The 71,743-nt window shown below is 44.4% G+C and overlaps 3 protein-coding genes across 9 annotated transcripts; 1 reads left to right on the forward strand and 2 right to left on the reverse strand.

Moving 5' to 3' along the window:
- The first annotated feature begins 39,455 nt into the window (after nt 1-39,455).
- LOC123100383 (NADH-quinone oxidoreductase subunit I 2-like) lies at nt 39,456-40,665 on the forward strand. 2 transcript variants are annotated; one of them, XM_044522320.1, is made up of 3 exons: nt 39,456-39,648; nt 39,927-40,043; nt 40,157-40,665. In XM_044522320.1, the coding sequence occupies exons 1-3, from the start codon at nt 39,583-39,585 to the stop codon at nt 40,289-40,291; spliced, it is 318 nt and encodes a 105-aa protein (XP_044378255.1). In that variant the 5' UTR covers nt 39,456-39,582; the 3' UTR covers nt 40,292-40,665. The 2 variants fall into 2 exon arrangements, with proteins under 2 accessions (XP_044378255.1, XP_044378254.1); XM_044522319.1 differs by having other exon boundaries at nt 39,472-39,648; nt 39,924-40,043.
- A 2,247-nt stretch (nt 40,666-42,912) lies between these two features.
- LOC123098739 (uncharacterized) lies at nt 42,913-48,091 on the reverse strand. 3 transcript variants are annotated; one of them, XM_044520802.1, is made up of 9 exons: nt 47,705-48,090; nt 47,461-47,601; nt 47,201-47,323; nt 45,806-46,033; nt 44,676-44,883; nt 44,303-44,439; nt 43,852-43,932; nt 43,677-43,743; nt 42,913-43,589 (listed from the first exon to the last, which is right to left on the reverse strand). In XM_044520802.1, the coding sequence occupies exons 1-9, from the start codon at nt 47,953-47,955 to the stop codon at nt 43,248-43,250; spliced, it is 1,578 nt and encodes a 525-aa protein (XP_044376737.1). In that variant the 5' UTR covers nt 47,956-48,090; the 3' UTR covers nt 42,913-43,247. The 3 variants fall into 3 exon arrangements, with proteins under 3 accessions (XP_044376737.1, XP_044376738.1, XP_044376739.1); XM_044520803.1 differs by lacking the exon at nt 47,201-47,323 and having other exon boundaries at nt 47,705-48,091; XM_044520804.1 differs by lacking the exons at nt 47,201-47,323; nt 47,705-48,090 and having other exon boundaries at nt 45,806-46,028; nt 47,461-47,599.
- Nucleotides 48,092-49,369: 1,278 nt separating this feature from the next.
- LOC123098740 (calmodulin-binding transcription activator 3) lies at nt 49,370-58,086 on the reverse strand. 4 transcript variants are annotated; one of them, XM_044520807.1, is made up of 13 exons: nt 57,792-58,086; nt 56,864-56,983; nt 56,045-56,160; nt 55,828-55,916; nt 55,609-55,651; nt 54,542-54,689; nt 54,311-54,430; nt 53,895-54,226; nt 52,296-52,751; nt 51,460-52,160; nt 50,787-51,363; nt 50,099-50,443; nt 49,370-49,731 (listed from the first exon to the last, which is right to left on the reverse strand). In XM_044520807.1, exons 1-13 carry the CDS (start codon nt 57,829-57,831, stop codon nt 49,621-49,623), a joined length of 3,198 nt encoding a protein of 1,065 aa, XP_044376742.1. In that variant the 5' UTR covers nt 57,832-58,086; the 3' UTR covers nt 49,370-49,620. The 4 variants fall into 4 exon arrangements, with proteins under 4 accessions (XP_044376742.1, XP_044376740.1, XP_044376744.1 ...); XM_044520805.1 differs by having other exon boundaries at nt 54,311-54,433; XM_044520808.1 differs by having other exon boundaries at nt 49,726-50,014; nt 54,311-54,433.
- Between the last annotated feature and the right edge of the window lie 13,657 nt (nt 58,087-71,743).

Raw genomic sequence — 71,743 nt, forward strand, 5'->3', positions numbered from 1 at the left:
TTACTCGTTCCGTAATGCATGATCACGTGGCTAACTCATTAGTCACATTGAGCTCATTATGATGATGCATTACCGAGTGGGCCCAGAGATACCTCTCCGTCATACGGAGTGACAAATCCCAGTCTCGATTCGTGCCAACCCAACAGACACTTTCGGAGATACCTGTAGTGCACCTTTATAGCCACCCAGTTACGTTGTGACGTTTGGTACACCCAAAGCATTCCTACGGTATCCGGGAGTTGCACAATCTCATGGTCTAAGGAAATGATACTTGACATTAGAAAAGCTTTAGCAAACGAACTACACGATCTTGTGCTATGCTTAGGATTGGGTCTTGTCCATCACATCATTCTCCCAATGATGTGATCCTGTTATCAATGACATCCAATGTCCATGGTCAGGAAACCATAACCATCTATTGATCCACGAGCTAGTCAACTAGAGGCTTACTAGGAACATGTTGTGGTCTATGTATTCACACATGTATTACGGTTTCTAGTTAATACAATTATAGCATGAACAATAGACAATTATCATGAACAAGGAAATACAATAATAACCATTTTATTATTGCCTCTAGGGCATATTTCCAACACGTAGATGAACCGGCAATGCATGTACGGTGACCAACGCACCTCCGACTACATTGAGGGCCTGCATAATTTTCTCGAAGTGGCTGAGGCAAACAAGCAGAATGGTTTTATGTATTGTCCATGTACTGTCTATGGGAATATGAAGTTTTACTCTTCCTTGAAAACCCTTCACTTGCACCTGCTTGAGAAGGGTTTCATGTCAGACTATAATGTTTGGACCAAGCACGAAGAAAGAGGGGTTATGATGGAAGACAATGAAGAAGAAGAGGATGATGACAACTATCCTATGTTCCGTGAATATGGTGATATTCCAACGGGGGACGCTGAAGATCAGGAGGCACCAGATGTGCCCGATGATGATCTTTGTCGGGTCATTGTTGATGCACAGAGAGGATGCGAAAGTGAAAGGGAGAAGTTGAAGTTCGATCGCATGTTAGAGGATCACAAAAAGGTTGTACCCAAATTGCGAAGATGACAACACAAAGCTCGGTACCACACTGGAATTGCAGCAATGGAAGGCAAGCAATGGTGTATCTGACAAGGGATTTGGTTCGCTACTGAAAATAATGAAGAAGAAGCTTCCAAAGGATAACTAATTGCCTGGCAGTACGTACGAAACAAAGAAGGTTCTATGCCCTCTAGGATTGGAGGTGTAGAAGATACATGCATGCCCTAATGACTGCATCCTCTACCGCGGTGAGTACGAGAATTTAAACGCATGCCCGGTATGTGGTGCATTGCAGTATAAGATCGGACAAGATGACCCTAGTGATGGTGAGGGCGAGCGCCCCAGGAAGAGGGTTCCTGCCAAGGTGATGTGGTATGCTCCTATAATACCATGGTTGAAACGTCTATTCAGAAACAAAGAGCATGCCAAGTTGATGCGATGGCACAAGGAAGACCGTAAGAAAGATGGGAAGGTTAGAGTACCCACTGACGGGTCGTAGTGGAGAAAAATCGAGAGAAAGTGGCGGGACTTTGCAGATGACGCAAGGAACGTATGGTTTGGTTTAAGTGTAAATGGCATTAATCCTTTTCGGGAGCAAAGCAGCAATCATAGCACCTGGCCCGTGACTCTATGTATCTATAACCTTCCTCCTTGGGTGTGCATTAAGCGGAAGTTCATTAGGATGCTATTGCTCGTCCAAGGCCCTAAGCACCCCGGCAACGACATTGATGTGTACCTAAGGCCATTAGTTGAAGAACTTTTTACAGCTGTGGGATATCAAAGGTGGTCGTGTGTGGGATGAGCACAAACAGCAGGAAATTGACCTACGAGTGTTGCTGTTTGTAACCATCAATGATTGGCCTGCTCTTAGTAACCTTTCAGGACAGACAAACAAAGGATACCACGCATGCACGCACTGTTTAGATGATACCGAAAGTATATATTTGGACAAATGCAAGAAGAATGTGTACTTGGGACATCGTCGATTTCTTCCGACCAAGCATCTCTTAAGAAAGAAGGGAAGAATTTCAAAGGTGAGGCGGATCACCGGAAGAAGCCCGCCCTCCCTATTGGTGATGATATACTTGATATGGTCAAGTATTTACAAGTAATCTTTAGAAAGGGTCCTGGCATACAATCTGTTCTGAATGACGCTGAGGGACACGCACCCATGTGGAAGAATAAATCTATATTTTGGGACCTACCCTATTGGAAAGACCTAGAGGTCCGCTCTGCAATCGACGTGATGCACGTGACAAATAATCTTTGCGTGAACCTTCTAGGCTTCTTGGGCACGTATGGGAAGACAAAAGATACACCGGAGGCACGGGAGGGCCAGTGACGTGTGCACGAAAAAGATGGCATGCATCCAAAGCAGTATCAAGGTCCTGCCAGCTACGCTCTTACCAAAGAAGAGAAGGAAATCTTCTTTGAATGCCTGCTCAGTATGAAGGTCCTGTCTAGCTTCTCGTCGAATATAAAGGGAATAATAAATATGGCAGAGAAAAAGTTCCAGAACCTAAAGTCTCATGACTGACACGTGATTATGATGCAATTGCTTCCGGTTGCATTGATGGGGCTTCTACCGAAAAACATTTGATTAGCCATTGTGAAGCTATGTGCATTCCTCAATACAATCTCTCATAAGGTAATCGATCCAGAAATCCTACCAAGTTTACAGAATGATTTGGTGCAATGTCTTGTCAGTTTCGAGTTGGTGTTCCCACCATCCTTCTTCAATATCATGATGCACGTCCTAGTTCATCTAGTCGACGAGATTGCCATTCTGGGTCCTGTATTTCTACACAATATGTTCCCCTTTGAGAGGTTCATGGGAGTCTTGAAGAAATATGTTCGTAACTGTGCTAGGCCAGAAGGAAGCATCTCCACGGGCCATCAAACAGAGGAGGTCACTGCGTTTTATGTTGACTTTATTCCTGACCTTAAGCCGATTCATGTCCCTAAATTACGGTATGAGGGGAGACTGGGTGGAAAAGGTACGCTGGAGCGGATTCAATAATATGTAGCGACGGACATTCTTGGGCGTAAGCACACTACACAGTTCTTTAGAATTCTACCTTAGTGGCCCCGTATATCAATGAACAGAAGAATATTCTACGCTCCAAACACCCGGAGCAGTTTGACGACTGGATTACACATGAACACATCGGGACTTTCGACGGTTGGTTGCAAACACATCTCATGCGTAACAAGACTATTGAAATGAGCTGTACTTATTGGCCAGGACACCATCTTAGACTGTATTGACTTACCAAGGGTACGAGATAAATGTGAATACAGTTTACACGATCTCCCAAGATAAAAAGAGCACTAACCAAAACACTGGTGTCTGCTTTGATGCAGCAAACATCAATAGGGCAAAGGACACATATTATGGTTACATAGAGGAGATATGGGAACTTGACTATGGACATGAATTTAAGGTCCCTTTGTTTTGGTGCAAATCGGTCAATCTATCAGGAGGCGGGGTACAGGTAGACCCGTAGTACGGAATGACAACAGTGGATCTCAACAATCTTGGGTACACAGACGAACCATTCGTCCTAGCCAATGATGTGGCGCAGGTTTTCTATGTGAAGGACATGTCTACCAAACCGAGAAAAAGATAAGATAAGGAAGTGAATACATCATACCATAAGCCAAAACGCCACATAGTTCTTTCAGGGAAAAGAAACATCATGGGAGTGGAGGACAAGACAGACATGTCTGAAGATTATGAAAAGTTTCATGAAATTCCTCCCTTCAAAGTGAAGGTTGACCCAAGCATCCTGTTAAACGATGAAGATTATCCATGGTTACGGCGCAATAAGCAAGGGATACACTCGAAGAAAAAGTGAAGACTTTATCTCTAGTGAAGACAACATATCAGATGGTACGATTGTTCAAGTAACTGTTCGACATATACAAGATAACCGAATATTTTGCACCTTTGATTCTAGGTTGAAAGCCATAGTTATGCTCCCCAACTATTCTGATGATGGCTTTGATCTAGAATATCACTGCAGTTACATGTCAAAAAAATGAAATCCCTTTGTAATAGATGAGTTTTCGTCCGAAACCCTCATACTTCGAAAGAGATTGTCCAATTTGTACACGAAGTGCATCCAGTTTGTGCAGTAACCCTCTCAACTTTTTAGCACATGCTATGTGGGTGAAATTATGATACCATGCCAAGTTTCAACCTTTTCAGAGTTCATTTGTAGTGTTTTTCAATTCAAGGGTCATTTAGGTCAAAATAAATCATTAAATGCATGAAAAATAGCAAATGAAGTCAAAAAGGGTTGAAAATTGATGATTTGGCTTTGAATCATGCATATTGAACACACACAAAAGTCTGGAGTTAAAATAAGTTTAAAAATGAAATCCCTTTTGTAATAGATGAGTTTCCATCACAATATAGTTCGAAAGAGATTGTCCAGTTTGTACACGAAGTGCATCCAGTTTTTCCGTAACCCTCTCAACTTTTTAGCACATGCTATGTGGGTGAAATTATGATACTATGCCAAGTTTCAACCTTTTCAGAGTTCATTTGTAGTGCTTTTCAATTTCAGGGTCATTTAGCTCAAAATAAATCATTAAATGCATGAAAAATAGCAAATGAAGTCAGAAAGGGTTGAAAATTGATGATGTGGCTTGGAATGGTGCATATTGAACGCACAAAAAGTCTGGAGTTAAAATAAGTTAAAAATAAAATCTCTTTTGTAATAGATGACTTTTCGCCCGAAACCCTCATATTCGAAAGAGATTGTCCAGTTTGTGCACTAAGTGCATCCAGTTTTTGTCGTAACCCTCTCAACTTTTTAGCACATGCTATGTGGGTGAAATTATGATACCATGCCAAGTTCCAACCTTTTCAGAGTTCATTTGTAGTGCTTTTCAATTTCAGGGTCATTTAGCTCAAAATAAATCATTAAATGCATGAAAATAGCAAATGCAGTTAGAAAGGGTTGAAAATTGATGATGTGGCTTTGAATGGTGCATATTGAACGCACAAAAAGTCTGGAGTTAAAATAACTTAAAAAATGAAATCCCTTTTGTAATAGATGAGTTTTCATCCGAAACCCTCATACTTCGAAAGAGATTGTCAAGTTTGTACATGAAGTGCATCCAGTTTTTGCCGTAACCCTCTCAACTTTTTAGCACATGCTATGTGGGTGAAATTATGATACCATGCCAAGTTCCAACCTTTTCAGAGTTCATTTGTAGTGCTTTTCAATTTCAGAGTCATTTAGCTCAAAATAAATCATTAAATGCATGAAAAAAGCAAATGCAATCAGAAAGGGTTGAAAGTTGATGATGTGGCTTTGAATGATGCATATTGAACGCACAAAAAGCCTCGAGTTAAAATAACTTAAAAAATAAAACCCCTTTTGTAATAGATGAGTTTTCATGCGAAACCCTGATACTTCGAAAGAGATTGTCCAGTTTGTACATGAAGTGCATCCAGTTTTTGCCGTAACCCTCTCGACTTTTTAGAACATGCTATGTGGGTGAAATTATGATACCATGCCAAGTTTCAACCTTTTCAGAGTTCATTTGTAGTGCTTTTCAGTTTCAGGGTCATTTAGCTCAAAATAAATCATTAAATGCATGAAAATAGCAAATGCAATCAGAAAGGGTTGAAAATTGATGATGTGGCTTTGAATGATGCATATTGAACGCACAAAAAGTCTGGAGGTAAAATAACTTAAAAAATAAAATCCCTTTTGTAATAGAGGAGTTTTCATCTGAAACCCTAATACTTGGAAAGAGATTGTCCAGTTTGTACACGAAGTGCATCCAGTTTTTGCCCTAACCCTCTCAAATTTTTAGAACATGCTATGTGAGTGAACTTATGATACCATGCCAAGTTTCAACCTTTTCAGAGTTCATTTGTAGTGCTTTTCAATTTTAGGGTCATTTAGCTCAAAACAAATCATTAAATGCATGAAAAATAGCAAATGAAGTCAGAAAAATAGCAAAAAATAATCAAGTAAAAAGCTTTTATAAAACTCTAATAGCAAAAAGAATCAATTAAAATATATTTTTATCAACAACTTAAACAAAACTATAATATTCTTCAATAGCAAAAAGAATCAACTAAAAAGCTTTTATAAACCTCTAGTTATGATCAAAATAATAGTAACTTAAAATTATATAAAATTTATGCAACTAAAATTATCAAACTATTTTTTGTTAAAAACTTTAATAGCAAAAGGAATTTTCATAAAGTATTTTTTGTTAAAAACTTTAATAGCAAAAGGAATTTTCATAAACTATTTTTTGTTAAAAACTTTAATAGAAAAAGGAATTTTCATAGTATTTTTGTTAAAAACTTTAATAGCAAAAAAATTCATAAAGTATTTATTTAGAATTTCATATATTTTAATGATTTTCTTTGATAATCATGTGCATTACACATAAGTGAGTATGTATAAAAATTGTGATTTGAAGAAGGTATAAAAATTGACATAACATATGCAAAAAATAACGTAAAAAATGCTCGCCTACTAGGCCACCGTGGCCTGCATACAACTAGAAACCCAATTGTACATGGGCCAGGATGCACGCCAGCGGGGCAGGTAGGCCCCACAGGGCAGAGAGGTTAGGCATGTATTGCCTGCTTTAGAGAGGAGCTCAGGAGGGATGCCGCGGCGGGGCTTATAAACAGGTGTGAGCGCCCTTCGCTTGGCGAGGTGGGACTAAACTTCCACCGCCCCGACGCCGTGCCAGGAACAGGCCTTAGTCCCGGTTGGTGGCTCCAACCGGGACTAAAGGCCTAGGCTTCCCGCCCTTTGGGCTGCTGAAATTCACCTTTAGTCCCAGTTGGTGTCTCCAACCGGGACGAAAGGACCCCCTTTCATCCCGGTTCGAGCCACCAACCGGGACTAAAGGGTGGGTATATAATGGGGACTTAGCAAAATTTCCAAAGTTATCTACAGTTTCCCCCGGCGACGCTGAAGACCACCTCAACGCCGCCAGGCTGCCAGACCTAGTCGTTGACACCCTCGTCGACACCCTCGCCGCGCCTAGCCCCTTACCGATGCCCTCGACGCCCTCGCGGTGCCCTGCCCCTCTGCCCCGATGCGTGCCCTGCCCCAACGCCGCCGCTCCCCGCGCCCCTGCCCTGCCCCAATGCCACCGCGCCCCTGCCCCGACGCCGCCGCTTCACAGTCGGCCAGGTACTCCCTCCTCCCTCCACCCCTCTCCTCCCTCCTTCCTCCCTCTTCCATCCCCCTTCTTCCCTGTTCCAGTCGCGGCCATGGACCAGCCGGCCCTCCTTCCTCCACCCTACCCCATCCTCCCCTCCCCTATCATGTTAACTTTTTTGTCCTAATTTTGTGTAAGCATTGTTGTTTCATCTATTGCTATGTAAATGCTTGTATGAAGTGCATTACAGTTCATTCTGTCAAGTTCCTCAATGCAAAATATTTCGATGAGATTTGGTTATATGAACATGAATTGAAATTGAGCATATGTAAAATTACATAGGTAAGTGCAAGATATTGCATTTTGATGATCGAGAATTAAGAAGTACTATATATGTATGCTCAAATTGAATTGGTCATAGCATCATAAAGTTTCCCAACTTGTTTTTCATGCTGATAAAGTTTAGTTTGCGATTCTTATGCTCTGCAATGTTCGACGATAGCAGTTCTAAGAAAAACATGTTGGTAAGCATAACATCTATGCTAAGCAACTGCAATAATAAAACATGAATGGTGGGTGTACCTAACTAAGCAACTGACAAAAATTTAGTGGGGGGCTCACATGTAGCTACAAAGTTGGAGAAGTGTGAGCATTTGGCACAGGCATGGTGCAAATATTACAAACGAGAAATGACAAAGAGAGTTAACATAGAAGTGGCATTTACTTTAGTTTAACATAGAAAGTCTATTGTAGAAAGTGATTATTTTGTGCGGCATACAAGTATTATTAGGAGATATGTTCAATAGTTTGTTTGATGGTGCTTCAAAACTTCTTTAGTGATGCCACAAACATATATTAAGAATGCTGAATTTTTGCTTAGTTATACTCTATTCTGCTCAAGATCGATGAGGTCATGGACAAGTTCCAATGCAATTTTTGTCAAGTTTCTGTCAATTTTTTGGCTTAGGGAGAACACTTCTTGCCATGGTAGAAGTAATATGGCAAATTTCTGTCAAGTTCATTTGAAATAGTTTTAGTTCAACAGGAGCATTTCAAAGTCTGAAAAATGCTCAAGTTCAACAGGATCTATTTTCTCCTTCATAAAAATTTGTTTTTTTGCCATGTCAAGTGTTATATTTTGGTAACAAATATACTTCTTTTTACTAGGTTTTACTAGGTTTTTTGCCATGCGCTACTATACTTGGGTTTTGCCTACTTTTTCAATCGGTGGAATTACAGGTTGTGGTTTTGCATCTCCGTGGAGTTGGTCCTTGATTGTCCCTCCGTTGTTCGACAAAAGGTGTCCATTTGTTTTATGTTGAGTTTTGTTCATCGGATGATGGTTGGTTCATTTGTTGAGTTGTGTATTCATCCATGTGTATAAATCTTGTATTCATCTTGTGTATAAATCTTGTATGCATCTTGTCGTTAAAACATAACCCCGATAACTTTGATTATGAGGCATATGAAAACATGAGAGAGGGGGTCGTTAAAACATAACCCCGATAACTTTGATTTTGAGGCATATGAAAACATGATTTGCATGTCGGACTGGCATGAGAGAGGCGGTCCGCAAAGTATCCTCTCCTGAAAGATAGGATGACTCACCAGATGTGAGGGGGGGTCCTCGACGATCGTCTAAAACTGACTATTATAAAACTTGTCAATTTTGCATGATGTTTGCCACTAATCCATTGCTCATATGCATATGATTCCTTGTTGTGAATAGCTCTATGTTTGCCACTAATTCATCTCTCAGGGTGTATATTGCCATGTTGTAATATTTGCAGAAACTATGGACAGAGACTTAGAAAAAGAAGAGTTGTTGGGGGATATAATCCGCGACGGAGGTGATGATATCACCTTGTCATTTCTCAATGACACCGATGGTGAGGGAAGAGAGGATGACGGCTTCGTAGATTGAATGGAGGACGGAGGAGACGATGGCTCCGGTGATCGAATGGAGGAGGGAGGAGATGACGGCACTGCCGGTGTTGGAGCCATAACTGTTGCAAAGTCCGGCGAGGTATATATATTAATTAAGCCTCTGCCGACTAGATGCATTAATTGTTTTGTATGTACATGTATTAACGCTTCATTCTTCTTTTTGCCCTCCGGATCGAGCCAAACTTCTATAAGGAGACGAGGCCTGAAGAAAAGGTTGGGCCAGGAAGAAAGGTTCATGATCGAAGAAGTCGCTCCAGATAGCCAACCGATTGCTCCCAAGTGAACCAAACACAAATTTACACATCAGGAGAGTTATTGTTAGGGACAGCGTCCCGATCATCATCCAAGAATGGAATAAGAAGAAGGACGGTGAAGTTTCTTATGTCGACGATAGACAGAAAGATGAGCTTTGGAACTCGCTTATGACAAATTTAAGCCTACCGCCAGAGGAGGATACAAATAACCCAGTTATACAACGACAAGTCAAGGCGTGGGCTCTTAAGAAGATGGCAGAACTATTCAAGAACTAGAAGAAAAGATTGAACAAGTTTGGCTAGAAAGACGAGACTCCAGAATTCACTGGTCAATATGCGAAGATAAAAGATCACTAGTGATGTCTACTACGCAACTTTATTCTTTTAGACTCGTGTTGGGCCTCCAAGCGCAGAGTTTTGTAGGACAATAGCAATTTTCCCTCAAGTGGATGACCTAAGGTTTATCAATCCATGGGAGGTGTAGGATGAAGATGGTCTCTCTCAAACAACCTTGCAACCGAATACAAGAAATCTCTTGTGTCCCCAACACACCCAATACAATGGCAAATTGTATAGGTGCACTAGTTCGGCGAAGAGATGGTGATAAAAGTGTAATATGATGGTAGAAATATATTTTTATAATCTGAATAAATAAAAACAGCAAGGTAGCAATTGGTAAACATGCACAAAAACGGTATTGCAATGCTTGAAAACAAGGCCTAGGGTCCGTACTTTCACTAGTGCAATCTCTCAACAGTGCTAACATAGTTGGATCATATGATTATCCCTCAAAGTGTAATAAATAATCACTCCCGAGTTCCTATTAGAGGAGAACAAAAGATAGATATTGCTTGTAGGTTATGAGACCACCTCAAAGCTATTCTTTCCGTTCGATCTATTCAAGAGTTCGTACTAGAATAACACCAAAGCAAATTCATATTCATAATACTTGATCCACACAAAGAACTACAAAGAGGCCCCGAAGTTTCTACCGGAGAAAAACATGCATCAACCCCTATGCATAGATTACCCCAATATCACCGCGGGAATCCGCGAGTTGAATGCCATAACATATGTCAAGTGAATCTATAAGATACCCCAATCGTCACCTCAAGTATTCATACCGCAAGACATATATCATGTGTTCTCATCTCTGAATATTCAATCCGACAAGACAAAACTTCAAAGGGAAAAGATTCAATTCATCATAACATGAGTATAGAGGGTAGAAACATCATATGATCCGACTATATTAACAAAGCCCATGATATAGATCACGAGAGAGAGAGAGAGAGATTAAACACATAGCTACTGGTACAAACCCTCAGCCCCGAGGGTGGACTACTCCCTCCTCATCGTGGTGGCCGCCGGGATGATGAAGATGGCCACCGAAGATGATTCCCCCTCCGGCAGGGTGCCGGAACGGGTCTAGATTGGTTTTCACGGATACAAAGACCTTGCGGCGGCGGAACTTCTGATCTAGGTTAACCCCGATGGGTTTCGGAATATTTGGGAATTTATAGTGCAAAGAAGGGGTACGGGAGGGCACCGAGGTGGGCACAACCCACCTGGGCGCGCCAGGTCACCTGGCGCGCCCTGGTGGGTTGTGCCCCCCTCGGGGCACCCCCAGGTGCAGCTCTAGCCCATTGGGTTCCTTCTAGTCCATAAAAAATCCCCGTGGAGTTTCGTTGAGTTTGGACTGCATTTGGTATTGATTTCCCGCGATGTAAAAAACAAGCAAAAAACAGCAACTAGCACTGGGCACTGGGTCAATAGGTTAGTCCCAAAAATGATATAAAGTTGCTATAAAATGATTGTAAAACATCCAAGAATGATGAAATAATAGCATTAATACTTCATAAATTATAGATACATTGGAGACGTATCAGCATCCCCAAGCTTAATTTCTGCTCGTCCTCGAGTAGGTAAATGATAAAAGAAGTAATTTATGAAGTGTGAATGCTAGCAAAGTGCATAAGTTTGATCAATGATAATTTCAATCACTTTTCCTAGCATCATAACAGCAGTTCTTTCTCATGAAATTTCTCATGTTATAGTGGCAACCAATTCACATATTAAGGTTCAAACAATGAACTCTCTTGAAGCTCAACAACCTATGTTCTTAGTCACCAAGATATTGCAATTCAACTTATTCAACAGAGTTTAAGTAAGAGCTCCACATACTCAACCATCATATAGTCTTCTATGATTGCTATCACTCACTGCATACACATGAGAAAAACGTTTCAACCAGACACATAGAAAGATAGGGGCTTATGATTTCGCCTCCCAACGTGTTCACCTCAAGGGTGATGTCAACAATAATAACTCATGCTGCCCATATTCAACTGGACATATGTGCCTAGATCTTTCCTCACCACATGATGCTTGCCAAAGGAGAAAAATAAAAAGGAATAGAGAGAAAAACTTTGACTCTTTGCATAAGTAAATACTGAAAAGTAAAAGATAGGCCCTTCGCAGAGGGAAGAAGAGGTTGCCATGCGCTTATTTGTTTGTATGCTCAATCCCTTAGTGCAAAAGAACGTCACGTTACATTGCCCCTTCAGATGATAACCTTTATTATGCAGTCTGTCGTTTTTATTCTTTGTCATCCAAGTTCGTGCAACGCTTAATTTTCTCTTACACTAAACGATCTCACACTTTTAGAAGCAATTTTTATTGCCTTTTTGCACCGATGACAACTTACTTGAGGGATCTTGCTCAATCCCTAGGTAGGTATGGTGGACACTTGAAAAAGATTTGGGTTTAAGGGTTTTTGGATGCACAAGTAGTATCTCTACTTACTGCGGAATTTTTGGCTAGCAAAGATAGGGGGAAGCACCACATGTTGAAGGATCTATGACAATATGACTTCTATGTGAATATGAACAAACATAAACCATTACGTTGTCTTCCTTATCCAACGTCAACAATTTTGGCATATAATATTTTGATGGGGGCTCACAATCACTAAAGATTTCCATGATAGTGTATTTGCATGTGAAAGTTCTCTTCCTTATACTAATTATTCGTGAATTGCTTGTATGACCAATATTGTGATTGTCAAGCCTCAAAAGATTTCACTTTCTAAACCCAATGTGAAGCTACCACCAGGCATGATATGATTTCAACTTCATGATATTCAGTTTATTCAACAATTTACTCATAGGATATAAGTGAAGCACAAGAGTAAATGACAAACTACTCCAAAAAGATATAAGTGAAGATCAAACGAGTAGTTAAGTAAATAGGTAGCTATTTGAGGACTCTCTCTTATTTAAAAACTTTCAGATCTAAGTAATTTATTAAAACAGCAAGCAAAACAAAACAAAATGACATTTCAAGGATAGCACACATCATGTGAAGAAGCAAAAACTTGGGCTCAACCGATATTAACCGATAATTGTTGAAGAAGAAAGGTGGGATGCCTACTGGGGCATTCCCAAGATTAGATGCTTGAGACTTCTTGGAGTATTAACTTGGGATGCCTTGGGAATCCCCAAGCTTGAGCTTTTGTGTCTCCTTAATTCTTCTCATATCACGGTTTTCCTAAATCTCAAAAGCTTCATCCACACAAAACTCAACAAGAACTCGTGAGATAAGTTAGTATAAACCAACGCAAAAACCTTATCATTATCTACTGTAGCAAATCACTAAAATTATTATTCAACATTGCATACTAAATTCCTCTGCATGTTTAATACTCCTATTCTCAAATAGAATCATTAAATAAGCAAACATGTGCAAACATAACAGCAATCTGCCAAAACAGTACAGTCTGTAAAGAATGCAAGATTCATCATACTTCCCTAACTCCAAAAATTATGAAAAACTACCAAACTGTAGAGAATTTATCAGAGCTTAATTTGCAAAAAGTTTTAACATTTTATCACACTCTGACATTTCTAGGGAATTTTTGCAACAGCGATAAACTTTCTGTTTTCAAACAGCAACATGTAGACTTGTAAAATAAGCATGGTAAAGGCTGTCCTTGACATTTTTATTGAAATGAAAGATGAAAAACATTATTATAAATAACAGAAAGCAAATCCTAACAAAATAAATTGAAGCTCCAAGCAAAACACATATCATGTGACGAACGAAAACATAGCTCCAAGTGAGGTTACCGATAATATTGGAGATGAAAGAGGGGATGCCTTCCGGGGCATCCCCAAGCTTAGTTGCTTGGATCATCCTTGGATATTAACTTGGGGTGCCTTGGGAATTCCCAAGCTTAGGTTCTTGTCACTCCTTATTCTCCTCATATCGATATCTCACCCAAAACTTGAAAACTTCAATCACACAAAACATAACGGAACTTTGTGAGATAGGTTAGTATGATAAAGAGCAAACCATTTCACTTTTCGTACTGTCAAAGACAAGATTCATAATTGTTTCCACACAATGCATACTGTATAATATCATTTCCACAATTTATATTGAGCAATACAATCCATAGAAACTAGAAAACAAGCAAACTGTGCATTGAAAACAGAATCTGTTAAAAACCGAACAGTCTGAAATGGTCTGGATAACTACCATACTTCTGCTACTCCAAAAATTATGAAACAAATTGGACCACGTGAGAAATTTGTATATTAAACTTCTGCAAAAACTATCAACTCAAAATCACTCTTCTGTTAAAAATGGGACTTATTTTCGTGAGCGCAAAAGTTTCTGTTTTTCAGCAGGGTCAATTCAACTATCACCCACATGATCCCAAAGGCTTTACTTGGCACTTTATTGAAACAAAATCAATAAAACAAGATTACTACAGTAGCTTAATCATGTGAACACACAAAAACAGTAGGTAAAAGTGTTGGGTTTTCTCCCAACAAGCGCTTTTCTTTAATGCCTTTTAAGCTAGGCATGATGATTTCAATGATGCTCGCATAAAGGATAAGAATTGAAACATGAAAAGAGCATCATGAAGCATATGACTAGCACATTTAGGTCTAACCTACTTCCTATGCATAGGGATTTTGTGAGCAAACAACTTATGGGAGCAAGAATCAACTAGCATAGGAAGGCAAAACAAGTGCAACTTCAAAACAATCAACACATAGAGAAGAAACTTGATATTATTGAGATATGTAAGAGCATAAGTTCCTTATTCATAATAATTTTCAGAGACATCATGAATGGATTCAAAAATATAACTATCACATACAGCACTCTTTTCATGATGCACAAGCATAGAAGATTTATCACTCTTTATGGCATACATGTCATCATAATAATCATCATAGATAATAACTTCATTGTCATAATCAATTGAAACCTCTTCCAAAATAGTGGATGTATCACTAGATAAAGTCATGACCTCTCCAAATCCACTTTCATCAATATTTTAATCATCATAAGTAGGAGGCATGCTATCATCATAATAAATTTTCTTATCGAAAGTAGAAGGAATCAAAGGACCATAATCATTAAGCAAAGCATCCCCAAGCTTAGGACAAGCATTATTTCCAGCAAATAAATCTTCAAACATTTCATACTCGTCAAAAATAGCATCCCCGAGCTTGTGGTTTTGCATATCATCACAATCATTCTTATCAATAGCATGAATGGCACCAATAGTATAGCAAACATTATTATCATATTCTTTCAAGCAAGTGCCAAAAAGATCTCCAAGATTATAAGAAGTATTATTATCTTCCCAATCATAATCATCACAACAAGAAATAGGCATAACAAATTCATCATCAATAGTGCTCTCGAACATTGTACCTTAAGACATAGAAGCAATACCATCATCAAGTTCATCATCTTCCACAATAATTTTTGATTCATTTTCATGGGGAACAACAATAATAGGAGCAACATTATTTGGGGGAGATACCTTTTTACCTCTCTTCTTTCTTATTTTCTTCTTCTTCACCACATCATGTGTGGGTTCAATTAATTTTTTCGATCTCCTTGTTCAAGAGATTGATTGGATAGGAAGTTCCTCCTCGTTACCTGATTCATCATAATAAACACTAGGAGGGTATTGGGAAATATTTTCCCTTTCATTAGTGCTCTCTTCATATTCTATTTGTTTTCTTGTCTTTAGATAGTTGGCAATATAAGGATTCTCAATGCAATTTACCGCACAAAACATATAAAATTCTTCTAGATCAAAATCAAGAAATCTCTCAGGATTTGGAAAATCCTTAGTTATACGTTTCATTTCTTCATACCCCAAAAGAAGACTAAGCTCTTTATGATGCTCAAGGGTAATCAAGTTATCACAATTTTTGGACACTATTTGATCATGAAAAAATCTGCATTGAAGATTTAAATGACCATTGTTGGGGATATGACTATCAGATATGACCCGCCCAGGAGGGGTCGGATCATCCTTATGGCGGTTCATCTAAATGAAGCCCAAGAGTATGTTAAAGATGGAGGTTCATAGATAGGCTTGTTAAAAGGCCAAACCCAAAGGCGGCTTAAAGGCCCATAAGTGTAAACCGCCATGTATGGGTAGACTTGTAATGTAAGGCATGTAAGATAAGTCACCGAGTCGGACAGGTTGTATGAGTCGGCCGGGACTCTATAGGCCATAGGGCGTCAACCTATCTATATAAGGGGACGACCCGGCAGCGGCTTAGGGTAAGAAAAAACAACTCGAGAGCCAGGCAAAGCGTGTTTGCTCCCTGGTAATCGAAACCCTAGCAATTCCACCTCAAACTGGACTAGGCCTTTACCTTCACCGCAAGGGGCCGAACCAATATAAACTCCTCGTGTCCTTTGTCCAGTTTAACCCCTTTAAGCTAACCTCGTCGCAATGGTCTCACAACTAAGTCCTTCCATGAGGACATCTGCCGTGACACTTCCACGACAGTTGGCGCCCACCATGGGGCCCGCGCACGGTGGTTTCGAGTTCTTAAAGGGCAGCTTCGAAGGGATCAAGGGGTACGTTGTGGGCCGGATGACCAAAAGTCGTCGTGGCAAGCTCTACATCGACGATGCAGGCTGGGGCCCCGAGGCCGGCTCAATTGAGTACGGGTACCGGGTCCCCTTCGGCGGAATCCATGTCTTCATCGGCAAGATCGGCGATCCGGGCCCTGAGCCAGACATCTGCACCGACATCATCGAGACGGCTCAGCGTGCACGACCCGACCGGATTCAACCCGCCGTAAAGCGTGCCTTTGTTGGATGTATCCATGGGGTTGAATTGGAAGGCTCTGAGTCTGGAGGTGAGACGGCCATCTACTCTGATGGTGAGTCGTCCACGGGCGAGACCGACTCAATGTATCGACTACAAGACGGACGGCTTGGGGGCTGTTCTGATGGCGACAGTATTCCGGACCCCCACGAGCCGCCGAACAGAGTGGCGATCTTCATGGCTGGCACCCATCCGGTTCTCGGTTCGACAGCCGCGGCGGCCATGACTTCCAGTGCGGCAGCGGCAACAGCAGCGGGTGCTGGCGGTTCAACACGCCCGCCGGCTCAAGTTTTGGCAGATCTACTAGATACTCTGGCGACTCTGATGGAGGTTGATGTAACTCCGGACAACCAGGAATAGCATAAGGTGGAGGTGGCTAAATTGCGTGATGAGATCGCGCAAGCTAAGGCGGACTTGGCAACGGAAAACTCCAGGATGGCTGCAGAACGGGCCGTTTTGAACGCCCAAGCGCAGCGGATTCAAGAAGATTCATACCGGCTTATGGTGGATCAGAACACTTCAAACGAGGTCTTGAGGAGGAAACACCAGAGTCATCTGCCCTCAGTTTATGAGTCGAGGGACCTCTTCAACACACTCGGAGCGGGGGCTAGTAACCCGCCGGTGATAAACCAGACGTTTGAGGCGCTAGGGGGTGGAGAGTCAGGTCCGCCACGCATAGCCGGTGCTCCACATATGAATAATACCCCGCCTCAGCACGTAGTGACGCCGTCGGGTCATTACTCCACCCCTCTTGATAACATGACTGCTGCAACTACACGATTGGTGGCTCTGCCAGTCGAGGGTGAGACTCCCGCGGCGGTTGAAACCCGAAGGGCTCGGGAGCTTCTTCAAACAGCTTTGGTGCAGCAGCAGGATTACTCCTACAGTCGTGATCGGATTCATTCAACCCCTCGTCCGAGCCAGAGCTACAGTAGGCACATTGACTCGCCAGCAGTCTCGTGTACTGAGCAGCGTCGTAATCAACCTCATGGTCATGACCAGGCGCGCAATGGTGCCAATGCACAGGATTTGGTGGATCAGGGCAGAACGCGCCGGGAGGCTGAGCTGGCGGCTCACCAGCACGCGCCGGTTTACCCGACGGCTTTAGTTGAGAAGGGTGTAACTTCTAGAGCTTTCGGTGTGCCGTGTCTAACGGCAGCTCTACGGAACAAGCGTTTGCCCAAGGACTTCAAAGGCCCTTGCAAGGTGCCCAATTACACAGCGGATCAGCCCCCTGAGGCTTGGGTGGAGACTTATGAGATGGCTATGGAGATGCTGGATGTTAGCGAGGCTGCATGTGCTAAGTACTTCACCATGATGCTGGAAGGGACGGCTCGTACCTGGTTGAAGGGGCTGCCGGCTAACTCCATCGGGTCATGGGCGGAGCTGAAAGCCCGGTTTGATCCAGAATTTCAAAGATACATGCAAGCAGCCAATGTCGATCGTGGATTTGGTTTCTTGTGTTCAAGCTGAGGGTGAATCGACAACCAGCTGGGTGCGCTGGGTGCGCTGGGTCTCGACTATTATACATTCTTCAGATAACATCAACGTCGGCTCAGCGGTTCTAATGTTGGAGAAAAATTGTCGTTTTGTTCCACTCAAGCAGAAGCTTGGGCGGCTTAAGCGTCATTGCAAAGACATGGGGGAGCTTATGGCGGCTCTTGTTAAGTATGCCGACTCTGATGGTACCAAGGACCCCGACTCTGAGGATGAAAAATCGGGAAAGGGAAAGAAGAGTAGCGGCATGAAGGGACAGCAGTACAACCCTGCCAATCAGGGCGGTAACGGGAAGCATAAGGCTGATGATTTTGCGGCTAACACCAGGGCGCACAATTATAACCAGCGTCGTAAGGGACCGCCGGTTCAAGGGGCCAGGTTTGACCTTGATGCAGTGTTAAATCAGCCATGTCCAAAACACGGAACGGATCCGGGTACCCATACGTGGAGAGATTGCAGCATAATGAGAAGCTTTAGGGAGTCCATCCAATGCAACCACAGCCCGAACAGCGGTTCAGGGTCCGGCTCTCATGGCCCAGGTCAAGGAGGCGGCGGTTCAAATTCTGGGTTTCAGGGCCACGGCAACCAGGGTGGTTATAATCAGCAGGGTAATCAGGGGAATCAACAGCAGCAGCAGTTTGGTTATCAGAGCAACCCGAAGCAGTTGAATAGTGGGCAGTATCATGTCTTCACCACTAGCTTATGTAAGCGGGACCAGAAGCTTCATAAGAGGGCCGTGAATGCGGTTGAGCCGGCGGTGCCACGTTATTTGCGGTGGTCAGAGCAGCCTATTGTGTGGAGTCGTGAAGATCATCCACCCTGGGTTGATAATCCGGGTCACCTAGCTCTGGTGGTGGCGCCTCAGGTTGGGGGCTATAAATTCACTAAGGTACTCATGGATGGAGGTAGCAGCATTAACATACTTTATTATGAGACCTTCCGTCGCATGGGACTGACCTATAAAAATCTTAAGCCGTCAAACACTGTCTTCCACGGTATCGTTCCGGGTAAGTCAGCATACCCGGTGGGTAAGATATCTTTAGAAGTTGCCTTTGGAGATGAGCATGATTCCAGGTCTGAAACTTTAACCTTCGAAGTGGTCAAGATCAAGAGCCCTTATCATGCTTTGTTTGGGAGGCCGGCTTATGCTAAGTTCATGGCGAGGCCTTGCTATGTTTACTTGCAACTTAAGATGCCGGGTTACAAGGGCACCATCACAGTGCATGGGAGTTGCAAGGTGGCCTTGGAGTGTGAGGAAGGTGATGCGGCTTATGCTGAATCAGTTTGTGCAACGGAGGAGCTGAAATTTTACAAGGATGATGTTGACCCGGCAGACATGACATCCTTGAAAAAACCGACCACAGAGCATGATCCTTCGTTAAAGTTTAAGTCGGCGGATGATACTAAAATGGTTGACTTCGTCCCTGGTGACTCATCTAAGCAGTTCAGCATCAGCGCTAATCTGGATCCGAAATAGGAAAGCGCGCTCATCGAGTTCATCCATGAGAACCGGGACATCTTTGCATGGAAGTCTACAGACATGCCGGGTGTACCGAGGGAACTCGCTGAGCACACTCTTAATATTGATCCGAAGTTTAGGCCGGTCAAACAATTTCTTCGCTGATTTAACAAGGAGAGGCGGAAGGCCATTTGGTGAAGAGGTGGCCCGGCTCTTGGCGGCCGAGTTTATTGTTGAAGTTTTCCATCCTGAGTGGTTGGCTAACCCGGTGCTGGTACTCAAGAAGAATGGCACTTGGCGGATGTGTGTGGATTACACGGACTTAAACAAGGCTTGTCCGGTTGATCCGTTTGCTCTCCCTCGTATTGATCAAATCATTTATGCTACGGCGGGTTGTGAGCGTTTGAGTTTTTTGGATGCTTATTCTGGTTATCATCAGATCAAGATGGCAGCTAAGGACCAGGAGAAGACAACTTTCATTACTCCATTTGGAGCCTTCTGCTATGTGTCTATGCCTTTTGGGCTCAAGAGTGCCCAGGCGACTTATCAGCGGTGTGTGCAAAATTGCCTTCACAATCAGATTGGGCGCAATGTTCATGCTTATGTAGATACATTGTGGTGAAGTCAAGAGAGAAGGAGACCCTAATTGATGATTTGAAGGAGATGTTTGACAATCTCCGGGTCTACAAGATGATGCTTAACCCGGCTAAGTGTGTCTTTGGTGTACCAGCAGGAAAGCTCTTGGGATTCCTGTTTTCTAACAGAGGCATTGAAGCTAACCCGGAGAAGATCAAAGCCATTACTTCCTTGGCTAAGCCGGCGTGTGTCAATGATGTTCAGTGACTGGCGGGTCATATTGCGGCTTTAAGCCGGTTCATAAGCCGGCTGGGTGAGAAGGCTATTCCCCTTTATCAGATGATGAAGAAGACGGATCACTTTGTTTGGAGTGATGCTGCTAATCAAGCGTTTGAGGATCTGAAGAAACAGTTGGCTGAGCCGCCCGTGCTTGCTGCCCCTATTGATAAAGAGCCTCTGTTGTTATATGTGGCTGCTAATAGCCGGGCCGTCAGTGTAGCCATCATGGCAGAAAGGAAAGAGGAAGGCAAGGAGTACCCGGTTCAACGGACGGTTTATTACATCAGTGAGGTGCTTATCGAGTCCAAACAGAGGTATCCACACTGGCAGAAGCTTGTGTATGGGGTTTTCATGGCAAACCGGAAGCTTAAGCAATATTTTCAGGGTCATCCCATCACTGTGGTTAGCTCTGCTCCTTTAGGAGACATCATCCAAAACAGGGAAGCCACAGGCCGGGTTGCTAAATGGGACATTGAGCTTGGTCTTCACAGTTTAAAGTATGTACCACGTACGTCCATCAAGTCCCAAGCACTTGTGGATTTTATCAATGATTGGACAGAGTTACAGGCACCTGAGGAAAAGTCGGATAACACATATTGGACTATTCACTTTGATGGATCCAGACAGTTGGAGGGCTCGGGGGCTGGAGTTGTCTTGACTTCCCCACGAGGTGACAAATTTTCTTATGTTCTCCGGCTAATGTTCCCCTGTACTAACAATGCAGCTGAGTATGAGGCCTTGCTCCATGGTCTTCGGATGGCTAAGGAGATGAACTTAAGCCGGGTGAGGTGCTTTGGCGATTCAGATCTGATGGCTCAGCAAGTTTCTGGTACTTGGGATTCTAAGGATCCGCTTATGGCGGCTTACCGACGAGAGGTTGATGCCATTGCAGGTCACTTCAAGGGTTACCAAGTTGAGCATATTGACCGAAGGAAGAATGAGGCGGCTGACAACTTAAGCCGGCTAGGGTCACAACGTAAGCCAGTTCCACCTAACACGTTCCTGGATGTTCTACTCAACCCTTCGGTCAAATTGCCTACGAAGGAGGACCTCGCTGTTCCTGACCCGGAAGCGCAATTGGTGGCAGCTCTTCATGCTATTCCTGATTGGACAGTTCCATACTTGGCTTACATGACCCGGGGTGAGTTGCCAGAGGATGAGATCTTGGCCAGACAGATAACCCGGCGGTCTAAGTCAATGTCAATTGTCAATGGAGAGTTGCACCACCGCAGTGTCACAGGGGCGTTTCAACGTTGCGTCTCTCTTGAAGAAGGCTGCGAGATTCTGCGAGAGATTCATGAAGGAGATTGTGGTCATCATGCCGGTTCTAAATCTCTCGTAGCCAAGGCTTTTCATCACGGTTTCTGTTGGTTGACGGCTCATGCTGATGCTGAGGACTTGGTCAGTAAATGTGACGGTTGTCAGAAGTTTTCATGACTAGCTCATGTTCCGACTCAGGAGTTGAGGATGATTCCAATCACTTGGCCGTTTGCGACTTGGGGGCTTGACATGGTTGGTCCCTTTAAAAGGTCCAAGGATAAGAAGACCCACCTTTTGGTGGTGGTTGATAAGTTCACTAAGTGGGTGGAGGCAGAGCCGGTCAGTAAGTGTGATGCTGCAACAGCGGTTCAATTCATGAAGAAGGTGATCTTCTGTTTTGGCTTTTCGCACAACATTATAACAGATAATGGCACTAATCTTTCTAAAGGTGCTATGAAAGAATTTTGTCAACGGGAGCATATCCGGCTTGATGTTTCATCTGTGGCTCACCCTCAGTCCAATGGTCAGGCAGAACGAGCAAATCAAGAGATTTTGCGAGGTATCAAGCCCCGGCTTATGGTCCCTTTGCAAAGAACGCCGGGTTGTTGGGTAGAGGAGTTACCCTCAGTGTTATGGAGCATCAACACGACCCCCAATAGATCTATGGGTTACACCCCCTTTTTCATGGTTTATGGAGCAGAGGCGGTTCTCCCTAGTGACATCCATCACGATTCACCCCAGGTGGCGGCTTACGTTGAAGCTGGCAATGAACAGGCACGTCAAGATGCACTTGACCTGTTGGATGAGGAGCGTGATCTCGCGGCGGCTCGTTCGGTGATTTATCAGCAACACCTACGTCGTTACCACAGCCGCCGGGTCAAAACCAGAACCTTTCAAGAAGGCGACTTAGTGCTCCAGCTCATCCAGGACCAAAAGGATATGCATAAACTGTCGCCGCCTTGGGAAGGACCTTTTGTGGTCAGCAAGAATCTGCATAATGGGTCATATTATCTTATCAACGTTCGAGACCACAAGGACTCACGTAAGTCGGAGGAAGAGACCCGTCGGCCGTGGAATATAGCTCATCTTCGGCCCTACTATACTTGAGCCACCGGCTCTCATGATGTACATAGTTTGATGATGTATATATTATAAGCAGTATAATAAAGCCGGCATCCCTGATAATTCAGGGCCTCTATCGTTTCACTTCCTCGAAGCTGAGTCTTTATCATCATCTTACATATTCATTTAAGAGGCTTGATGCGCAACTTCAGGGACCAAAGAGGGTTAGATGCATGGCACAACTCAAACATAGGTCCCTGACGAGCACGACTTGTCAGTATGTCACTTGGGGGCTTCCTGTTCAAACATAGGCGTATTCGACCAAAGAGAACATAGCGTTACTACCCTCTTGACCAGGTTTGTCCAAACATAGGCGTATTCGACCAAAGAGGACATAACCTTTCCGGGTCATCCTACCTGTAGCCAGCTGCTTCAACTCCATCGGGTAATCCCGATTGACCCGTCAAACTCTTAAACGATCAATCTTACAGTGTATTCGACCAAGATCTGAGCTTGTTAAGGTTCAAACGGCGGCTTGTCATGCGAGAGCACGGTTTACAGATAGTCAGGATAGATCCAGGCTTCATAAGCCACCTTCCTTGAAACTTGGATAAATCGGCCCGTGATGTATGCTGTTACTCTGGCCCCGCGTACTCCTGATAAGTCTTTGAGCAAGACCAGACTTTATCTAGGGTTCAAATGTCGATTGGGCACACTGTGAGTCAGGCTCGTGGAACGCACGAACAATCCAGTGGCTCCGGCTAGTTTCATTGAAGAAGACACTTTGGCTTGGCAGCCCACAAAAGCCTTGAATTTCTTTTGATTTTTCATTTCTATTCGAAGATTTCTTCTTTGACTTCTGGTTTTTTACAAGTCGGTCCCAGCTTCCCTACTTATGGATCATATTTGAAGCATCTTCCGGGTCTCTATAACCCGCCAAGATGGCAGACTCTAAGTCACCAGAGTATCATACTCTTATGTTTACAGTTACAGCTCTAAAGTACCTCTAACTGTATGAAGCTGATAAGCCGGCAGTGTAAGTATATACCACAGGTATGGGATTTTATTTTACCAATTGTCAGGCTGGCCCTGGTTATGGACTATTTGTCCCCGGTGGCTTCAATTGGATATCATGACCCGCCCGGCGGTAAGCCACTAGGGCGCTTGTATTTCTTTGTGTACATGATAATAATTATTTAGATCTGCGTAAATCAAAGGCTATCATACCCATAATGGTTTTTTAAACCGGCGGATCAGCAGTATTAAGCAAAAGGAAAAAACGTGCATGATGGCATAGCATATTCAAGTTTTTACTACCCTATTACATGGCTCCATGAGCCGAATGAGATCAGGTGTTTTTCAAAAAGATCAAGTATCTAAACCGCCCGGCGGTTCAATCTTCTTGGCCTTGCTGACTGGAGGCTTCTGCGTCATCCCTTGTCGGTTCTTCGTCCTCTTCTGCCGGCTGAAAATTTAATGATGACCAATCGATGCCAGATAAAGCTTGAAATTCAGCTTCGTCATCTATAAGATCAGACGGCTCAACTTTAGGGGCAAAAGTGTGCTTACGGATTGGGGGGATTAAATCCATCACTCTATAAGCCGGGGTCGGCATATTCTGATTCTCCTGGTTATAAGCCGAATGATACTTTGCAAGATCAGAATCATTGGCAATCAGAGTCGCCATTGGACGTATTTCCTTTACGCAAGCTGAGAAGTCCTTTTGATCAAACGGAGTGCCATCTTCCTTTAAGCTTGGGTATCCAGTGGCTACCTCGGACGGGTCAAGCTCTGGTACCCATGCTTTGGCCCGGCTCAAAGCCGTCACGGCGCCGGCTCTTGCAGACGATCGTTTCATCTCCTCAAACCTAGCAGGCAGCACAGAAAGCTTTTTCAACACATCTATCAATAGAGTAGGCGCCTGATTCGTTGGATAAATTGCGGCCAATGCACGTTGGGTTCCGGTGTACAGCTATTCTACAAGTGTGTAGACAGCCTTGACCTTCGCAAGCATGTCTTGGTTCAAGTTGTTGCTCCTGGGACCTGGATACATCACAGATTGGTTAAATGATGGTTTATATTATCACGATAAGGATTAAATTTTTGATAACTAGCAAGGCGACTCACCAAAGATAGCAGAGACCATTTGAGATACCGCCTGAGCTCAGTGGTCACCTCTTGAAGAGCCGCCTCTGGTTTTTTAGCCTGCTTTGTTAAAACAGTTTTTTCTTCGGCCCAAGAGGTTTTCTCCGCCTCAAAACTGGTCTTCAGCTTTTCCAATTCAGCTACGCTAAACTGGAATTTTGACTCAGCTTTCCGGGTCTTGGTTTCCTGAGTCGCCAGCCGGGTCTTTGCATCATTTAATTGAGACTCCAGTTCAGCAGTAGCAGCCTATATGAAGTACAGAGTTATCAACACATTTATATCCGGGTTACAAGAATATAAGTCCCAAGTCTTTTGCAAGCAACAACACTTGACACTTGGGGGCTAATGTCTGTCAAAGAAAATTTTCAAGGAAATTACTTTTATGAATAAAGTCCCAAGCACTTTGCAAGCAAGACTACTTGGCACTTGGGGGCTAATGCATATCGCTTGTATCTTTTTATGATGAGCCGGCTGTGCTGTAAACAGTCCCAGCCGACTCATGGGGGCTACACAGTTGGCTCATTCATGCTGATTAAACCGGCCCTTGGGGACTACGGATGCAAAGTTAAACTGCTTAGACATCCGGTTTAATTTTAATCCGGACTTGGAGGGATTCTATGACAGGAACTTATGGATTCTTCTAAGTCTACAGCCTATTCAATCTTATCATAGCCAGTAGACTTGGGGACTGGCAGGATGTACATAAATTATTTAAAAGCCAGAAGTCATACCTCATATTTCTGGTGCATTTGTTTCACCATATCAATCTCAAGATCGCGACTGGAATGAACTTGGTTAAGATAACCAGAGAATACTTCATTGACGGTCAGTTGAGAGTAATCAGCAATGTCAAATTTCGTTTTCCGCCTCTCAATGAATTCATCTTTCACGGAGTGCTTAGCTAAGATGGTTGGATGTCCCGGTTCTTTGAAGTTGGTACCAGTAATGATAACATCTTCACCATGTTTCTCTGACGGCTTAAGTGGATTGGATGACTCGGTGAGCACAGGATTGGCATCTGTATGATCACGGGAGAGGTCAGGAATCTCAGGCGGAGCGTCAGCGGTAGGTTCGTCCGGCTGTTTCTCAGAAGCTTCAAGTAGAGGGATTTGCTGTTCTGGCTCAGCAACTTCAGGCGCCTTAGTTGGCTTGGTCACCTTCACCTTCTTATTAGGCTTTGCTTGACCACTGCACGGATTATGACAAGTCAGTATAAGTATGAGTATAAAGAGTTACAGGGTAAAATCAATTGCCATTACCCAGGGGCAGTTTTAAAAGCGGGCAACTCAGTTTGCAATGAGTCGCCAGAGGAAGAGCGGGCAATTTCCTGGTCAAATGAAATCAACAGAGTTAAATGATAGACAAATAAGACCCGCCAGCGGGTAAAAGGAGTATGTTAAAAAAGGAACCTCGTTTCGCCGTTTTCGGGGAACAAGAGTGTTTGGTAAACCGGAGGACAACTCTTCGCCTCCACTGGTCCGGGTCTGACGTCGACTCTCGTGTTGCTGTTGCTTCAAAAGAAAGTGAGGATCTAAATAAGCCAAGGGGTGTGAAAACCTTACTTTCCGGGTTACTTGCCGAAGTTTCTGTCTTGGCAAAGGTTCTGAGCCGGAGGAAATAATAGTTACCTCTTCTTCAACTGCTTGGTTGGCTCCCGTGTCATCCTGATAATAGTCAGTGTCAATAAGATGATTGAAAAACAAGCCAAGAGAGTCAAGGGCTACCTCCGACTCAGAGGTGTCATCCAGACTAAGCAAATCAGAGGCGCTTGGTTTCTTCTTTTTCTTGGTGGTCTTCTTGGCAGCTTTCTTGGCGGCTTTCTTGACGGCCCTGGCCTTCTTGGCAGCTTCATGATCATACTCTTCTTTCCAAAAGTCAGATTTAGCCTGTAAAGGTCATTAAAAGTTGAGTTAATAAAGGTATTTGAATAATGAAGTAAAAGTGAGAAAATTCAGAGACTTACATCCGGTGGCGGGTTAAGCTTGCAGAAAGGGGCCAGACCCACTTTAACGCAATCTGTCGGGTCTTCACTCAGAAGGGACTCGATCATTTCGTTAATGGCCTCGTCAGTTAATTGCATGGAGGTGTGGCACAGTGGATACTTTACTTTACACCACCAGTGTAAGTACACATTAAGCCGGACCGACGACTCAAGGGTATGACCCGCCAAGAAACCCAGCACCGAACCAAGTGAATGCCAGTTAACCCATTGGCCAACAAAGCCTTGACTTTTGTAATAGTGGGGGCAAGCTTTGCACGTTCAGCAGCGGTAAGTTTTTTAGGAAGAAGACGCTTTGGGTCCAGGCGCTCAATGCGATAACACGACAATGGATTCTCATCAGCCGGAGAGGTATCTTTGTAATAAAACCATGTCTTATTCCAATCTTTGGGGTGACTCGGCAAGGTCGCATAAGGGAAGATGGCGTCTCTTCTTCGCTGAATTGAGATTCCGCCAAGTTCCAAACTGGGTCCGTTCGTGTACTCATTTTGGCGGTTTAAGTAGAAGTATTCTCTAAAAAGTTCAACGCTGGGCTCCTCTTGAAGGTATACTTCACAAAAGACTTGAAAGTTGCAGATATTTGACACGGAATTGGGTCCGATGTCTTGAGGATGGAGCTGGAAGAAGTGTAGAACATCCCGGAAAAATTTAGAGCCGGGTGGTGAGAAGCCCCGTTCATATGATCAGTGAATGCAATGACTTCGCCATCCTTTGGCTGAGGTTCTTCTTTGCCCGGTTCAGGAGCGCGGTAATGCATAACACTCTTTGCGGGCAAGTACCCGACTTTGACAAAGTCTCTGAATGTGCCCTCAGTGAAGACGGAGGGGGCCCAATTGCATGTATAGACTGTCTTTGGCGGCATTGTGAAAGAAAGAAAGCCTAAAAGGAAGGAAAATTTTGCCGGTTCAAGTCAATTGGTGAAATCACAAGTTAAGCGGTTACAGTATACATTCAGAATGGCGGCTTAAGTGAGGACTAATGATATATGAGTAATTGTAAGCCGGACATGTAAGCCGCCATGACACGTACAGGTATTCAAAATCTGACAAAGAGCAAAATTCTACTAAGTGTTGGACAAACGGGTTTCATAGGTTGAAGCTATAAGATTGGATCTGCAGCTGTTCAGAAAAATGAAATGAAATCTAAAGTTGAAAGTAGTGGTGGCCAAAAAAGGGGAACGTCTAGATGAGATCTATTTGCAATGGAGATATATTCTGACATCAAAGAACAAGTGTTAAAACTGCTACCGCGTAAGATTTATGTGGTCTTTCGGATCTAAGACATGAATCTAAGCAAGAAGAAAGAAGGGCGGCGATGAACACCGATGAACACTGAAACCCTAATGACAGATCTATGTCGAGAAAAGGGAAGACTTACTGATGCTATTGAGACAGCGGAGAGGCGCCGCGGTGCTCTGGTCCGTTCAGGGTGATGCAGCGGCCGGAGTCGAGGTCGGAGACGAAGGTCAACAGCGGCGGAGTTCGGGCACACTGGAGCGTAGCGAGGAGGAAGAAGGCGAGAAATAAAGGGGAAGAATGAGAAGTGAACCCGTGGCCCTATTTATAAGGGGAGAAGGATAAGTAGCATGCGTGAGAATCGAGGAGACAGGAAAATGGATGTGCGACGGCGCGGGCACCTTGATTTTCGGAGGGTCAGTAAAGAAAGAGATTTATTAAGATTTGGGTTCTGTGTGGTATTAATTATAGGTGACGTCACGGTGGGTTACCACAATTTCTGAAGTTGACGTCATGGCGGGTTACAATGTTTCGCAGTAAGATGAAGAAGGATTTTTTCTAAGTGTTGAGGATTGACATGAACAAGTTCAAATCAACCTGGGGCCTAATGTTGGGGATATGACTATCAGATATGACCCGTCCAGGAGGGGCCGGGTCATCCTTATGGCGGTTCATCTAAATGAAGCCCAAGAGTATGTTAAAGATGGTGGTTCATAGATAGGCTTGTTAAAAGGCCAAACCCAAAGGCGGCTTAAAGGCCCATAAGTGTAAACCGCCATTTATGCGTAGACTTGTAATGTAAGGCATGTAAGATAAGTCACCAAGCCGGACACGTTGTATGAGCCTGCCGGGACTCTATAGGCCGCAGGGCGTCAACCCATGCATATAAGGGGACAACCCGACAGCGGCTTAGGGCAAGAAACAACAACTCGAGAGCTAGGCAAAGCGTGTTTGCTCCCTGGTAATCGAAACCCTAGCAATTCCACCTCAAACTGGACTAGGCCTTTACCTTCACCGCAAGGGGCCGAACCAGTATAAACTCCTCGTGTCCTTTGTCCCGTTTCACCCCTTTAAGCTAACCTCGTCGCAATGGTCTCGCAACTAAGTCCTTCCATGAGGACATCTGCCGCGACACTTCCACGACAACCATGTTCATTGCAAAGTTCACAAGGATGGCAGAAAAGTTACATCTTTCAGCACAATCATCTAGCCTCTCTTGCAACCTTTTTGTTTCTAAATATTTATGCTTCTTACAAAATCTATCTTCCCTTTCTGGTGTGCAAAGGCACTCCCAATTCACTCCACAAAAAGTGACATGCTTATAAGAAACATTTTTGTCATGACTTGTGCAATCATCATTAGCATTTTGGATATTCAAAGAATTCACACTAACAACATTGCAATCATGCTCATCATTCAAATATTTTGTGCCAAGCATTTTATTGACTTCTTCTTCTAACAATTGAGCACAATTTTCTGATGCATCATTTTCAAGAAAGATATTATAAAGATGATCAATAATGATGCAACCTAAATTCCATTTTTTATGTAGTTTTCTTTTATAGACCAAACTAGTGATAAACAACAAACTAAAAGATTCAATTGCAAGATATAAAGATATACCTTCAAGCACTCACCTCCCCGGCAACGGCACCTGAAAAGAGCTTGATGTCTACTACGCAACTTTATTCTTTTAGACTCGTGTTGGGCCTCCAAGCGCAGAGTTTTGTAGGACAGTAGCAATTTTCCCTCAAGTGGATGACCTAAGGTTTATCAATCCGTGGGAGGTGTATGATGAAGATGGTCTCTCTCAAATTACCCTGCAACCGAATACAAGAAATCTCTTGTGTCCCCAACACACCCAATACAATGGCAAATCGTATAGGTGCACTAGTTCGGCGAAGAGATGGTGATAAAAGTGTAATATTGATGGTAGAAATATATTTTTATAATCTGAATAAATAAAAACAGCAAGGTAGCAATTGGTAAACGGGCACAAAAACGGTATTGCAATGCTTGAAAACAAGGCCTAGGGTCCGTACTTTCACTAGTGCAATCTCTCAACAGTGCTAACATAGTTGGATCATATGATTATCCCTCATAGTGTAATAAAGAATCACTCCCGAGTTCCTATTAGTGGAGAACGAAAGATAGATATTGCTTGTAGGTTACGAGACCACCTCAAAGCTATTCTTTCCGTTCGATCTATTCAAGAGTTCGTACTAGAATAACACCAAAGCAAATTCATATTCATAATACTCGATCCACACAAATAACTACAAAGAGACCCCAAAGTTTCTACCGGAGAAAAATGTGCATCAACCCCTATGCATAGATTACCCCAATATCACCGCGGGAATCCGCGAGTTGAATGCCATAACATATGTCAAGTGAATCAATAAGATACCCCAATCATCACCTCAAGTATTCTTACCGCAAGACATATATCGTGTGTTCTCATCTCTGAATATTCAATCCGACAAGACAAAACTTCAGAGGGTAAAGATTCAATTCATCATAACAAGAGTATAGAGGGTAGAAACATCATATGATCCGACTATATTAACAAAGCCCATGATATAGATCACGAGAGAGAGAGAGAGATTAAACACATAGCTACTGGTACAAACCCTCGGCCCCGAGGGTGGACTACTCCCTCCTCATCGTGGTGGCCGCCAGGATGATGAAGATGGCCACCGAAGATGATTCCCCCCTCCCGTAGGGTGCCGGAACAGGGTCTAGATTGGTTTTCGCGGATACAGAAACCTTGCGGCGGCGGAACTTCTGATCTAGGTTAACCCTGATGGGTTTCGGAATATTTGGGAATTTATAGTGCAAAGAAGGGGTACGGGAGGCCACCGAGGTGGGCACAACCCACTTGGGCGCGCCAGGTGGGCCTGGCGTGCCCTGGTGGGTTGTGCCCCCCTCGGGGCACCCCCCAGGTGCAGCTATGGCTCATTGGGTTCCTTCTGGTCCATAAAAATCCCCGTGGAGTTTCGTTGCGTTTGGACTCCGTTTGGTATTGATTTCCTGCGATGTAAAAAACAAGCAAAAAACAGCAACTGACACTGGGCACTGGGTCAATAGGTTAGTCCCAAAAAATGATATGAAGTTGCTATAAAATGATTGTAAAACATCCAAGAATGATGAAATAATAGCATGAATACTTCATAAATTATAGATACGTTGAAGACATATCAACTGGCCCGCATTTGTGGCTTACAAGAAACTGGAGAAAGCTAAGAAAAGGTCACAGATAAATAAGCAAAATGCTGCAAAGAAGTTGTATCACCATGTTACGGGGTCAGGTGGCTACAGCAAAGCCCGGCCTACGTAGGACAAAGTTTAGAATGACCTTCTTGCTAAAGGGGTCCAACCAGCGACATTGAACTGGCCCGATCGGACAAGGACTTGGTTCTTCAGGCATGGGGGAACTTTGGACCCAGAAACAGGGAAGTATGTTTCCACGAAAGCTCAACTTGAAACACCTGTCATAAAGATTCAGGAAGCAATCAAGGAAGTGCGGGAAGGGAGGTTCCATCCCGACAGAGAGAAGGACGAGCTGTCAAAGGCCCTTGGGAATCCTGAACACCCTAGACGAACACGAGGCACATCAGGCTCCATTTCGTGGAAGCACGGGTTTCCCGACATCACTGGTTATAGAAGTCGAGGGAGAAAGAAGAAAGAGGAAGCAGACCGGATGCAGAAGACGGAAGAAAGATCATCGCTGCATGAGAAGAAACTAGAGGCATATACCAGTCAGCGAGCTTCTCAATAGCACAAAGATCCTTCATTCGATACTGCCCACGAAGCTACCCCACCATCTCAGCAGAAAAGCAACATGGCTTCCACGGAGCTCGTTCAGCCTGATATCATGGCTCCTTGCTACCTCGTGGATGGTATCACGAAGAGGGGACATTGTGAGCTAATTGCGAAATGCCGTAACCTAACCTTGAAGGTGGAGGTTGGCTATGTCTTACCTCGTCGACCTGATGGAACTTTCCATTTCGCTCCGATTCCAGATGGCTTTGTTGTCATCGGGGTGGATGAACTAATGAACGGATTTGAGGGGCTGGATCTTGACTACCCTACAGGTGAAGGGGAGATGCATCTGGAAAATGCCTTAAGGACTACCTGTCTATGGAGAAAGGAAAACATCGTGCTTCCAAACTAGGCGCTGCCTCAGCAGACTCAGCCGGAGGAGGCCCCTCAGTAGACTACTCCTCACAGTCCAGCTCTATCTTCGTTGCCTCAGTCGTCTCCGGCGCGTCAGATGTCTCCGCCACGTCAGTGGACTCCGGCGGAGGAGGCCCCTCAGCAGAATCCTCCTCCGCCTCAGCTGTCTCCACCACGTCAGCGAACTCTACCTCCTCCGCTGCATCAGCGGGCTCTGTCGCGTCAGCTGGCTCCGCCTCCTCAGCAACGGCGGAAGAGAGCCGCCGCCGCTCCGGCGGCTAGCAATACAACAACAACGAAGAAACCCAGAGCACTCCCAAACGTCAAGAAGGCTCCTCCCAAGAGACCCTATGACATGACTGGAGAGGAAAACAAGGACATCATGTCTTACAAAGTGAAGGCCCATTTTGCACCGAAGCGTCCACCTCCAAAGGAGAAAGTTGATCCGGTAAAAGCGAAGCACTGTCTGGATGCCCTTAGGCGACCACCACCGCCTCCGCCGTATCAAACTATGACCGATATATCGAAAAGACATTTGATCAAGTGAAGCGGTCGGGAAGCTTAAGTAGCAGTGGTGCAAGAAGTGGGAAAATAATTCCCCAACTTGGCGAACAGGAAAAGCAATTATGCCTGATACGTCTCCAACGTATCTATAATTTTTGATTGTTCCATCCTATTATATTATCTGTTTTGGATGTTTTATATGCATTATTATGCTATTTTATATTATTTTTGGGACTCACCTATTAACCTAGAGCCCGGCGCCAGTTCCTGTTTTTTCCATGTTTTTGAGTTTCACGGAAAAGGAATACCAAATGGAATGAAACCTTCGCGATGATTTTTCTTGGACCAGAAGAAAACTAGGAGACTTGGAGATGAAGTCGGAGGAGCCGGCCACAAGGACGGAGTGCGCGCCCTGGGCGCGCCCCCCACCCTTGTGGGCCCCTCGTGCACCTCCTGACCTAATTTTTTCGCCTATATATTCCCAAATATCCCCAAACCACCAGAGGCATCCACGAAAACACTTTTCCACCGCCGCAACCTTCTGTACCCGTGAGATCCCATCTAGGGACCTTTTCCGGCACCCTGTCGAAGGGGGATTCGATCACGGAGGGCTTCTACATCAACTCTATTGCCTTCTGATGAAGCGTGAGTAGTTTACCTCAGACCTATGGGTCCATAGCTAGTAGCTAGATGGCTTCTTCCCTCTCTTTGATTCTCAATACCATGTTCTCCTCGATGTTCTTGGAGATCTATTCGATGTAATACTCTTTTGCGGTGTGTTTGCCGAGATCCGATGAATTGTGGATTTATGATCAGCTTATCTATGAATATTATTTGAATATTATTTGAATCTTCTCTGAATTCTTTTATGCATGATTTGATATCTTTGTAATTCTCTTTGAACTATCGGTTTGGTTTGGCCAACTAGATTGGTTTTTCTTGCAATGGGAGAAGTGCTTAGTTTTGGGTTCAATCTTGCAGTGTCCTTTCCCAGTGATAGTAGGGGCAGCAAGGCACGTATTGTATTGTTGCCATCGAGGATAAAAAATGGGGTTTTCATCATATTGCTTGAGTTAATTCCTCTACATCATGTCATCTTACTTAATGCGTTACTCTGTTTATGAACTTAATACTCTAGATGCATGCTGGATAGCGGTCGATGTGTGGAGTAATAGTAGTAGATGCAGAATTGTTTCGGTCTACTTGACACGGACGTGATGCCTATATTCATGATCATTGCCTTAGATATCGTCATAACTTTGCGCTTTTCTATCAATTGCTCGATAGTAATTTGTTCACCCACCGTATTATTTGCTATCTTGAGAGAAGCTTCTAGTGAAACCTATGGCCCCCGGGTCTATTTTTCATCATATAAGTTTCCGATTTACTATTTTCCAATCTTTTACTTTCCAATCTATAAACCAAAAATACCAAAAATATTACTTTATCGTTTATCTATCTCTATGATATCTCACTTTTGCAAGTAACCGTGAATGGATTGACAACCCCTTTATCGCGTTGGGTGCAAGTTGTTTGATTGTTTGTGCAGGTATTCGGTGATTTGTGCGTTGTCTCCTACTGGATTGATACCTTGGTTCGCAAACTGAGGGAAATACTTATCTCTACTTTGCTGCATCACCCTTTCCTCTTTAAGGAAAAAACCAACGCAAGCTCAAGAAGTAGCAGTGCCCCCCGCTCAAGGTTTGTCGATATCGCTAATGATCCGGGGGTAGCGTTCGGTGGTCTTGTTGTCACTCTTGGTGATTGCTTAGGTGATGATGTACAGTTCGAAATGGCTGAGGTAGTAGGCTTTAGATACGAGCACGGGAAGCCTCTCGTAAAACCTGAGCAGCTCCCGCATCTATCAACGATGATGTGAAGATTGCATGACTGGTACTTCAAAACCTGCAAGGATGGGACCGACAATATCTTGCTGGGAATTAAAGATGAGCACAACTACATTGGAGTCGACCTGTTTTACGTTGAATTTGAAGAATTATTTCAGTTATTCAATCAAGACGCCCTCGACAAAACTCTCATGAGTTTCTATTGTATGTAAGTATTATTTATGTAATCAAGTCTCTAGCTCAGCTCGTTTATTGGATGTATATATAATTATCCTCACTATATTATGCAGATTGAAGATTGTCGAATGCAAAAGAAGACAAATCTATGACATTGGGTTCATTAACCCAAATACCGTAAATGAATATACAGTACAAAAGAGACCCGGCGATACTAAGGAAAACTTGCTAAACTCGTTACTTCGACAACAAAACAGAAGGGAAATACTCTTTCCTTACAACTTCAAGTGAGTGTTACTGTCTTGTGCATATTCTGTTTCGCTTACTCGAGGTTAAGTGTAATTGATGGGTTATGCGTGTGCAGCTTCCACTTTATTCTGCTAGCCCTTGAGCTTGACGCGAGACTAGTAATTGTCTTGGACTCGAGACGTAAAGAGCCTAAGGAGTGGGCGGACACGAGTGAAATGCTTCAGAAGTAAGTTCAATCATTATCGCACCATATCAGCAACTTTCGTTCATTTCCTGATATCAAGTAATCATTTTCTTTGCCGGGCAGGGTTTGAAAAAAGTTCACCAGCAAGGTACCGGGTGAATGGAAAAAGGAGCTGCAATTTAAACACCCCAAAGTAAGTAGTACTAGCTAGTACCGCGCATCTCTCATTGATTCTAGTTTCATCAATACCATTATCAGGCTTGATTATCATTTTGATTGAACTCTATTCTCATAAAGTGCTTGTGGCAGGCACCCGGGAATAATTTATGTGGATACTACGTTTGCGAGTTCATTTGCAACTCGACCCTTGAGCGGGGCATAAATTCAAAATAATTAGAAGTACGTAAACAATATTCACAATTTTATTTTATTACCATCAATTGGGTTGAGTTTCATTCATATATATTGACCCCCCCCCTTCTTTAAATTAGATCTGGGAGATGCGGGATCAACTCCTACCACATGATCGCATATGAGCAATTCAAGAGGAATTGGCGGGATTCTTTGTTGAGCACGTCATACCTAAAGACGGAGAATATTATCGGGAATTGCAATGCGATTTTGGTAGATGATGTTAGGGATCGTAAGAGATGTTATATTGTATATATGCATGGTCATGTACTATATGTAGTAGCGTCGAATAGATATACGAAAACTTGTTGTTCGACCAAGCCCGGAGAAAGAGAGATCACTTCTCTATGTTCATGACGATGTTGTGTAATGGTTCCCTCATTGCTATTTGTAGTAGCTAGAGTCGAGTTGAATGGAAAACATAAAATAAAAATGAAACCCTAAATGTAAAAGAATTGAAGGCTAAACACAAAAAGAAAAGGGGAAAGACAATATGAAACTCCTAAACCCTCCAAACCCCTCCTTTCAAAAAAAAACAAAAAAAACCAGCGCCTGACAGCTGCTGACGCGTGGCTGCCTTGTTACCAACCGGGACTAAAGGTCCTCCTGCCTAGGCGCCCCACAGCGGCCACGTGGAACTCCTTTAGTCCCGGTTCGTAACCCAATCGGGACTAAAAGTGAGGACCTTTAGTCCCGATTGTTTAGTCCCGATTGCAGAACCGGGACTGATGCCCTGTTTTCTACTAGTGGTGGCAAGCACAACGAGTGGAGTACTGCACTTCTCGGAGGTTCTAAAAAATGATACGATTGTTGTATTGTCTATAACTTTCTGCTTCATTGCAGTGGTCTATAGAGCCGAGCAAGATTTAAGTGTTTTTCTTTTACGATGAAGGTTTAAGTGTTTCTGGAGATTGCTCCTTTGTGATATTTATTTGTCTACCAGGTTTGCGGTGTAAATCTTATGTAAAGTGACACTATCGTTGATCAAGAGGTGGACACCATTCAATGGGCAAAGTTTGGATTGTTCCCATTATTGGAGTTTGGAGTTTGAAATTAATTGATTTTTTTGTATTTTTACACGGAGCTATGTTGTTTCCCCAAATGCCACAATTTGAATTTTAGTGTTCGAAATATGTTTGATTAAATAATTACAAAGTATTAGTCAGTATGTGCACTAGTCACATAAAGCAAGTCAAACAAACACATACAAAAAAAATCAGTGACACTTCCCGTCGAACTAGCCAGCTTCCGACCACTGTTGAAGAGAGAAAATAGTAAACCTACGAAACTTTTATTGGACCCTTCTGTAACCTTCCTCATCATTGGAGTTTGAAATTAATTGATTTTTTTTGTATTTTTACACGGAGCTATGTTGTTTTACGAATTGCCACAATTTGAATTTTAGTGTTTGAAATATGTTTGACTAAATAATTACAGAGTATTAGTCAGTACACGTGCACATTGCACGCTTACTAGTCACATAAAGCAAGTCAAACAAACACATCAAAAAAAATTCAGCTTCCCACCACTTTTTTTTAGGGCAAAGCAAAGCTTTATAACTTAACGGTGCATGGGCAAGTCACCCGAAACACAAACAGCCACTGCGGGCGGTACAATAGAGTTCCAGCTGGTGCTGTCATTCGGTAAACATAAACGACCAACTTTAGCTAATTCATGCGCTACAGTATTAGCACTACGTCGACAAACGCTAATAGAATGTTGGGAGAACCACATTTTCAGCTGGAATTTAGTGTCTTCGACGATGGCCGCATAAGGAGACGAATCCACCTTGGTGAAGTCGAGTGCTTCAGCTAGGAGCTTTGAGTCTGTTTCGAAGACCACCCGGAGAGCACCAACTTCTGCAGCCATTGAGACAGCTTCAGACATGGCAATGGCTTCTGCAGCGAACGGGTTAGCAACATGCTCCTTGCGGCCAGCGCGGGCGAGCATAACTTCCCCAGCATCGTCTCGGATTACTGCCCCCCATGACACAAATGGCTCGCCCGGAGTATAGGCGCCATCTATGTTGATCTTGACCTTATCCTTATCCTGAGCCGGAGCCTGCCATTTGCTATATGTTTCCTGCTTTGGTTGCACACAAAAGAGCTGCATATACTCTTGTGTATTGCAAAGAACTCGCCGGACCACTTCTGTCACAGGAATCGGTAGCTCACCTTCTCGTACCTTGTTTCTGTGGTTCCACCAGTGCCACCAAAAGGTAAGGATCTGCACTCTTGTTTTTTCGTCTAGCGTCCAAAGAAAATCTTGCATTTCATGTACTGATGTGATCTGTTCGAGCTCCAATCTGACCCTTTCCAAACTCATCGCCCTCCAGGCTGCCTTAACTTCCTTGCATTTGATGAACAAATGAGCACCATCTTCAGCCGCTAAACCACACAGGAGGCATTTGGTAGTTTCAAACTTAACACCCCTTCGAGCAAGATTTGTCCGCAACGCGAGGGATTCATGCTTGATCCTCCATGTGAACATCTGGATCTTGCGCGGGGTTGGCAGCTTCCATATCCTCTTCCAGGACATATCATCACAGCGAGCAAAGTTGCCGATGACAGCGGAGCTGCTGCCCGAGCCACCACCGCGCCCTTGTTTCTCCAATTGGACTTGCAGCTTATAGGCGCTCCGAACTGAGTGTTGCCCCTTACTGTCAAAATGCCAGGCCGTGAAGTCGTCCACACCTTCCCGAAGTGGGATTTGCAGGATATGGCGTGCATCATCTGGCCAGAAGGACTCGTTGATAAGCGCTTCGTCCCAGGCACCTGTTATTGGGCTAATGAGGTCACTGACATGTGTTAGCAAACTCTGCTCACGCGGGGTAATGACCTGTCTCGACCAAGCTCGAGGTATCCAAGGATCGGTCCATATCTTCACCATTGATCCATCTCCTATTCTCCAGATGTACCCCTGTTTGACAAGGTCGAGCCCTTTAAGAATACTCCTCCAGGCATAGGATATCCCATCCCTCGGCACCGCTTCCAGAATGCTGCAATTTGGAAAATAACGAGCCTTCAGAATTCTGCTACACAGGCTATCAAGGTTTTGAAGGAGACGCCACCCTTGTCTGGACAACATGGCGATATTGAAATTGTGCATGTCCCGGAATCCCTGTCCTCCCATTGCTTTTGGTTTCGTCAGGGTCTCCCAACTTAGCCAGTGCAGCGTATTCTCCTTGTCTTGGTTGCTCCACCAAAACTTCCCTATGATAGTGTTCAACTCCTGGCAGAAAGTTTTCGTGAGATCGAAGCAAAACATAGTAATCAGCTTCCCACCACTGCTTAAGAGCGAAAATGATAAACCTACGAAACTTTTACTGGACCCTTATGTAACCTTCCTCATTAATCTCTCCACAACCCCCCCCCCCCCCCCCCCCTCCCTATTTCAAGTGGGTGGGGCCCCTTCTTCTGTTTTTAGCCAACCAAAAACTTCCACCTAAGCTCTTACATGAATCACATAGGATTAATTTTGTAGGTGTAGCATTACTCACAAAGAGAGAAGTCACCGCTGCTATGGAGGAGCAGACACGGGACGCTCCCACCGCCGTTGGCTGCATTGCATAATTGCATTGCCATTTCGGTGTAACAGGGTGTTGCCATTTTTTCAGCTTCCGTTTCACATGCGGTGGTCATGCATGTAACGTCGACACTCCACACGTACTCTGCAGTACAGCCAGTCCTTTTCAGTTTTCCCGGATCATGAACCAGTTGGAGGCCGCCCTACCAGAGCCTTTGCTACACGCCTACACCCGAACTGAGAAACAAATTATTCCATCGGTTGGCTCCTGCTGGGTGCTGGCTACTAGTACTACTGCTGGGTTCATGCCATCGCTGGAACTCTGCTCCACAGCGCATACTCTTCAGTCTTCACTCACCTCTCCCTCTCTCTCTCTCTCTCTCTCTCTCTCTCTCTCTCTCTCTCTCTCTCTCTCTCTCTCTCTCTCTCTCTCTCTCTCTCTCTCCACCATGGACAACCCTCAGGCTGCGGCGGCGGCCAACAACGTGGCCAATCCTCCGGCGGCGGGAGCTGCGGTAATGTGCTTCACATTCACAATTTTTCTGTTGCTGTTGCCTTTTCCTTGCTCATGGACATGATAGATATCATGAAACTGCATAGCTTGTGAGGGGCGGGATGCCATGCCAGTGATCTTCTCAAGTACTCCCTCTGTAAACTAATATAAGAGTGTTTAGATCACTACTTTAGTGAGCTAAACACTCTTATATTAGTTTAGGGAGGGAGTAGTAGGAGTAGTATGATTTCCATCATCTTGTAAGAAAACGTGCTGACCTGTGGCGCCCAACTGCAGCAGGCCAATCCTCCGGCGGCGGCGGCGGCGGCACCAGCCAACAACGTGGCCAATCCTCAGGCGGTGGCAGCTGCGGCAGTGTGGATCAACGTGGCCAATCCCCCGGCGGCACCAGATGCGGTAATTGCCCATAGATTTGCAGCTTTACTAGTATCCCAGATGGAGCGTGTGGTCGCATGCTCAACTGAACTGAACTGAACTGCCCGTTAAGCTCGCTCAACTGACTGCTGCAGGGAGCTCTGCTGCTGATATTTGGGCTCGTCCTTCTGGCGATCGGCGCGGTTTCCCTGGTGCTGGCGTGCCGCTCTGAGTACGACCTCATCGTGTGCGCGGCTAAGGAGTACTCTACTACTACTACGTATAAATAATAACCTGCGTATATGCAGATGCAGTTTGTTGTTCGTACCATCTATGAACTTCATTGCGAACCAAGTTTCTTTGGACCTGGAACAGCATTCGACATGCTTTTCCTCGTCTGAATGATCGACTAAGTAAAGCGGCAAGTTTGTAATCCTTGCTTCTACTTCAGACTTGGAGAATAACTCAGCATGGTTTTATAGTTTGGATTGTCGACAAGATAAACCGACTTGTATTCATGTACGCATGAATTGTTTCTGAGGCAAATCTACAGCTTGGTACTATCAACTATGTATGACCTATATTGCATTTTATCCACGGATGTGTCACTGTAGCAAATTGTGCTGAAAAGGCCTAGTGAATATATAACATTTCTTTGAGCGAATCATAATACTTAACTAGCTAGAATGAGAAATTTTGCGACATTCATGATAGATTCCGTGATCTCTCTTTTCAAGAAGAGATTTTGCCTCTATCAAACTTTCATTTATACCATGTATGTTCGTTGAAATAGAACGTGGCATACATGTTTTTTCTTCGAGCTACAGGTTTATAATACTCCCTGGGTTAGTACAAAGTTGTACTAAACTTGAGACACTTATTTTGGGACCGAGGGAGCACATCTTAAAGTACAATTTTCTTAATCTTAGGACATTTCTTGGTTTTAAAATCAGAATCATGTGATATATCATCATGTCAATGCCACTTCAATATTCGTGTGGCACACATGGTTAGCAACTCAAACTTGTTGATTTTTTTAATATTATTTATACTTAAGTATGCATATTGATAGTTTGTATGCGTACGTATTTCTAATGTCAAAAATATGGTTTCTCTAAATTAAGATTGATATATAATCAACATATTCATGTATTTCAAAAATTGGGTATGCTATATTCATACATACTTCTCACAAATGTCACATCATTTGCATAAATAATAGTATCTTTTTGAGTTGGAACCAAGTAAAATTTGGGAAACGTTTGGGGCCGGGGCACCGGCCGAAGCTTCGGCCGGTCCAGTCCACGCGCGCACGCCGCGACCCACTCGCGAGCAACCACGTGGCGCTGCGGATCCTGCGAATCTCGCCTCATTCCTGTCTCGCAGCTCCGCGGATCTCGCCCCCATCCTCATCTCCTGCGTCCATCGTTGCAGCGCCGGCGCCCACATCTCGCCGTCGGCCATGGAAGGTCGAATCCCCCGCGCGTCCATGGATGTAGATCTCACCCCGCCATGCTTTACAGCCCGTTTCGCCATTGGATGCAGCAAGGTCGTTGACCAATCCCCATCCCCGGCGGTTGCAACTCCCACACGTCTCGTGCTTCTGCCTCGCCGCCGACGAGCCGGGCGGCGATGGTCGACACCGGAGGCTTCTGCAGAATCGTCGCACCGCCTCATGTTGCAACCGTTTAAAAAAAGCTTCATCCCCCTAGATGAAAAGCTTCAACCGGATGTAGAGAAAGCTACAAGCGGTCGCGCCATCGCCGGAAAGCTACAACCGTTGACATGAAATGCTACAACCTTCGATTACCATTGAGAGAGAAAGCTACAACTAGACACTATGAAAATAAGAAAGCTTCAACCAGCGACGGCTGGAGGTGGAAGAAGATGATAAAATGCTGCAGTTTTGCTACATGCTTCAACCGGCATAGATTTTTGCTACAACTGGCATAGCATTTTGCTACAACTAGCGTCACGTTTTGCTACAACACACAGCCGGCGTCGCGGTTTTGCTACAACTAGCATCGTTTTTTGCTACAACCGGCATAATGTTTTGCTACATCCATCACGGCCGAGCTGCGACCCAGCACGGGTTTCTGTGAATTCCGGCGGCGAGATCCAGCACGGGGGGCAGGGGCGGATGCTGCAACCGGTCGCCGGCGAGCTGCTACGGGCTCGCGGCGAGCTGCAACCTCGACCGGCCGTAACCATGGCCGCACGCTGCTGCATCCACGAAGGTTTCAGAACAACACGAAGACGACATAGGTGAGGGTGGGCGACCAGCGGCGAGGGCGGCGACCGTAGGCGACCGGCGGTGAGGAGGTGGGGCGAGGCGGTCGGTGCGTGCTGGGGCGTCGACGCGCACGAGGGGGCCCGTCCCTTTCCCGTGCGGGAGGTTGAAGAAGGAGGTGAGGGGGGAAGGGATCTGACGGTGCAGGGAACCAGATCTGACGGCTGGGGTTTGACCGGCCCAACCGTTGGGCCGGTGCGCCGGCGCAGATCACTGCCCGTAAAATTTCAGATTGGTGTGCCGAGGGTGAGCGTGCAACAGCTGCTTAATTAGAGCTCACTCAAGTCACTCATATACTCTGTCCTGATATATATTGAAAAAAGGATTGTGAAATTTCTTCTTCCTGGGTTGTTGAAGCTACGAGACCGAACTTCTGACGCTCATAGAAAAAATTGGCGAGGGACGTTCATAATCTTTAACCCGCTGAACCTCACTAGGATTCAGAAAAACGCACGACGACCTGATTATTTGTGCCAATAGATCTAGCAGCACGTCACCACCCAGCACAAAAATTTCTTTTTGATTTTATAGCTGTTTTCAGAACTTGGGGAGTGTGAAAACACGATTCACAGGAAATTGAACTGAACTAGACTGAATTTTTCTCTGTAATGCAGTCAGAAGTTACAATGCGAATTCGATGGCACAGTTGAATGACCAGGGTTCCATTCTCAGGCAGTATAAAGAGGTACAATATCACAAGATCAATAAGTTTACAGTTCATATATCCTGAACCAGTGCATTGGTTTCCGATAAATCAATTGAATAAGTCTATGATTTGTTACACCCATTAAATTCCGCTTCTGGGGATTTGGGAAGAGCCTCCTGTACAAGGCTCGTTGTAAGCTACAAGAACCAGTCTAATGTGCCTATCTACTCTTGCACTAAGATCGATCACAACCCCATTGGAGAGGAATTTCTAAAGACCAGCAAAGCTACTGAACCACCTCCTGATTCCATCATCCAATGGAGAATATTCCTTTCTTGATTCCATCACTGGATGTACTAGAATGGTGTTTGCTGTCGTCTTCCGACGGAAGTGGCACACCGAATACCCAGTCGAGGACATTCAGGTACTTGGACCGGAAAACCTCTCTTTCCTGGGCATAGCAGTGCATGATGATCGAGGTGGCCATGCTGAAAACCACTACATCAGCTCGCTTGATCTGCAATATTGGAGGGCAGAGCCCGGCATCGGTCATGCATGTGAAGAAACTCTCGATGGCTCTGGCAAGGCAGTACAGGGATATCTCGGTTCTCCTGCTTTTCTTCTCGATAAACAGCGCCAGACCCGCCGGGAACTGCCACATCAAAAGCAAGTTAGTATCGCAGAGATGGTTACCTGGACTACGCTTGGTCCATGAGGTAAACTGTGCGTCTTCACTTACCGTGCCAAGTACAACGAGTGGCGTACTGCACTTCTCGAAGGTTCTAAAAAGGAAGCATGTCCAAGCCCTGCAATAGAGAAAGAAACACCATGAATTGCTGTGTCAACAAGGGAGGTTGGCGCTACATCTACATTCTTGATACGACAAGTTAGGGGTTGAAATAAAAAGAACCCACCATGCAGATGCGCAATACATTGAGAGGAACAGGCTCGATCTTGCTGTTCCTAGAAGACTCTTCCCCATTATTGTGTAAGGCCTGCATGTTGTGAGGGCTTCAGCACACTTAATGTTGTAGACATATGTTAGGTGTATCCAGCTATGCTAGAGTTGTACCCAATTAGGAGTCGTTGTCTTAGGGGTGAAGTTATGTTTTTGCAAAAACTGCAGAAGGCAGCATGACAGCTCCCGTAGAATGCAAATAGATAACATACCACGAAGAGCACCCGTTTTTTTAATCTAGATAGGACATAAATTTTTACGCTTTGATACTTACATGAAGCACAATTACCCTGAGGACATCAAGCCCAATTAATGCAGGGCCTACATGTTTTTTGGCAGCAAAAAAAACGCGCTCTTCACAAATATGAGCAACCTAAGATGTCAGTTTACCTGATACAGTTGTGTACCTTTTCATCAGATCCTGCCGATGAACTACAAGTGCAGGAACTAGGTAGACTGGAATATAGACAGGAACTGCTCTTCCATATGCTTGTAACAAGAACGAAATAAAATGTCCTGCACATGATTGATTACCATGCACAATCTGGTTTGAAGAGAGAAGAGATTAGATGAAGGAAAAGGTTCAGATTAACAGAAGGAATAAAAACAACAAATGGTAGGAAATTAACAAGGAAAACTTCAACAATTATTCACAGCAAAATGTTATACCTGAATGCTTGATAGGATACTATACTATATTAATGTGATGCAATCATGCAACACAACATGTTACAAACAAAGGAATTTTTTGACAATTATTCACAAATTTGTAGTACTTACTGAGCAGGGCACTTTCATGTCTGGATCCAACTTTATGTCAACACCAACAGATTTGTAGTACTTCTCAATAGCCTCTAGGTTAGAGAAAGCAGTGTGGTTAACTACTTCCTTCAGGCCTTGTAGAATAGACTGATCCTTTCCACCATGCGTCTTCAGAAATGATTTATATGATGACGGCAAACTGTCCTGCTGTAGAATGTATGCAGATCTGCGGAATCAACAATATAGGCAAAACTCACTATTCCCACATCCTATTGAATATATACCGCAAAATATATATAACAAAATACTCACCAATCACTGGTGCATGATGCCTATATGTTTTAATAATGTAACAAATGGTTGAAGTTATTTCAAACAAGATAACATGGAAAATTCCCTTGAATCTACAAATGTATCACATTCTTACACTTATATTCCAGGCCCAGTAATGCACTCTATGATTCCATGTCTCAAATATTTGGACTAGCAAAGCAATTACAGTCCAACAAACACATTCCTTTTACACATTTTCTCAAAAATGACCCTATTGTTGTTGACATGCAACCTTTGCCTAACATCAAAACATTGTCTGCTCATTTGAATTGAATACGATGCATTCTAATGAGACATTAGTGAACGACATGAAAGATAAAGCATTGCCTTCTAGGTTTACATGCTATTTATTTTATGATATTTATAAATAGCACATCATCTCAATTTTCACTGAAGAATGACACAACTGTTATGGATCAAACGTAGCTGCTATTTTTGTTAACAAAGTAGCCCTTATGTGCCACAAAAAAGGTATCTCAAGAGAATTTTGAAAATTCAGAAAAGGTGTCCGTACTACTTTGTAATGCCATGTGCAAATATAACATTTCCAGAAGTTAACATACAATGGTTCAAAAATCTCTTATGTGACCCTTTTTTCAAATAATCAGTACTTGACCTGCATAAATTGAAATGCTATACTAGTTTCGAGCGTTGGGTGTAGCGCAATAGGGCCATCAGGCCCAAATAACTCCATACACTGCATATCAGTGTATATTAACAGGGCTAAGCAATCTCTGTACATAATACAGTAATAACATTGACATATACAACCAGTGCTACCGAAAACGCATACAAATTCTGTCAATGGAACTTACAAAATTTGTGCAGATGAAAGGCACATAAGGAAGACATCACCATGAGACCAGGTCAAAGGTTTGCAAATCTTTCCAAATCTTTTGCTCTTTATTCCACAACGGGATGCAAGCACTGCAGCACGCATGAGAATGTATATTGCCAAACTGGTATGCTGCGTGCCTGGCCCCGTCAAGAGCATAGAAGGACCAGCAATTAACCCAGATAATAATGACCTCCACCTTGCTGTTCTGAAGCAACAAGAGTATTGAGTTATATACTATCCCAAAACGAACTCATACATCAAAGAATGATAGTGTGGAAGATACAATGGAGATACAATGGAACAGAGAACAACATGCATTCTGTGATATAACCAAAGTTTAAATGCTTAATGCGTTTTGTGGCGACCGAGCCCCTTCATAACTTTGTAACGCTTATGCGTATGGTAAGGCGACTTCATAGGCACAGCCTGAGAGTACATTCGGTGGTTTCGTGGCATGTGTGTAGAAACCTGACTGAAGTCACTGAAAATTGGAAATGTGGAATATTTTTTTAAAATTATTGGAAAACAAAATAAAGCCAAGTTTGCGACTTTTTGTTTGCAGGATTCAAAAGTGAAGTTTGAAAGTTCTAGGTTACAGTATCCCAAGGGAAGTTTCGAGATCCAAAATCATCCAAGCAACATTTTATGTTAGACAGGGGAATAAAAGAAGACCTTGCTATGGTCCTTTTGGAAGCATAAACCTAGGCGTATTGATTCATCGTAATCAATAAAGATGATGATTTAAGTTCAGACAGACTCACTATACACTGTTGAGATTGCGCTCAGGTGGTTGTAAGGATCTTATTTTGGGTTAGCAAGCAACATATATCTCCAGATCACGCAAGAGTTGCATCATTTGGTATTTCGAAGCGTCAATGGAAGTCCAAGATTAGAATTTAGCAGTCAAATATTACAAATCTGTTTTGACGATACCTCAGACTAGAGTTGCAAAATGTTGGTCACTGGTCAGTACCAATCTAATACTACCTCCGTTCGGGTTTATTAGGTCCCCTTATATTTTGGGTTAAACTTTGACCATCGATTTCATTTGCAAAATAAAAGTGACATGTCGTAAAAATTATATTATTGGAATCGTATTTGAATGAAGTTTTCAGTGATACCATTTTTCCTACATATAACTCATATTTTATTCCGCAAATGTATAGTCAAACTTTGGCTCAAAATGTGAGGGGGCCTAATAAACCAGGACAGAGGAAGTAAAAAGTAGCAATCCCAGATTCAAGTAGCAAACAAACATGATTTCCACACAGCAACTATTTGCAAGCTGCAAGAGGTTGATCCCCAGGTCCTGACCAAAAATAAGCAATCTTTGCTTGCAATTGACGGTACCAACAAACAAAGAACAATTCACCTAATCCACGTCAAAGCACATCTCCTTGAAAATATGAGCAGGCAGTAACAAAACAGACACTGCTCTTCCAATTGTCCTTCAAGAGTTTGCTCACACACTGTCTTTACACGCAACTCCGCAAAGCTGAAGGCAATTATTAGCTCAAATCAAGGATCCGCCCACCATCTTCCCTTGCCATAAATAGGAAGGGGAGAAACTACTAGCCAGTAGTATTACTTGAACGGCGGGGTGTGAGAGAGACTGAGAGTGAGACGGCTGACCTTTTGCGGCCCCAAAGGGCGGCGATGCACTCGTCGACGGAGGCGAAGGCGCCGGCGAAGGTGCCGAGGAACATGCCGTACCTGACCGTCTCCTTGAGCGCCAGCAGCGCCGCCTCGTCGTTGGTCATCGCGCCCGCCTTCCTACACGCAGCACGGCACACGGGTTACGACACAACAAGGCTCGAGCAGCAGCGGCAGCAGGGATCAGCAGAGCCGCGTGCGGGGGAGAGCGGCGAGCGCCCACCTCGATCTGGGGGAGCGGCGGCTGCGGAGGCGGACGAGGAGGGAGAAGAGCGCGAGGCCGCCCTTGAGCCCGGCGCCGATGGCGAAGCCCTTGGTGGCCGCCCCCACGCAGCGGCGTAGCCACCGGAGGTCGCCCTCCGCGGCCGCCCCCGCGCACCGCCGGAGCCACCGGAGCTCGCCCTCCGGGGCCGGAGGCGGGGTCTTCTCCGGCGCGGGCGCGCAATGGAGCTCCTCCGGCGAGGCGGGGGCCATGGATGTGCCGGAGATGGGATCCGTCCCCTCCCCCTCGCAGTCGCCGCGAAGCGGAGGAGACAGGAAGCCGTGCTCCGGGCGGCCTGCGTGCGTGGGCAACGTGTGTCAATGTGGGGACTAGCAGGGAGGAATAGTCGCGCTGGAGTTTTAAAACTTAACCGAAGCTGCGGCTGCTTCTGGACTACTTTGGGGACTCCGACCCGACCCGACCCAGCTGGGCGACCAGGCGCGACCCATTCTACACAGCTAGCTATGCACTGCATCTGCATCTGCAGGACAAGCCAGGGGCCTGCAGGCGCTCCAGCCATCACTGGTTTAAGGCCGACTGCACGTACTACGCATGATTGATTTGGCTCTAGGGCGGTGCTTGATTATGGTGCCAGATGCCAACTACGTAGTCGTTGGATGGGTGATCATTGGCGGGGTCTCTCATGATGACATGCTACAGTTAAAGTTCTAAACGCTCTTATATTTCAGAGGGAGTATTACTCCCTCCGTCCGGAATTACATGTCGCTTAAATGGATGTATTTAGCATGAAAATAAGTCTAGATACATCCGTTTGAGCGACAAGTAATTTCAGACAGAGGTAGTATGAAAAATCAACGCACACAGCACCCACTAGGAGCGAGTGGCATGGTCATCGCATCACTCACTCGGAGCGGTGACTGGCGGCAAGGAAGACTAGAGAGAGCGGGAGTTGTGCACGCAACAGCCGACACGCACGCGCACGCCCCCGTCGTGTCCAGTTACACGTCCGCGTCCGACCCATTACGAAACCGGTGGCAACTGGCAACCGCGATGGACGGACCGCGCGTTGATCCTTTCCATGCGATGCGCGATGGTTCGCGACAGCAACACTGTGCCCATGGCATCCACGCGTGTCGCACTCAGACCATTCTCGTTTCATTTCCACTCTACTCTAGTCTGCACGAACAGACTCGTGGCCTGAGAGCGGCGGGGCGTCGCTTTCGCGCAGAGGCGTCAAAATGCTCTGGAGACGAGAGAATTTTCTTTACGGCGACATGTCTATGTCGCTCCTTCTTCTCTGCTTGCTCGTTTGGACACTTGTAGCTGGACGGCGCGGCCGAAAGTTTATTTGGTTGGGTGTTTGGTTTCGGGTTTTTGTCCTGGCATCTTCCGGTTCACGTCAGCAAAGCAAGAAAACATACTGACCAAACCATCAAAACAGCATGCTGCGTTCACCACTGCCAAGAGGTTTCGACAACTCTGTTCCTACAGCTTCAGCAAAATCACACGATCATGTTGGTACCCATCACATGTCCCTCCCAACACATGCAATTAGAAACAATCTGTTACGAATGATGTCGCATACAAATTATATCCCCAAACACAAATGAACCAACCTGCTGCAATCTTATTAGGCTGGAACCCAGGTTGGCACGGAGTAAAAACTTCATCAACATCCATGCATAACGAGTTTAATGTCAAGCAACTAACTGAACAATTTTAACTTCATAATTCAGGTACATTTTCACCCAGGATGGATATACTGTACAAGGAGCCACTAGAGCTAGACAACCAAGAGACCAACAAAAACTCAAGCCATAATGGACAAGGTAATTTAGTCACTATCATCTATCTGGTGAGGCTAACAAACAAATCAGAGAGGTAATTTACAAGAACAAACACCACTTAGTTAGGACCTAGAAATAGCCCGGCAACGGCACGTCATCGTCCCAGAGCTCTTTGAATTCACTCATCAAAAAGCCTTCATCCATCTCCGTCGACTCCTCAAGCATACTTTCTTCCACAGGCTGTGTCACATTAGCAACAAAGAACTGAGTAAGCCTCCCATTAAGAAAACAGAGCAAAACTGCCATTTCTTTTTTTCACCCCCAAACTCTTAAATCAGACAAATCACGTCCACATCCATCAAAACCGGATAGATCTCTTCCCAGGGACTACCCCCAGGCGGGGTTTTATGACGTGGCTCTGGAAATCAACTCCACGCCATCCAAAACTACTTTGGAATAGCCTCCACTTTTGATAGTTGTGGGTCCAATTTGTCTGGTTTTACAGTTGAGGGGTAAATATACTCTGGCAGAAAAAAATGCCTAATTGTTTAGCATCACCCTAAAACTTTTGTATTGGTGCTAAAAGGGCGGGAAAACATAATGCTACCTGGGATTCCTGCATTTTTGTTACGACAGTCAGAATCCTTTGATATTGGTCCCGGGCTTCCGGGTACTGAACCATGGACTTAACTCTGGCAAGAGCTCTCTGCAGTCTTTCTTCAGTTTGCTTCCGTCCTTCTTGCAAGAAGTTATAATCATCCTCTGCAGGTTTAACTGGGATTACATCGACACTGCTGCTACTAGTGCTGCTGTCTGTTGCAACTTCTGTAGACCGAAACCCGCGTAACCCAGCTCCTCGCCGCCTCCATCGCAATATAACCTTCTCCACTATCCCGACAGACCAAATTATTTTGCGATAATGCTTTCTCACTTGGTGACCTCGCACATGAGCCTAGCCAGTACACAATATAGCACGGTTGAGAAAATTTGTTCATTTATAATAATAGCATCAGAAGAAGAGATACTTGACAAAGCATTACACTACTGTTAAAATATCATGTTATGATATCCTGTCCTAGATACTAGATTAGTGGAAGAGAAAAAAAATATAGCTCATGTTTCACTCAATTACCTTTACATAAATTTGTGAATGATATGGTCATAGTTGATTTTAGTATTGCAAAATTCAGTAGAAAAAATATGGTGTGTTGGCATACTCATTCAGTATTAATCTGGAGCGTTCAGAATTTTAACAAAAATCATTTGATTAATTGTCATACACTAAATATTCATACCTGGATCTTGACAATTCGCTGTCTAATAAGCAGAAATTCTTTTCTTCCCTTCCATCCACGGAATTTGTTTTGTATTCGAGTTGCAGCAGCATGCATGGGATCGAATTGTCCTGGTTTAGATGGTTTATAAGACAAGAGTGACATGGCACGTTCATCTGATATCACACCATTGTCATCCTCATACTGAACTGCTTGCTTTCTCTGGAAGGACTGCACCCTGAAAACTTGATATATCCGAGCAGCAGCTTGGGCAGCATTCCTCACAGCACCTAGTGAATCTCCCATCGATCCAGCCTGAAGACCTTGACCTGCCGATGGTGAGGCAATTCTTCCGGTAACATCTCCAATACCAGGTAGACCAGATATCTCTGATGCATTGCTCCCCATGGCTTCCTTCAGGTTGAGGGTTTGAAGGTGGCTTGTTAAAGAAAACTCTGCCAGGAAACCAGATATTCCCTTGTGCCCATTAAACGACGCAAGATCAGCTGGCGTGCGTCCTGAAGGGAAATCAGGCCTTGGATCCGTCAAAGCTCCAGGAGCCGCACCTAATGCTATAAGAGCAACAACTGTTCGCTCTCTGCAGAACAGGGTAAACAAGTTTAGTACATATACATGTTGTATGTATGTATGTATGTATGTGCAAACAAAAAGTATAACCCTCAGAAGAACTTACCTGCCACAAAATGCTGCCCAGTGAAGTGCAGTCCATCCATGAACATCTCTGAAATTTATGCTTACACCAGCAGTTATTGTTGGCCTTATCGCCCAATCATATCCTAGAGCAGCTGCCAGATGAAGAACGCCCTGCCCTTCATCATCTAACACACTGGGACCTTTGCCACCACCTCCTGCTTTATGGAGAAGCCAGATATGCAGCTTTTCTTTGATCCCGCTTTCAACAAACTGATCCTGCCTATCATCAGGGGCAAGCTGATTATCATCAGCGAACTTTAGCAATTCAGACCACTGATCATTGTTTGTCATCAATGAGGTTATCTTCTTGTTCAAATCAATCAACTCCTTTGTGGGGTTAGATAAAGCTGCCTGGAACTCATCTTGCTCATCTTGTCCCAATGACAATAATTCATCAAGACGCGCCTGGAGATATATTTTGTTTGTAGCACCATGTGGACTTGGAGCATCCATGTATTGAGAATCACTTGGTCGATATTCAAACTCTCGTACTTCACTGCAGGCTAACCTGTTGGAGCAAGTCACATAAAAAGGGACCCTGCCAGGTTTGTGCGAGGGAGAATAACACCTGAGAGTCCCGTCTGCTAAAATATCTGCTGGAACTTCGACTTCTCCAAACATACACGACCACTTGAGCTTTATAACTTCGTCAGAAGTTAGGAATCTACCAGTAACAAGAACCTGCAGGACACAAGAAATTTTGTAAGCAGTTAAACACTAATTCAGTCACACCAAGACAGTTCTATTTCGTATGGCACTCCTAAGACTTTCAAGCTTTAGAAGCATAAAGGTAAAAGGATGTGTAAGAAGACATACCCTAGTCTTTGAACCTGCATATGTCCAGCTTGGAAAATATTCAGTTATACTAAACAGCTGATCTTGTGCAACCATTGGGTCCAGAGTAAACTGATCCAACTGATCACGGCTCGATGCTCCAATGATATTGTCAGCATCTTCACTGTTCCAGTACAATGCAGAACTGGACTTAACTTGGGAATCATCTACTTCAGCAAGTTCTTTGCTCATCCATCTAGTAAAACTATCACTTTTCTTAAAGCTGTTCTTCAGGATATCAGAAAGATTAGATGATTGAGTTTTCAGGACGGGGAAATTAATGGCTTCCTCCAAAAGTTTATTGTTTTGTTCAAAACTGTCCACTGTAGCAAATGTACTATCAGTAGCACTTGGAAGCTGAAATTCAGTAGTCCTGCCATCAATAGCACTTGGAAGCTGAAGAAATTCAGTAGTCGTACCATCATTAGCACTTGGAAGCTGAAATTCAGTAGTTTCACAAGTGAGTACCAAAACCAAATTGAAGCCGGACAATAATAGTATATATTTTAGGGGGAAGACAATAATAGTATAATATCAGTAGCATGGAAGTCAAGCAGATGCAATTAATCAGTGTGCAAAATAACATACAAAATAAGTCCGCTGGGATGCCAAGAACCAGCAAGGGAAAGAAAGAAAAAGTTCTACCATGGAAATGAAAACCAGGAAATCATCTTTTAAACAATGTAATATGAAACACTATTACTACGACTATTCAAAGAAAATAAATACACGCCATCCTGAAAAATCACTATAAAAGCTGCAAATATTAATCTGTGCAAAGTGGATATATATAACACTCCCCCCAATCCATGATTATGACGGATCGGAGGGAGTATCATAGATTCATACTTTAACAACACTAGGTAACCGAAAGGCTGGAGAAACAAACATGTTAAGATTGGCTATGCTCTTTTAGCTGACAATGACATTGCTGCTCTATAGTCTACCATTTCCCCACTAAAATTCCAATTTCCTATTAATTTTTACCTACTAGAATTCGTTTAGCATTTGAGCTCGCCATCCTCATCCTAAAAATCATTTGAGCTACATTTTGGAAATATTGAGGAACAATACACTTAAGCGGAATAAAAACAATACATAAGGCGTTTGTGGCATTACTATTGTACTTCCAGTCTGGTACTGTTTGTTAGAGAAAGATGTGCTCCTAATTGACTTTTGAGAAGAACCAATACCCCATTTCAAAAATTAGTATGTAGGCTACTTTATCAAACAATGTCGCGCGAATTACTATTGTTAATAAAAGTGAAAGGGTTATCAGTTAGAAAACTCTCTGCATTTCAGAATACAGGGAAACAATATATATTCCATTTTGCAAATTTCTGAGGCAACTCGGGCACTAAAAGTACAAGTTGACATAAACAGATAGACACAATTTCATGGGCAGTGTGCAACGGCCTATGCTCATAGCCGTGCAGATCCTCGTGCCCCATGGGCACAGCAGGAGACAAGGGTTAGGGGTAATCAGAGGCAAACCTCCTCTTTGCATAAACAAAACTTTATCATCAGAGAACATTAATATGCTATATATATTATATTGCCACACAAAAATGCGCCTGTTACCTGCCACAGTGCTTCTCTATCAGTGTCTGCATGACCATCATCCTTGATATCCAGCCCATTGCTATATACTTCATCAAAACTGAAAGATTCTATTCCAGGGCCTTCTGTAAAAGGACGCTGCTCAGAAGGGACATGAGACTGGTATGGAGGCAATTGATGGATCCCTTTATTCATTTTCGTCATTTCATTCCATGATGACAGGTCAAATTGAGTACTGGGCCCATTGAATGTAATTCCATGAGTGGACTCGTTATGAATCACAGGTGAGTTATCTTGATAATGAGAATAGAAGCCTGTATTAGGTGATGTAGCCTGTAATCCTTGATGATTACCTAACCATTGGTAGCAAATGAAGAGTCACAAATCCATTCAACTTAGGTTCATAACCTGAATAAATCATTTTTGGTGACACATACCTACAGACGATGCAGGACTGTATGAGCTGACAACAGAAGCATCAATTATGGATCCACCTCCATTTTCATGCTGCTGCATCCGAGAGATAGAGTGGTATCCGGCTCCTCCCGAATAAATATCTGCTGCACCGAATTTTGCTTTAGATACGCTGTGCATAATTGGAATAGTATCAGTGAAACTATTTAACTGGACTTCGCGCGGAACAGAATAAGATGATCAAACAGCTCTACCTGATTCTGCCTCGTATTCAGAGGCGCGTCCGCTAAGTGAGCTTTCACCGTCTGTACTTTGTGAAGGCAAGTGGCTTAAAGGGCTATCAACATAGGCCCCTTGTAGCATGTTATCATGCCCCCTAGTACGAGAACTTGATTTTCCAGCCTGATGTTCATATCCACATACAAAGAAAATGAAACTTTAAGCGGCTTATTGCAGAAGAAGCTTTTGTTCACAACGAATGAGGCAGCAACGACTTAAACTCAGACTATGAACCCAGGATAGTAAAAGTAGGCAAAGTAAAAAATTGTGAGCAAAGAAACAAGACAAATTTACTTCTAAAACCAACATAAACAGAGGGTTTCCAAAATAGGCTGATTAGGTTCCTATATGGAGAGACAAAACAGTTTCACATGTTCAGATTAGTCAGTTTATCAAGAGATAATAGTTTTCAAACAATGTGCTACTGGGACATATGCAAGCATAAACGCACAATATTCTTACAAACATGGAGTCCAATTTCTTGACCCTTTTAGTTAATTTCACTCCAAGTTCTGGACATATTTTACATTTTTATCCTGTTCTCAACGGCATTATTAAACAATTTCTGACAAGGCTACCTAATCAAGGATAAATCACTTAACGTATCCCAGCACTGAAACAGTTTATTTTGTACAATTGCCTAATTCCTGGTTTATCATAAGAATCAAGCTCATCAACCACCAGGGCTAGTAACAATCAAATCAGTACTCCTTATAGGCAGTATAGCAACCATGATCCCAAACTAAAACTACAAGTGTGATTAATACTCCCTCCATCCCAAAATTCTTGTCTTAGATTTGTCTAGATACAGATGTATCTAATACTAAAACATGACTTGATACATCCGTATCTAGACAAATCTAAGACAAGAACTTTGGGACGGAGGGAGTAATTTAGTATCACAAAAAGAACAGTATATGAAGACCAATCATGCCATCGAAGCAATATAATTTACATGGAACACCTAAAGTGTTGTCCAGACATAAGGATAAGGTAAACAAGTAGCTAACAACATTGCAACCATAGAAGGTTTAGGTGTAACCTTGACTTCAAGATAATGTACAAGGACAATGTGCATATAGTCCCTGCAAAAGCAAAGGTAGGATAGCTTAAATACAAATGTAGTGTACTATTTTTAAGTTAACATGCATGGATGTAGGCCCCATACAAGCATATATGATGCACATGCCATGAGTTATTTAGCAACTGCGAACTTTGCAATATTACAAAAGCAGAATGGATCACTAAAAGTTCCACTTACTCCTCCAGCATCCAATAGCTCCTCCTCTGGAAGTTTATATTCTCTTCCCCATGAGCATAGTAGCAATGAAGCACATCGATGCTTCCAGACTAGATTTATAAGGAAATGTCAGTTAATTTGCCTCTGTAGACAAGTGATGCAGTATGACTAGGAACCCTTAGAAAAATACTGCAAGATGTCGCAGAAATAAGTAGTGGTAACATTCAACTTTACTTACTTTTAATCTTTCATGGGCTTCTTTGACAGTCTTGCCATCCTTTTTCTTCCTCCAATTATGGCCATCCTTCCTAAAAAATCTCAATACCTTCCGATCAAACAAGAAAAGTGAACCACCTACAATCAGAGATACAAATATTAGTGAGATACAATTGGACCTTAACATGACTACTTGGAGACACTTTGTCAGCTCATGGCATGTTTACTTTCATAATATATGGGCTCCAAATAGTACGTGTCATTACAAGCGTGGAGATATTAGTAAAATAGAATGTTCAAATCAATGTCATGGCTGATCCAAAGGCAAAATGGCATTGATCTAAAGGCACTAAAAAGGTATAACCAAAAAGATAAAAGAATACCATTGCACAAGGGCACAAGACACGGCCCTTGGCATAAGAAGGTGCACTGATCACATAGCAACCGTTCAATCCTGATAGCAGGAGAAAGATCATGGTGGATCCAGAGGCTTAACCATGTGGTTCAAACCAGTTACAGTAAGGATTACATCATAATTTTGTATTGCTATATGGCATTAAAAAGTATGCAGGGCTACCAGGATGTGCTAAGTTTACACCTGACATCAATATTTGACTAGATTAAAACGGAAAAAAAACATCATAAACCTTATTTTCTGTTCTCGCAATTTCAATGGAACTTCTATTCTCACACAGTGATGTGCAAGTTATCAAATCAATGCCAGTTCCCAAGTTGCACAATATTGCTTTGGTATATATTTGCCCAAAACATAAGTTAATTTTGAAAACGAAAAACAAATAATCAAATAACAAGAGTGTTGAACAGCAAATGGCGGTCATACTTGCAGGCATATTTGGCGGCTCTGGAGCTATACGGAAATTCCTGTAATTCTTAAGTATTTCGCAAATCTCAGTAGGGCGTAACCATCGGGTCTGAGCCTCCTTCAGTATCTGCTCCATGTCTGTTCAGAAGTCAATGAAATGCAGAGTTAGACAATTCAACAAAATTGAGAATTAGTCATATAAAAGTGGAATTTAAAAACATTCCAAAGAAAATGTCATCAGTGTTGCTTCCCAATCTACACAGAATAAAGCATGTGTCGTCATCAAAATTCAGTTGCACAATTCAATTTCATATTTCAGGTTCATGTGGAGACATCACCAGAGCCCCGATTGCCCCCAGAAAACCTCGTGACTATTAGTAGTTGCACACACCTAAGTGACTAGCACTCCGACTGTTAAAATTGTGAAGCTGACTTCAGTCGAGACCCAAGAGCACAAGGACCACCACGTAAGGGGTATGTTCATCACACGGATGAAACACAACTCGTAGAACCGCAGGGTACCCCGAAATTCATCTCCAGAACACCGAAACCCAAAGCAAGTTGCCAGTTATTTCGAATAGCTCCTACAGCTCCCGGTGGTTCCACCCTCAGGGCACTCACGCGCACAGTGACCGAACTGAGATCTCCACTTTGCACCATAACTTCCCGAAAATCCCCGCCGCAAAAACACAGAATTATAGTCAATTACTTCCGAGTTCCCACCAACCAAATCCATGGCCGCCAGATTCCGCAACAGCCGAACACCATCTTCGACGCCGCCGCAAACCCAGATCCCCGCACGCAACGAAGGCGTCGGGCGGAAACAAATCGAAACAAAGACCGGGAGGCGTTGACCAGCGCCGGCCACCTGAAGCCGGCGCGGGCGGATCCATCAAACCGACCCAAACAAACAAAACCCCACCAAAAAATCCGAGGCGGCTCTCACCCAGCTGCGGCGCGATCCCGTAGCGCCGGCCCTCGGCCATCTGCGGAGCGCCGCGTGAGACCAGGCAGCGCCGCCGCGACCGCGAGCCCCGAGCAGGCCTCCGGGGGCTGCCCTCTCCCGGCGATCCGCGCCGGGCGAATTTCCGCGGTAGGGTTTTGTGGGATTCCGTCTGGGTGAGCGAGGGGAGAGACGGGCTGCTGCGGGTCAGGTGGTGGCGATGGGTATTTTAGCCGACAGATGAGGCGAGGCGGGGAAAGGGAAACAACTGGACAGCCACCACCACGCGCGATGGCTACAACCTACAAAGGAAGGGAGGGAGGAAAGCGGGGGTCGTGGAGGGGGAAATGCCCGTTCTGCCCCTCGCTCTGGAGGGTAAGGGATATCTGATCTTTCTGGCAGGAGGAGATTGCGGGGCCGTGATGGGGACACGATATTACGGTTGGTGGTGCGGGCCGGCCGCAGGCGTACACACGACTTGACTTGTGGAGCGGTAGGTGGAAGGCGCCAAACCTGTCAGCTTTGCGTGTATACTATACTCCGGTCTAGTGTCCCCTTGCCGGTGGCCCTGCATCTGCATGCTACGGTTTTTACACGTGCCTACGATGCCACCGGGCACCCTGAGCCCACCGGCTGTAGAGAACATGGATTAGAGCAAGTATAATAGAGCTGAGTCAGCGGGCTATGAGAAATAAACTAGTATATTTGTGCTTAGTTGGAGGAAAGAGAAGAGGAGATAGAAGATAAGCGGGCTCTTCACTCTTTTGATCTACTATTGTACATATTGGCTATAAGATGAGCTATAGATGACATGGCACTGGCTTATAGCCAGCAGCTGGCTATACTATTAACCATGCTCTTAGAATTCAGGGCGTCTACAGCTAGACTTGGTAAATCGGACCGTCAAACGTCTCTGCACGCAACCGGGCACGTTTGTGGATAGTGACCGATCACGCCTCAAATATTTGTTCCTACAATCAAATACCTCAAATTAGAAATATCAAATCCATATTATTATATGCAACGTGGAATCCGGACGGTGCCGGTGGACGTCAGATCGATTATGGATCCGTCTTGGGACGAGCCGGCGACATTCACCACGACGCGGTTGCTACGCCCGGACTGATGCACCGTACGGGGCGCCGGTGAATGCAACTCCGCCTTGCCGATGTTCACCGCCGCAAGGGCTGCCACCGCCTCCCACGCCCGCTGCCTCGCACAGCAGGAACGACGCGCCATGTTTGCGTCGGACGAGCCCATGGTGCATCCATGGCTTCTGCGCGCCAACAGAGGGGTTGCGTGTCCGCCACCGTGTTCGGACGCCAGATGGACCGGACCGCCTCTGGTGAGACATCAACGGCACACCTCGCACCGGATCCATGCGCCATTTGGGCGGACACAATGGATTCCCGGCGGAAGGAGTCCGAGCGCTGCCTCTCACAGGCCTCCTCCCAGGAGCGGCGGAGCGCAAGCCAGGCGGCCATCTCCTCCTCAGGGTCGCTTGAGATGAGCTCGGAGTTGACGGATCTGGAGGTGAAGGACTCGGATCCGCTGCCCGCCATGCCGGAGAAGGCCGGACGGGAGATTGGGTGGCGGGGAGGGTGGAGGGAAGTGGCTAGGGTTTGGTCCGGCGAGCTAATGGGGAGAAATATATGTGGAGTCGGGTGTGCCAGCGTGGGCCGGGTCCGACATGGCAGACGCGCCCGGGCCTCCCCATATTCGCCCCATATTTGGCTGGATACGAGGGGTGCCGGTCAGCACGGACGTTTGAGGCCCATTTCAGGCGCTGTCTGGATCGATTTTTTGTGACCAGTCAGTGACCAGACCGTCCGCCTGGGCGTTTAAGGTGGATTTTGGGCCTCCGGCTGTAGATGCTCTTAGAACCGTCGTGTTAAGTAAGAGCAAATACAATAATGTGACATAAACTGGCTATATGAACTAAAATATTACTCCCTTCGTTCCCAAATATAAGTTTTTTTAATTTATAATGAACTACATATGGATGTATATAGACATTATTTAGAGTGTAGATTCCCTCATTTTTGCTCTGAATTTAGTCTATATTGGAATCACTAAAAAAGGCTTTATATTTAGAAACAAAGGGAGCAAATCCGACCCCTTAAACGCCCGCGGACGTGCTTGGGCGCGTCCGTGAACAGTGCGGTCATGCCTCAAATAATTGATCCACAACCGGATACCTTAAATTAGAAACCTCAAATCCACACTATTACATGCAAGTAGACCTAATCTTAAACGCAGTTCGTCTAGCTCCCCTGTGCCCATGTCCGACGGCCTGCTGCGCCCCTCAGAGTGTTGGTCCTGTCGTCGGCGAGGTAGAGTAGGACATGGGACACGGGTCGACTGATGGGACTCAAGGCGTCGCAGTCTCCTATGCCCAATTATTTCTTATCGGAGCCCGGAACCCTGACGGTGCCGGTGGATGTGAGATTGATGATGGATACGTTTTGGGAGGAGCTGGCGACATCCACTACGACGCGGTTTGCGGCGTGATACGTCTCCAACGTATCTATAATTTTTGATTGTTCCATGCTATATTATATTCTGTTTTGGACATTATTGGGCTTTATTATACACTTTTATATTATTTTTGGGACTAACCTATTAACCGAAGGCCCAGCCCAGAATTGCTGTTTTTTGCCTATTTCAGAGTTTGGCAGAAAAAGAATATCAAACGGAGTCCAAACGGAATGAAACCTTCGGAAACGTGATTTTTGGAACGGACGTGATCCAGAGGACTTGGACACTACGTCAAGACATCAACCGGGAAGGCACGAGGTAGGGGGGCGCGCCTACCCCCCCTGGGCGCGCCCTCCACCCTCGTGGGGCCCACGTTGCTCCACCGACGTACTTCTTCCTCCTATATATACCTACGTACCCCCAAACTACCAGATACGGAGCCAAAAAACCTAATTCCACCGCCGCAACCTTCTGTACCCGTGAGATCCCATCTTGGGGCCTTTTCCGGAGCTCCGCCGGAGGGGGCATCGATCACGGAGGGCTTCTACATCAACACCATAGCCTCTCCGATGATGTGTGAGTAGTTTACCTCAGACCTTCGGGTCCATAGTTATTAGCTAGATGGCTTCTTCTCTCTTTTTGGATCTCAATACAATGTTCTCCCCCTCTCTTGTGGAGATCTATTCGATGTAATCTTCTTTTGCGGTGTGTTTGTTGAGACCGATGAATTGTGGGTTTATGATCAAGTTTATCTATGAACAATATTTGAATCATCTCTGAATTCTTTTATGTATGATTGGTTATCTTTGCAAGTCTCTTCGAATTATCAGTTTGGTTTGGCCTACTAGATTGATCTTTCTTGCAATGGGAAAAGTGCTTAGCTTTGGGTTCAATCTTGCGGTGTCCTTTCCCAGTGACAGTAGGGGCAGCAAGGCACGTATTGTATTGTTGCCATCGAGGATAACAAGATGGGGTTTATATCATATTGCATGAATTTATCCCTCTACATCATGTCATCTTACTTAAAGCGTTACTCTGTTCTTTTGAACTTAATACTCTAGATGCATGCTGGATAGCGGTCGATGTGTGGAGTAATAGTAGTAGATGCAGGCAGGAGTCGGTCTACTTGTCTCGGACGTGATGCCTATATACATAATCACACCTAGATATTCTCATAACTATGCTCAATTCCGTCAATTGCTCAACAGTAATTTGTTCACCCACCGTAATACTTATTCTCTCGAGAGAAGCCACTAGTGAAACCTATGGCCCCCGGGTCTATTTTCCATCATATTTAAACTCCCGACAACAAGCTATTTCTGGCGCCGTTTTTATTTTGCTTTCTTTACTTTGCATCTTTATCATAAAAATATCAAAATATTATCTTATCATATCTATCAGATCTCACTCTCGTAAGTGACCGCGAAGGGATTGACAACCCCTTAGTGCGTTGGTTGCGAGGATTTTTTTGTTTGTGTAGGTGCGAGGGACTCGTGCGTGGCCTCCTACTGGATTGATACCTTGGTTCTCAAAAACTGAGGGAAATACTTACGCTGCTTTACTACATCACCCTTTCCTCTTCAAGGGAAAACCAACGCAGTGCTCAAGAGGTAGCAAGAAGGATTTCTGGCGCTGTTGCCGGGGAGTCTACGCAAAAGTCAACATACCAAGTACCCATCACAAACCCTTATCTCCCGCATTACATTATTTGCCATTTGCCTCTCGTTTTCCTCTCCCCCACTTCACCCTTGCCGTTTTATTCGTCCTCTCTTTTTCCGCTCGCTTTTCCTTCGCCATGTCGGAACCAAAAAGAGTTGGGGGTTCTCTCCAAGGTTTTAGTACTTTGGACAATCCTTCTATTCTATCTAAACTCATAAATAATGCTATGGAAAAACCTGCCGGAGTTGTCAATGAGAGTCTTAATAATTTTGATGAAGATGATTCCGGAATTTTTCGTTATTTACTCGATGAATCTTTGAAAGATGCTTGGGATAGACTGTTAAGGATCCGGGCTAACTATGTACCCCAATACCAAATTGAGATTTACTTAAAGAGCTTTTATGTTGCCCTACCTTCTTCGTTTAAGCATGTCTTAGATTCTATATTTGAAGAAGGCTTTCTTGAAGGGGATGCCGTAGATACTTATAAAAAGATGAAAACCATATTTGGGCACCCCATGAATGAGAAAGTTGAATCTACATCTCTTTTGCTCTCCTACCAAAACGAATCTATCAAAGAGATAAAAGCTAGCTTAGATGCAATTTTCCGCAACGTGCTTAATCTTTCTTCTACCATTAATAGCCACGTGCTTTATCAAAATAGAAAGATTAATTCCGTAGATAACAAGTTTGTTCTTTTCTTCCCAAAAACCAAAGATGGCAATACCTAGGTCTATCCTTGCTTTTATGCCTAGCTAGGGGCGTTAAACGATAGCGCTTGTTGGGAGGCAACCCAACTTTATTTTTAGTTTTTTGCCTTTTGCTTCTGTTTAGGAATAAATATTTGATCTAGCCTCTGGTTAGATGTGTTTTTATGTTTTAATTAGTGTTTGTGCCAAGTTTAACCTATAGGATCTTCTTGGATGATAGTTATTTGATCTTGCTGAAAATTCCAGAAACTTTCTATTCACGAAAATAATTGTTAAAAATCACCAGAACGTGATAAAATATTGATTCCAATTGCTGCTGATCAATAAACAAATTGTCTAGGCCGTCTTATTTTGGCTGAATTTTTGGAGTTCCAGAAGTTTGCGTTAGTTACAGATTACTACAGACTGTTCTGTTTTTGACAGACTCTGTTTTTCGTGTGTTGTTTGCTTATTTTGATGAATCTATGGCTAGTAAAATAGTTTATAAACCACAGAGAAGTTGGAATACAGTAGGTTTAACACCAATATAAATAAATAATGAGTTCATTACAGTACCTTGAAGTGGTATTTTGTTTTCTTTCGCTAACGGAGCTCACGAGATTTTCTGCTGAGTTTTGTGTTGTGAAGTTTTCAAGTTTTGGGTAAAAGTTTTGATGGATTATGGAACAAGGAGTGGCAAGAGCCTAATCTTGGGGATGCCCATGGCACCCCAAGATAATCTAAGGACACCTAAATGCCAAAGCTTGGGGATGCCCCGGAAGGCATCCCCTCTTTCGTCTACTTCCATCGGTAACTTTACTTGGAGCTATATTTTTATTCACCACATGATATGTGTTTTGCTTGGAGCGTCTTGTATTATTTGAGTCTTTGTTTGTTAGTTTGCCACAATCATCCTTGATGTACACACCTTTTGAGAGACACACACATGATTCGGAAATTGTTAGAATACTCTATGTGCTTCACTTATATCTTTTGAGTTATATAGTTTTTGCTCTAGTGCTTCACTTATATCTTTTAGAGCACGGTGGTGGATTTGTTTTATAGAAACTATTGTTCTCTCATGCTTCACTTAGATTATTTTGAGAGTCCTACAAAACAGCATGGTAATTTGCTTTAATTATGATAGTTATTCAAGATTAGTAAAAAAATCTTATGAGTGTGTTGAATACTATGAGAAGTTTGATGCTTGATAATTGTTTTGAGATATGGAGATGGTGATATTAGAGTCATGCTAGTTGAGTAGTTTTGAATTTGAGAAATACTTGTGTTAAAGTTTGTGATTCCCGTAGCATGCACATATGGTGAACCGTTATGTGATGAAGTCGGAGCATGATCTATTTATTGATTGTCTTTCTTATGAGTTGCGGTCGGGGACGAGCGATGGTATTTTCCTACCAATCTATCCCCCTAGGAGCATGCGCGTAATACTTTGCTTTGATAACTTGTAGATTTTTGCAATAAGTATATGAGTTCTTTATGACTAATGTTGAGTCCATGGATTATACGCACTTTTCTTCCTTCCACCATTGCTAGCCTCTCCAATATCGCGCACTTTTCGCCGGTATCATACACCCACCATATACCTTCCTCAAAACAGCCACCATACCTACCTATCATGGCATTTCCATAGCCATTCCGAGATATATTGCCATGCAACTTACCACCGTTTCGTTTACTATGACACGCTCCATCATTGTCATATTGCTTCACATGATCATGTAGTTGACATCGTATTGGTGGCAAAGCCGCCGTTCATAATTCTTTCATACATGTCACTCTTGATTCATTGCATATCCCGGTACACCGCCGGAGGCATTCACATAGAGTCATATTTTGTTCTAAGTATTGAGTTGTAAGTAAATAAAAGTGTGATGATCATCATTTTTTAGAGCATTGTCCCAAGTGAGGAAAGGATGATGGAGACTATGATTCCCCCACAAGTCGGGATGAGACTCCGGACTAAAAAAAAGAGAAAGGCCAAAAAAAAAGAAAAGGCCCAAAAAATGATGAGAGAAAAAGAGAGAAGGGACAATGTTACTATCATTTTACCACACTTGTGCTTCAAAGTAGCACCATGATCTTCATGATAGAGAGTCTCCTATGATATCACTTTTATATACTAGTGGGAAATTTTCATTATAGAACTTGGCTTGTATATTCCAATGATGGGCTTTCTCAAAATGCCCTAGGTCTTCGTGAGCAAGCGAGTTGGATGCACACCCACTTAGTTTCTTTTGTTGAGCTTTCATACACTTATAGCTCTAGTGCATCTATTGCATGGAAATCCCTACTCACTCACATTGATATCTATTAATGGGCATCTCCATAGCCCGTTGATACGCCTAGTTGATGTGAGACTATCTTCTCCTTTTTTTGTCTTCTCCACAACCACCATTCTATTCCACATATAGTGTTATGTCCATGGCTCACGCTCATGTATTGCGTGAAGATTGAAAAAGTTTGAGAACATCAAAAGTATGAAACAATTGCTTGGCTTGTCATCGGGGTCGTGCATGATTTAAATACTTTGTGTGGTGAAGATAGAGCATAGCCAGACTATATGATTTTGTAGGGATAACTTTCTTTGGCCATGTTATTTTGAGAAGACATAATTGCTTAGTTAGTATGCTTGAAGTATTATTATTATTATGTCAATATTAAACTTTGGTCTTGAATCTTTCGGATCTGAATATTCATACCACAATTAAGAGAATTACATTGAAATTATGCCAAGTAGCATTCCACATCAAAAATTCTGTTTTTATCATTTACCTACTCGAGGACGAGCAGGAATTAAGCTTGGGGATGCTTGATACGTCTCCAACGTATCTATAATTTTTTATTGTTCCATGCTATATTATATTCTGTTTTGGACATTATGTTGGGGAACATAGCAGAAATTCAAAATTTTCTACGCATCACCAAGATCAATCTATGGAGTTTACTAGCAACGAGAGGGAAGGAGTGCATCTACATACCCTTGTAGATCGCGAGCGGAAGCGTTCTAATGAACGGGGTTGATGGAGTCGTACTCGCCATGATCCAAATCACCGATGACCGAGTGCCGAACGGACGGCACCTCCGCGTTCAACACACGTACGGAGCAGCGACATCTCCTCCTTGATCCAGCAAGGGGGAAGGAGAGGTTGATGGAGATCCAGCAGCACGACAGCGTGGTGGTGGAAGTAGCGGGATCCCGGCAGGGCTTCGCCAAGCACAAGCGGGACGGAGAGGTGTTGCAGGGGGAGAGGGAGGCGCCAGGGGCTGTGGTGCTGCTGCCCTCCCTCCCCCCCACTATATATAGGGACCCCTGGGGGGCGCCGGCCCTGGGAGATCAGATCTCCAAGGGGGGGCGCCGGCCAAGGGGGAAAGGGGGGTGGCTTCCCCCCCAAGCCAAGTGGGGCGCCCCCCACCCCTAGGGTTTCCAACCCTAGGCGCAGGGGGAGGCCCAAGGGGGGCGCCCCAGCCCACTAAGGGCTGGTTACCTTCCCACTTCAGCCCATGGGGCCCTTCGGGACAGGTGGCCCCACCCGGTGGACCCTCAGGACCCTTCCGGTGGTCCCGGTACAATACCGATAACCCCCGAAACTTTCCCGGTGGCCGAAACTGGACTTCCTATATATAATTCTTCACCTCCAGACCATTCCGGAACTCCTCGTGACGTCCGGGATCTCATCCGGGACTCCAAACAACTTTCAGGTTTCCGCATACTAATATCTCTACAACCCTAGCGTCACTGAACCTTAAGTGTGTAGACCCTACGGGTTCGGGAGACATGCAGACATGACCGAGACGACTCTCCGGTCAATAACCAACAGCGGGATCTGGATACCCATGTTGTCTCCCACATGCTCCTCGATGATCTCATCGGATGAACCACGATGTCGAGGATTCAATCAATCCCGTATACAATTCCCTTTGTCTACCGGTATGTTACTTGCCCGAGATTCGATCGTCGGTATCCCGATGTAGGGAATCGTAGCGTAATTTTAAAATTTTCCTACGTTCACCAAGATGCATCTATGGAGTGTACTAGCAACGAAGGGAAGGGAGTGCATCTACATACCCTTGTAGATCGCGAGCGGAAGCGTTCCAATGAACGTGGATGACGGAGTCGTACTCGCCGTGATCCAAATCACCGATGACCGAGTGCCGAACGGACGGCACCTCCGCGTTCAACACACGTACGGTGCAGCGACGTCTCCTCCTTCTTGATCCAGCAAGGGGGAAGGAGAGGTTGATGGAGATCCAGCAGCACGACGGCGTGGTGGTGGATGTAGCGGGTCTCGCGCAGGGCTTCGCCGAGCTTCTACGAGAGAGAGAGAGAGAGAGAGGTGTTGCAGGGGAGGAGGGAGGCGCCCAAGGCTATTGTGTGCTGCCCTCCCCCCTTTATATAGGCCCCCTGGGGGGGCGCCGGCCCTGGAGATCAGATCCAAGGGGGGGCGGCGGCCAAGTGGGGGGGGAAGGGGTGCCTTGCCCCCCAAGGCAAGGGGGAACTCCCCCCTAGGGTTCCCAACCCTAGGCGCATGGGGGGAGGCCCAAGGGGGGCGCCCCAGCCCACTAGGGGCTGGTTCCCTTCCACTTTCAGCCCACGGGGCCCTCCGGGACAGGTGGCCCCACCCGGTGGACCCCTGGGACCCTTCCGGTGGTCCCGGTACAATACCGATAACCCCCGAAACTTTCCCGGTGGCCGAAACTGGACTTCCTATATATAATTCTTCACCTCCGGACCATTCCGGAACCTCACGTGACGTCCGAGATCTCATCCGGGACTCCGAACAACTTTCGGGTTTCCGCATACATATATCTCTACAACCCTAGCGTCACCGAACCTTAAGTGTGTAGACCCTACGGGTTCGGGAGACATGCAGACATGACCGAGACGCCTCTCCGGTCAATAACCAACAGCGGGATCTGGATACCCATGTTGGCTCCCACATGTTCCACGATGATCTCATCGGATGAACCACGGTGTCGAGGATTCAATCAATCCCGTATGCAATTCCTTTGTCAATCGGTATGTTACTTGCCCGAGATTCGATCGTCGGTATCCTAATACCTTGTTCAATCTCGTTACCGGCAAGTCTCTTTACTCGTACCGCAATGCATGATCCCGTGACTAACGCCTTAGTCACATTGAGCTCATTATGATGATGCATTACCGAGTGGGCCCAGAGATACCTCTCCGTCATACGGAGTGACAAATCCCAGTCTCGATCCGTGCCAACCCAACAGACACTTTCGGAGATACCCGTAGTGCACCTTTATAGTCACCCAGTTACGTTGTGACGTTTGGCACACCCAAAGCACTCCTACGGTATCCGGGAGTTGCATGATCTCATGGTCTAAGGAAAAGATACTTGACATTGGAAAAGCTCTAGCAAACGAAACTACACGATCTTTTATGCTATGCTTAGGATTGGGTCTTGTCCATCACATCATTCTCCTAATGATGTGATCCCGTTATCAATGACATCCAATGTCCATAGTCAGGAAACCATGACTATCTGTTGATCAACGAGCTAGTCAACTAGAGGCTTACTAGGGACAGGTTGTGGTCTATGTATTCACACATGTATTACGATTTCCGGACAATACAATTATAGCATGAATAATAGACAATTACCATGAACAAAGAAATATAATAATAACCATTTATTATTGCCTCTAGGGCATATTTCCAACAGTCTCCCACTTGCACTAGAGTCAATAATCTAGTTACATTGTGATGAATCGAACACCCATTGCGTCCTGGTGTTGATTATGTTTTGCCCTAGGGAGAGGTTTAGTCAACGGATCTGCTACATTCAGGTCCGTGTGTACTTTACAAATATCTATGTCTCCATTTTGAACACTTTCACGAATGGAGTTGAAGCGGCGCTTGATATGCCTGGTCTTCCTGTGAAACCTGGGCTCCTTCGCAAGGGCAATAGCTCCAGTGTTGTCACAGAAGAGAGTCATCGGGCCCGATGCATTGGGAATCACCCCTAGGTCGGTAATGAACTCCTTTATCCAGACTGCTTCCTGTGCTGCCTCTGAGGCTGCCATGTACTCCGCTTCACATGTAGATCCCGCCACGACGCTTTGCTTGCAACTGCACCAGCTTACTGCTCCTCCATTCAAAATATACACGTATCCGGTCTGTGACTTCGAGTCATCCAGATCTGTGTCGAAGCTAGCGTCGACGTAACCCTTTACGACGAGCTCTTCGTCACCTCCATAAACGAGAAACATATCCTTAGTCCTCTTCAGGTACTTCAGGATATTCTTGACCGCTGTCCAGTGTTCCTTGCCGGGATTACTTTGGTACCTTCCTACCAAACTTACGGCAAGGTTTACATCAGGTCTGGTACACAACATGGCATACATAATAGACCCTATGGCCGAGGCATAGGGGATGACACTCATCTCTTCTATATCTTGTGCCGTGGTCGGGCATTGAGCCGTGCTCAATTGCACACCTTGCAATACAGGCAAGAACCCCTTCTTGGACTGATCCATATTGAACTTCTTCAATATCTTGTCAAGGTATGTACTCTGTGAAAGACCAATGAGGCGTCTTGACCTATCCCTATAGATCTTGATGCCTAATATATAAGCAGCTTCTCCAAGGTCCTTCATTGAAAAACACTTATTCAAATAGGCCTTTATACTTTCCAAGAATTCTATATCATTTCCCATCAATAGTATGTCATCCACATATAATATGAGAAATGCTACAGAGCTCCCACTCACTTTCTTGTAAACACAGGCTTCTCCATAAGTCTGTGTAAACCCAAACGCTTTGATCATCTCATCAAAGCGAATGTTCCAACTCCGAGATGCTTGCACCAGCCCATAAATTGAGCGTTGGAGCTTGCATACTTTGTTAGCATTCTTAGGATCGACAAAACCTTCCGGCTGCATCATATACAACTCTTCCTTAAGGAAGCCATTAAGGAATGCCGTTTTGACGTCCATCTGCCATATCTCATAATCATAGTATGCGGCAATTGCTAACATGATTCGGACGGACTTCAGCTTCGCTACGGGTGAGAAAGTCTCATCGTAGTCAACCCCTTGAACTTGTCGATAACCCTTAGCGACAAGTCGAGCTTTGTAGATGGTCACATTACCATCTGCGTCCGTCTTCTTCTTAAAGATCCATTTGTTTTCTATGGCTCGCCGCTCATCGGGCAAGTCAGTCAAAGTCCATACTTTGTTTTCATACATGGATTCTATCTCGGATTTCATGGCTTCTAGCCATTTGTCGGAATCCGGGCCCGCCATCGCTTCTTCATAGTTCGAAGGTTCACCGTTGTCTAACAACATGATTTCCAGGACAGGGTTGCCGTACCACTCTGGTGCGGAACGTGTCCTTGTGGACCTACGAAGTTCAGTAACTTGATCTGAAGCTTCATGATCATTATCATTAACTTCCTCCCCAGTCGGTGTAGGCACCACAGGAACATTTTCCCGCGCTGCGCTACTTTCCGGTTCGGAAGGGGTGACTATCACCTCATCAAGTTCCACTTTCCTCCCACTCAATTCTTTCGAGAGAAACTCCTTCTCTAGAAAGGACCCGTTCTTGGCAACGAAGATCTTGCCTTCGGATCTGAGGTAGAAGGTATACCCAATAGTTTCCTTAGGGTATCCTATGAAGACGCATTTTTTCGATTTGGGTTCGAGCTTTTCAGGTTGAAGTTTCTTGACATAAGCATCGCATCCCCAAACTTTTAGAAACGACAGCTTAGGTTTCTTCCCAAACCATAATTCATACGGTGTCGTCTCAACGGATTTCGACGGAGCCCTATTTAAAGTGAATGCGGCAGTCTCTAAAGCATAACCCCAAAATGAGAGCGGTAAGTCGGTAAGAGACATCATAGATCGCACCATATCCAATAGAGTGCGATTACGACGTTCGGACACACCATTTCTTTGAGGCGTTCCAGGCGGCGTGAGTTGTGAAACTATTCCACATTTCCTTAAGTGTGTACCAAATTCGTGACTTAAATATTCTCCACCACGATCTGATCGTAAGAATTTTATTTTTCTGTCACGTTGATTCTCAACTTCACTCTGAAATTCCTTGAACTTTTCAAAGGTTTCAGACTTGTGTTTCATTAGGTAGACATACCCATATCTACTTAAATCATTAGTGAGAGTGAGAACATAACGATATCCTCCGCGAGCCTCAACACTCATTGGACCACACACATCGGTATGTATGATTTCCAATAAGTTGGTTGCTCGCTCCATTGTTCCGGAGAACGGAGTCTTGGTCATCTTACCCATGAGGCATGGTTCGCACGTGTCAAATGATTCGTAATCAAGAGACTCCAAAAGTCCATCTGCATGGAGCTTCTTCATGCGCTTGACACCAATGTGACCAAGGCGGCAGTGCCACAAGTATGTGGGACTATCGTTATCAACTTTACATCTTTTGGTATTCACACTATGAACATGTGTAACATCACGTTCGAGATTCATCAAAAACAAACCATTGACCAGCGGGGCATGACCATAAAACATTTCTCTCAAATAAATAGAACAACCATTATTCTCGGATTTAAATGAGTAGCCATCTCGAATTAAACGAGATCCAGATACAATGTTCATGCTCAAAGCTGGCACTAAATAACAATTATTGAGGTTTAAAACTAATCCCGAAGGGAGATGCAGAGGTAGCGTGCCGACGGCGATTACATCGACCTTGGAACCATTCCCGACACGCATCATCACCTCGTCCTTCGCCAGTCTCCGTTTATTCCGTAGTTCCTGTTTTGAGTTACAAATATGAGCAACCGCACCGGTATCAAATACCCAGGAGCTACTACGAGTACTGGTAAGGTACACATCAATTACTTGTATATCACATATACCTTGGGTGTTGCCGGCCTTCTTCTTGTCCGCTAAATATTTGGTGCAGTTCCGCTTCCAGTGACCACTTCCCTTGCAATAAAAGCACTCAGTCTCGGGCTTGGGTCCATTCTTTGACTTCTTCCCAGTAACTGGTTTACCGGGCGCGGCAACTCCCTTGCCGTCCTTCTTGAAGTTCTTCTTACCCTTGCCCTTCTTGAACTTAGTGGTTTTATTCACCATCAACACTTGATGTTCTTTCCTGATCTCT

Source organism: Triticum aestivum, chromosome 4D, assembly GCF_018294505.1.
Source record: "Triticum aestivum cultivar Chinese Spring chromosome 4D, IWGSC CS RefSeq v2.1, whole genome shotgun sequence".
NCBI lineage: Eukaryota > Viridiplantae > Streptophyta > Magnoliopsida > Poales > Poaceae > Triticum > Triticum aestivum.

Coding starts and splice junctions, on each gene's coding strand:
- LOC123100383 (XM_044522319.1), top strand. CDS start 39,583: ATGGACAACCCTCAGGCTGCGGCGGCGGCCAACAACGTGGCCAATCCT. Junction 39,649..39,923: donor CTCCGGCGGCGGGAGCTGCG/GTAATGTGCTTC, acceptor GCCCAACTGCAG/CAGGCCAATCCTCCGGCGGC. Junction 40,044..40,156: donor CCCCGGCGGCACCAGATGCG/GTAATTGCCCAT, acceptor TGACTGCTGCAG/GGAGCTCTGCTGCTGATATT.
- LOC123098740 (XM_044520805.1), bottom strand. CDS start 57,831: ATGGCCGAGGGCCGGCGCTACGGGATCGCGCCGCAGCTGG. Junction 55,652..55,827: donor AGCTATTGGATGCTGGAGGA/GTAAGTGGAACT, acceptor TTGCTTTTGCAG/GGACTATATGCACATTGTCC. Junction 54,227..54,310: donor CAGTCCTGCATCGTCTGTAG/GTATGTGTCACC, acceptor ACCAATGGTTAG/GTAATCATCAAGGATTACAG.
- LOC123098739 (XM_044520802.1), bottom strand. CDS start 47,955: ATGGCCCCCGCCTCGCCGGAGGAGCTCCATTGCGCGCCCGCGCCGGAG. Junction 44,884..45,805: donor CTTTCATCTGCACAAATTTT/GTAAGTTCCATT, acceptor TTGATTCCGCAG/ATCTGCATACATTCTACAGC. Junction 43,590..43,676: donor CACTCGTTGTACTTGGCACG/GTAAGTGAAGAC, acceptor TTGATGTGGCAG/TTCCCGGCGGGTCTGGCGCT.